The sequence below is a fragment of the Melozone crissalis genome, unplaced genomic scaffold (genome assembly GCF_028551555.1).
Source record: "Melozone crissalis strain CALT ecotype California unplaced genomic scaffold, PUWL_Pcris_2 ptg000045l_1, whole genome shotgun sequence".
Classification (NCBI taxonomy): Eukaryota; Metazoa; Chordata; class Aves; order Passeriformes; family Passerellidae; genus Melozone; species Melozone crissalis.
In genome coordinates, this window is record NW_026535823.1 from 24,742,480 (window position 1) to 24,811,270 (window position 68,791).

At 48.0% G+C, this 68,791-nt stretch overlaps 5 protein-coding genes across 5 annotated transcripts; 2 read left to right on the plus strand and 3 right to left on the minus strand.

Moving 5' to 3' along the window:
- Positions 1–2,519: 2,519 nt before the first annotated feature.
- Positions 2,520–12,626, minus strand: ATPAF1 (ATP synthase mitochondrial F1 complex assembly factor 1). The gene is made up of 9 exons (XM_054285706.1): positions 12,418–12,626; positions 11,269–11,377; positions 10,681–10,731; positions 9,930–9,992; positions 9,252–9,302; positions 7,421–7,468; positions 6,443–6,538; positions 5,745–5,852; positions 2,520–4,593 (listed from the first exon to the last, which is right to left on the minus strand). The coding sequence occupies exons 1-9, from the start codon at positions 12,624–12,626 to the stop codon at positions 4,399–4,401; spliced, it is 930 nt and encodes a 309-aa protein (XP_054141681.1). The 3' UTR covers positions 2,520–4,398.
- Positions 12,627–13,272: 646 nt separating this feature from the next.
- EFCAB14 (EF-hand calcium binding domain 14) lies at positions 13,273–29,191 on the minus strand. Its single transcript, XM_054286183.1, has 11 exons — positions 28,941–29,191; positions 27,903–28,051; positions 24,811–24,956; positions 23,100–23,198; positions 21,327–21,437; positions 20,685–20,765; positions 19,623–19,814; positions 18,785–18,865; positions 17,825–17,939; positions 16,866–16,997; positions 13,273–16,037 (listed from the first exon to the last, which is right to left on the minus strand). Exons 1-11 carry the CDS (start codon positions 29,114–29,116, stop codon positions 15,862–15,864), a joined length of 1,458 nt encoding a protein of 485 aa, XP_054142158.1. The 5' UTR covers positions 29,117–29,191; the 3' UTR covers positions 13,273–15,861.
- Positions 29,192–29,543: 352 nt separating this feature from the next.
- LOC128942951 (cytochrome P450 4B1-like) lies at positions 29,544–41,988 on the plus strand. The gene is made up of 12 exons (XM_054285683.1): positions 29,544–30,314; positions 34,185–34,329; positions 34,992–35,036; positions 35,567–35,694; positions 37,252–37,376; positions 37,494–37,645; positions 38,253–38,359; positions 38,840–39,030; positions 39,458–39,591; positions 39,732–39,796; positions 40,400–40,482; positions 41,244–41,988. Exons 1-12 carry the CDS (start codon positions 30,135–30,137, stop codon positions 41,410–41,412), a joined length of 1,524 nt encoding a protein of 507 aa, XP_054141658.1. The 5' UTR covers positions 29,544–30,134; the 3' UTR covers positions 41,413–41,988.
- A 6,771-nt stretch (positions 41,989–48,759) lies between these two features.
- Positions 48,760–55,032, plus strand: LOC128943139 (cytochrome P450 4A4-like). The gene is made up of 12 exons (XM_054285970.1): positions 48,760–48,945; positions 49,779–49,920; positions 50,622–50,666; positions 50,751–50,878; positions 51,300–51,424; positions 51,519–51,670; positions 51,875–51,981; positions 52,151–52,341; positions 52,631–52,764; positions 53,178–53,242; positions 53,941–54,023; positions 54,864–55,032. The coding sequence occupies exons 1-12, from the start codon at positions 48,760–48,762 to the stop codon at positions 55,030–55,032; spliced, it is 1,527 nt and encodes a 508-aa protein (XP_054141945.1).
- Positions 55,033–62,058: 7,026 nt separating this feature from the next.
- PDZK1IP1 (PDZK1 interacting protein 1) lies at positions 62,059–68,645 on the minus strand. Its single transcript, XM_054286323.1, has 4 exons — positions 68,579–68,645; positions 64,708–64,816; positions 62,670–62,768; positions 62,059–62,131 (listed from the first exon to the last, which is right to left on the minus strand). The coding sequence occupies exons 1-4, from the start codon at positions 68,643–68,645 to the stop codon at positions 62,059–62,061; spliced, it is 348 nt and encodes a 115-aa protein (XP_054142298.1).
- Between the last annotated feature and the right edge of the window lie 146 nt (positions 68,646–68,791).

The window sequence follows — 68,791 nt, forward strand, 5'->3', positions numbered from 1 at the left end:
CCTCAGACCTTGTGAGTGGGAAGGGGAGGTCTGTGAAGCAGATGTAACTCCCAACAGCAAATGCCAAGCCAGGAGGAAACTTTCAGCTGAAATCCCTGCAGAAAATGGGCGGAAATCCAAAAGTGAGGGGGCTTGGCCGAACAGCAAAGATCCCAAAGGCAACTCATAGCCAGGATTTACATCCAGGCAAGATGGAGCCAAAATACTTGGAGGGGAGATGGGGTCCTCCCACCCTCAGCAGTCTGGAGCCAGAAGAGAGGGGCCAGGAGAACAGCAGCGGCGCTGGATTTACATCAGGTGCAGACCCACAAGCCCACAGGGGTGAGCAGCACATCCTGCTCAGGGACTCACCCCTCACGTGAGGTGCTGGAAACCTCAAAAAGCAGAGAGCCCACGGTGCCGGAGCCAGCCAGCTGTGGGGAGGGGAAGCAGGAGTCACTTGGGAGAGAGGAAAAGGTCCGAGGGACAGCTTTGGGGAAGGCGGGATGCGTTATTGTGAAGAGGGCATTTGTGTGCCCTGCAGGAAGGAAGAGGGGAATGCTGGCCTCGCTCCTGGAGGCAGGTGCATGGCTGGATTTATCGGGGGAAGGAAGCAGGGACGGAAGAGAGCCCGGAGCACTGGGCGGCTCCATCGGAGCTCAGGGGCCGGCACGGGAAGAGGCCCCGGGCAGCGGAGCAGCTTCGCAAGGCTTGTCAGGACACGGCTGCTCCGGGGGAAAGGAGGGGGCAGCCCCCTGGCACCCCACACTGCGCTGGGCTCTCACACAGTGCCCTGCACGGCACCCCATGGGCACTGCCGCTTCAGCAGCCGGGAGGTGCTTGTTCCAGACAGGGCTGGCAGGCTGTGCACGCCTGTGCAGACCAAAGACAGAGCAGAGGGAGCACTGGGTTTGCTCTGGTTATCCCCAGAGGGGAACAGGACGTGTCCAGAAAACAGCTCTGCAGCGTTGGGAACAGCCAGTTCCCCTGCTCTGCTCCGCTCCACCGTGTCCTGTGCAAACTCAGAGACAGGGAGGGAGTGAGAGCTTCTTCAGCCGTGGGGCAGAGGGCACTGGAGTCTTGCCATTTTCTAAGGCACAGGGAAAAAAGGCCAGGCACAGATGGAGTCATCATTTTAAGGGAGGGTAAGAACGTCATCCATCAATCTGCACTTCCTTGATTGCTTCGGCTGCCACCTCCTCCCTTGGGAGCAGGAGGGCTCTGGGTTTATCTCCCCAGGGTGACAGGGCTGGGTGGGCAAGACAGAGGTTTGGGATGCTGGTAACAAAGAGCCTCTGACAGCAAAACTTGCTCCACCACTCCCAGCGGGAATTCCTGCCACATCCCGGGCTCTGCTCCAGCTGAGGGGGCTCCGACAGCACCTTGCTGCAGGGGCTGAACTTTACATGGGGCCACTGCGAGTCTTGGGCTTCTTCTCCCTGAACGTGCCCATTTGACGGCTACTAAAACCAGACACATCCATCTTGGGAAGGTGCTGGCCCAAAAAAAGACTGGAAATCAGCAAAACACGCTGGGAAACTACTGCAGGATGCTTGCCCTCCCCGAGGCAGCTCAGGTGGGATCTGGGACATGGGGCTGGTGGAACCTTGGGCTGAACTCAGCGCAGCCCTGCTCGTTATGGATCACACTCAACTCTCAGCACACAACTCACAAAGTTCACAGAGCCGAGCAGACAGGCTCAGGCAAGCTGTGCGAGTGCCCAGAGCGCAGAATCAGGAGACAAACCTTCCCTCTAGTGGCTGGATGGCACATGAATCCCACAGCCACCTTCTCCCTCTGTCACCTCTCTCCCCATGCCAAGCCTAACAGAATTGTTTTTCACCAGCCCTAAGGCTCAGCACAGATCCTAAGGACATCAAATCTTACAAACTCAGTGTGAGTTTTTAGCGGCTTGAAACTGGCACAGCTGCTGATTTGCACAAAGCCAGACAGCCCCGGGGGTCTGTGCCCACTCTGCAGCTGGTAGTGCCCATCCATGCCCGTGGTCAGCAGCACAGTTCATGCACAAATGTGTCCCAGGCACTGGAGAAGCCACACGGCCACAAATCACCGCTGGTTTCTGCAGCAAGGGTGGATTGTAGGGCCAGTTCTGCAGCTGGGTTACTCCTCCTTGCAGCAGTCATTCAGTGGGGCAGAGGATTAGATTTTGCTGGACCTTTTTATTATGGGTCTTCATCCCAATTTTAGGCTCATCACTGGCCATTTCTGCCTTTTATTAAGCCCTGGAGAAGTTCTTATTTTAGGAAAAATCTCACTACGGGTTTTAAAAACACCACTCAAAATTAAAGGTAAATCACTATAGCCTTATACCTGAGAATTTGATCTTTTATGCTCAGAAAGAGGCTGAGGTGTGGATTTGGAAGCCTTAGATTTCACTCTCAGGGATGTTACATTATAGCTGCATTAAAAATGAATGCAGCAGCTTTGACTTTTTCAAAGCTGGAAGTGAATTATTAATCAAAACAGCCCTTTTATCAGCTAAGGAAAAATGATAAATGGAGCATGAACACCATAAACCAGAAGTAGAAATGCCTTTTAATAAAGGTGATTTGCTGTTCAGATTATCACAGCCCTATCCACACCTCCTCTGATTAATTATTCCCCTGCTCTGCAGACTGCTCTGCACACACTCAGTGAACAGAAACCAAAAGACATCACCAGGGAGCAAAGCCATCTCCTTTCAGCAAGGCCCCAGGAGATTTGCCTCTTCCAGAAACATCTGGCAATTTCCTGAATGGACAGGAGTTCACATCCAACATCTAAGAGCTGGTGGTAAAACAGACCTCAACATAAAACTGCAGTGTGTAGCTTTAGTGCTCAGCTGAAGTGTTCATGTCATAAAATCAGAGAATGGGCTGGGTTGGAAGGGACTTTCAAAGGCCATGTAAGGGAAAGAATGGGCTGAGAAAGTACAGAGTGACAGTGGGCATTACAGCAATGGGATCCTGCAACTACACAACAAAAAGATGCTCCAAGAAACCTTCATTACTCATCACAGCTTCATATCAGGTTGTGGTTAATGAAGAAAATTGACACCTGTCATAGCCTCCAACAGAGACAAACTGCAGATCCCTCTTTCCCCCTTTCTCTGGCAAAGGAGGGGATGGATGCTTGCCAGCTCCAGCAGGCTGACAAGGGGCAGTGCGGCCCAGAGCTAATTAGTGCTAAGGATGAGTTAGTGCTGGGGGTCTGATGTAGACATGGGCAGTATTTCAGTGGCTCCTGGAAGCTCCTGGCTGTCCTGTGTCCCCATGAGCAGTGGTGGCAGTGCTGGTAACCCCCACAGGCTGCACATCACACTGCTGCAGTGCCCTTGGCCATGGATGTGCTGCCTGCCTCTGCTGGGAATGACACAAGAGAAGCTCAAAGCATCAGTCTGGGGATTCTTTTGCTGGGGGCAGGTTTGAAACCCCCAACCTGCTGCAGTCTGTAAGGCCAGGCTCTTACCAACGCTGCTGTGTTAAAGCAGCTCTGCATGTTCATACCAAGACATTTTTTTCACTTGACAAACAAGAAGCTGGCTGGTGACTCTCTCTGTCACTATGCCAGTCCATCTTTCTTTTATTAAGGATAGTGCTTTTCCTGAAGTGGGAACAAGAGTTATTTTTTGTTCCTTCAAATGTCATTTGTGAGTTGGCTGACTAGATGCCAGCCTGAGAAAAAATAATCCTGTAAAACAGGCAATGGTTCCTCTACACTATTAAAAATATACTAAAAAAATAAACCCATGTTCATACTGTGCAAAAACAACACCTTAAATACAGAAACATCACAACAGGACACAATTAATAAATCAATTAAGAAGCAGAAAATTCCCAGAACAAATCTAGTGACTCTGGTTTTTTAATCCTGAGAAAAGCTTAGACCACAATAGAATCTGTGTAACAAACTTCACAAAGAAACAAAGATGTGTCTGTCTTAGACCATTGCTCCTATTCTTTCCTCTTGATGGACAAGCCTGTATGAATTCCACACAGATTAAAAAGCACTGAACCATGCAATTATAATGGTGGAGGGCTTTTAAAATGCGTTTACTGAGAAGAAACATTGGTTGTCATCTCTTTCCTGATGTCAGTACAGCCGTTACATAGCTTCCCTTTTGTCACTTTATTTCAGGTTTCCACAATCCATCAGGCAGCAGGAAGTTACAAGACTTGGAAAATGGCTCTTTCAGATGAAGTTACACTGAAGTACTGGGCTCCATTTTTTACCAATTAGTTACTGTTGTTCAAACGGCCCAAGTCCTCATCTTGCATCAGTGTCAGACAGGCGTGACTGTCACTCTCCCGGGATGTCTGAGACTCCTGTGGCCAAATCCAAGCTGTAAAACAGAAGACACTGCACCACTCCCCCTGGGACCCCCTGCTTGTGCTGGCTCCTTTCACCACAGGCCAGGCTCTATGACTTGTCAGAAGCCTGCCCAGGTCTCAGTTCTCTTCCAAGGCCACTTTGCTCAAGCTCTGCTATAACTGCCATGTATTTGAATTCACTGGATCTGTGGTTGAAGGTCTCCACCAATCCGTAGGTCTCGGAGTGATCCGTGGCGTAGAACAGCTGCACCTGGTTGGCCAAGCACTGGGCATCCTGGACCACCTGGCAGGGAGAACAGAGCTGTGTCACAAGCACTGGGCATCAGGGACACCTGGCAGGGAGAACAGAGCTGTGTCACAAGCACTGGGCATCCTGGACCACCTGGCAGGGAGAACAGAGCTGTGTCACAAGCACTGGGCATCCTGGACCACCTGGCAGGGAGAACAGAGCTATGTCACAAGCACTGGGCATCAGGGACACCTGGCAGGGAGAACAGAGCTGTGTCACAAGCACTGGGCATCCTGGACCACCTGGCAGGGAGAACAGAGCTGTCACCATCAGCTGGGTGGGGCTGTGCCACTGTCCCACTGGAAAAGGAATGCCACACTCCTGCTTGCCACGTGGCTCAACTCTGAGCCACCTTAGTTCAGGAAATCTCTTAACAAACCACTCCTTGTGGCTCCTGACCCACTTAAACACTCCAGCACTGTGTTTCAGCAACTGTCCTGCTGTGCATCTGCCTCAGAGGTCAAGTGTGGCTTTTGTGATCCCTGCCCACTCCAAGATGCACCAAATCCTCATTTTTCCCTTCTTACAGCTGACCTACTTGCAAAGATTGATTGTTTGCTCTGAGATCCAACAGGGAAAAAGAGAAGCATCACCAATTACTCCACTCACTGTTTCACAAGGGGTGGCAGGAGGTCAGTTAGAGGAGGGATATTTTAATCATTCTGTTCCACCACTACTGTGCCCAGTGCCACCAGTCCAGGCACTGGTACAGTTATGCCAATAATGGTGTGCCCACACAGAGGCAAAGAGCACAGGTGTGCACACACTGAACACACAACTCTGGAGTCTCCTGCTTTGACAAACAGGATTAGGCTTCAAACACTGTTCTAACTTGTTTGCAGGTAGCAACAGCTTTCATTTAAATTTGCTTCTGTTTGTCAGAAAAACAGTAGCTTTGTTCTTTTGCAACTATCACCTGTAATACTCAAATTTAAAAAAAAGAATGCATGAACTGAAATTACCAAAGACTGATGATTCTCTTCTGGCTTTCCCTAGCCTTAAGTACATTAGGTTAAAGAAAAAGAGTGAGACCATTCTTTGGCAAAGGGTCTTTGAAAAGCTTCACTGTAATTTTGTTTCAATTCAAAACTGTAGGAGGAGTTGCAGCATAAAATGAAGGAAGCCAATGAGCAGACTTCTCTTACCAAGAACTTGGAGTCCATTTCTGCTGTCATTAGCACTATCCCTTTCTCCTTCTGCAGATCAGGATAATGGTACAAGACCAACTGGCTTGGAGCAGTTTCACCCTGGGTCTGAAGGAGAGAAGGAAACCTGTCAGTATCCCATAAAAACCTTCACTCCACTGCAGATCTGGGTGCTTGACTACAAAACTTTGGGCATTAAGTGCCACAGAGGCAGTTCCTTCCCAGGGCTTAAGGGTCAGTTCCAATTAGAAATTCATTACTCTTGGTATTTACAGAAAACAGGGGATTTGCAGAGTTAGGTTGTTTTTTAACTTGACTAAAGACCATTTTGCATTTAAAAGAACCCACAAGTTTTAGGAAAGTATTTAATCTTACAGCATCTACTGCTATTTTAAGTAGCTTGCACAAACAATTCTAAAAAGCTTGCCTCTTGCTCATGTTTTGAGTCTACTAAATTTCTACCTCATTATCCTCTACACTACAGAGACACTTAATACCCATAACCTTCCTAATTTACCTGTAGCTAATGCACAATTAAACCGTAATTAATAACACCTATTATCATGAGAATTCTTTTCAAGTTAAGCTAGACAACCTGTTGGCTAAACTACTTAGTAAATAACATATATTGCAATATGCTGATGCTATCTATCTCTGGATCCTAAGTCAGTTTTGAACTTTTTGTCTCAAACACTCACCTGAACATTTATCAGGGAAGTGAAGTGTAATTCTGTTCCAGACCACTGCCCCACGAAGAACTCATAGCCTTCTTTTCTTGGCAAAGCATATAGAAACTGCAGAGAAATTATTAAAAAAAAAACAAAACAAAACAATTTTCCCTTACACAGAACAAAATGATGCCTATGTCACACTGGCCTCAAGCATTAATGCTTTAGTGAGAGAACCACAATAGAAAAAAGAGTTTCTTTGGCCTACCACAAGTGAAAGGACAGCAAGAATCAGACTTCAAAGCACACAATAAAACAGAATTACTCTATCAGTATTAATTCATTAGCAAATATCTTGACAAATACTTTTGTCAGTATTTTGAGACATAAAAAGGACAGTGGAGAACATTCAGCCTTTGACCTTTTTGTTCTCACCTAGAAAACTAACAGCAGAAATGGTCAAATATAAGGTAAGGAGCAGAGCTTTTAATCCTGTCATTTTATCAGCTGCTCCAGAACAGGCAGCAAGCATCTCCTCTCCAGACATTCACAGCCTACCCAGCTCCACAGGTACAGACCTGCTCGTTTTACCACACCAAGGGAAGGACAACATGGGAGCAGAAAATCTTGCAGGACACCTGACTGAATGCCAGTGCAGTGCACAGAAATGCACTTCAGGCTATAAATAACTTCCCAACCTCCAAGTAGCTCAGGAAGCCAGATACATTTGATCTTGCTCTTGGCAAGTGAAGTAGGTAGGACTAATGCATCAGCCAAGTCTCCATTCCCTGGGAGATTCTGTGCTGCTGCTCTCTCAACCCTCCCTCTCTTCTATCTAGATCAAAATATTTCATACATATGAATAGGCACTGCTTTATCTGAGCACCAGGACAAGTGTTTGAACCTGGATTTTACTAATCAGGCTGATACAATGGGTATGAACACAGGAAGTTAATGGATCAGGCTCTGAAGAGCATCACAGCTCTACAGCCACACTGCTGTACGTACCGATGGACACTTCTGGGCTCTCTTCCACATCAAATCAAACTTGTCTGCCTTTGGGGAAGGAGAAAGAGAAGTTCAATTTCAGTAACACAAACATGGATGCAGAGCTGTTCACAATCACCTCATTAACCTTTAGAGGGCACAGCTTCCATCTGGAGAAGGTCCCACTGTGGGGACAGATGGCAATGAGTGCCTGGAAAGCTGCACTTGGTTCTTATTTACCTAAAAGCCATCAGCATCCTGCTTTAACAAGGCTGTCTCTAAGATGCAGCAGCAAAATCCTTGGATGCAGAGCTTCATGCCTGGGATGTGGGGGCCCCAAGCCTGAGGCTTACATCCTCTTTCAGTAATTGCTCCACTGCATCATGTAGTGTCAACAGCTGAGCGAGACAACACATCCCTGGCTCCAAATTGTGGATTTACATCATTGTCATCTGTTCTTAGTATAAAAATGCAGCCCATCTATACACTCAATAACATACTTATTGCTTAGGTTTAAATTAAAACCACAACTCTATTTCAGCCCTGATGAAACCTGGCAATTTCATTGTGTTCTCTGTGTTTCCCCAAATCTTTTGCCTAATTTTTTTTTTTTTGCTTCCTAGCACTATATTAATATCTACTCTTAGGTGTTCAGGAAAGAAAACATATGCCATTCATCAGGAAGAAATTCCTTCATGTGTACTTTTGAGCATGGGAGAATTATGCAAGGGCTTTCTTTCAGCCAACAAAAAGCTTCTGGCAAAAGACAAAGGGGTTTTTTTCTCCTCGATGACACCATGAACTGCTTCCTAACGTGCCTGGGATCTGGTTTGCATTGAAGTCTTAAAAAGCTTCCAACACTCCTCCTAAAACAGTGCACCGAAGCACACTGCCAGCCCCACTAATGAAAGACGTGCATTTTAGCTGGAGTCCTTGGCTTTGGCTCTCTGCTACAGTAAAAGTGCAAATCAAACTATTTTCACAACATCCACATGTTGGGAAAACTGAAACATGAGGCTGCTTGACTTCAAACCCCACACTTCCACTTTCAGAGCATTCAGAACATCACACATCTAGAACACTCCCTCCCACTGAGTTCAGCTGCAACTCAAAGGGCCAATGCAATCACAAATCAGACCCCAGATCTAAATGAGGTTTCAAGAACTCGAGGAACACACAGTTGTGAAAAGGCAGATTTAAGAGATCGCAATCACAGAATGACCCTGAAGAAAAGAATAAAGAGAAATCCCCATAGTGAAAAAAGTCTCCTTCTGCCTAATGCAAACTAAGAACAATTAGCATCTGGAAAAGTTACCAGGAGTAAGAAGTATGATCTTATCTCAGGAAACACCCTGCAATCTCAAGAAAGACAGTGCTGCCAATAATTGTAAATGTATGAAATAAGTCCTAAGTGATCAGCCACATGCAAGTTACCAGCCAAGTGCTCTTGGACTGCCACATTAACCTTGAGGCAGCTGCCTGTGCTGTGGGGAAGAGGGCAAAGGAACAAGCAACTCTGAGAAAAAGAACTCTAAAAATACAAATGCTATTTAATAAACACTACGGCCTTGCAAAAAGTGTTGGAGGCTTGTATTAAAATAAGCCTGGAAATTCCAGGTGTGCAGAAAAAGGTCCTTGATTTATTGAGACTCCCCTGAGTGAGAAAAAAAGGGATATGCATTTCTGAAAACAAAAGCCTTTGTTTGGGGCATAAAGTCACTCAGCAAGCAAGTTTGTTCTTGAAACCTCACTTTCCTTTACTGACTGCTTTTAAAAGCAGCAGAATCTCAGTTGGAAAGGAAAGCTTTGCATGCTGGCTTTTCAAGTGCAGAACTATAGCGGAACTACTTACAGGGATAACAGCATAAACTGTGTCTTTTGCAGAAAAATACTGATTCCAAATCTGTAGGAAACAAAGAAGATGAGATACAGTTAAAGTCCAGCATTTAGCAGTAATGTTAAATGCTTTTAAACATCAACTGACCTTTGTAAGTGCACTTTGGGAAGTCATTTTTCAATCAGGCCTGACTTTCCTGCTAATGCAAGGTACTTCTGCAAAGGTTCCAGATGTACCAAAGGACAGATGCCAACCAGGTAACAGAAATCAAGAGTGGGCTCAGAGGTGGCTCAGTATTTATTAACCATCATTAGTGCCTCTCACATCTTTCCCAGAAATCACACTAGTGATTTTTGGTTGGTGGACTTTTTTGGTGGTGTTTTTCTAAATAAAGAATATACAAAACATTTTCAACAGAAGACAAGTCTTTGCACGATGCTCCTCTGTGTTAACAGTCTTTTTCTTCACCACAGCAGGATGGCAATACCCAGTGTACCTGTACCCCCTAGGAGGACTTACCCAGATGGAGCAAACTTTATCTTCTCCTATGGATCCCCATGTGAATGTGCTTTTTGTAAATACACATCTACAGCAGTGTTTTATTTTTCAGTTTAAGTAAAACTTCCATCCTTACACACAGATTACTATTAAGCACAGATATGAAGCAAAGTTTATTCCATTTAAATCCATCACCTGTGTTATCTCCTCTGCTGATTTTTCTTTCACCATCTCAACATTAAGAATTGAATCAAGTGTCTGCAAGAGAAAGCACAAAGAATCTGGCATGATGGCAGTTCTCTGACCTTCTAAGAATCAAGAATGAATGGATGCAATTACAGAGAACAAAATCAACCTAGGGGAGCTTAATTGAATTTATAGTGTTACTTAGTCCCTCTAATTGCCAAATAAAATACAGCAGCAACACACTGAGAAGTGGATTCACACACTGAGGCAGAATAGATTCTTTCAGGAGACAGCACATGCTTTGCTCCAGTTGTGCAGATCTCTACTGAAGCTGCAAGAGGAGCAGCTTTTGCCTTCAGCCATCTCAAAGATGTGCTCTTTGGCATTTACACTCAAGAGTCACCGAAATACAAGAATGTGAAATAGAATTCTCTTTTCCCTGGGCTGGCTGATCACTGCAAATGTATTTCCATGCTGTAAAAGGAGCTTAACCCTTTCCATTTCATGTTCAGAACAGATTCCCCAATTGGAAAGAATTTCCAGGTTGTCACAGAAAAAGGACAGAGCAATAAAAACCCAGAGTGCCAGGAGTTTTAAGGTTGAATGGGATCCCAACAGTAAACCAAGATCTTACACTCAAATGCAGCATAAGGAACCAGGTTTATATCAAAGTGTTCTTGACTGAAACTGGCTGTGGCAATACAAGTTAATCCACACCCTTGCCTTGCCACCCTGCTAACACTTGGGTCATTTTTCTTACCTTATCCTTTGTGAATCCTCCCTTTGATGTCTTGCTGCCCAAGCTTTCTGCCTGCAAGAAAACATTTCTCTTTAGTTTTACAGCTAATACCATTGATTTGCCTTCCCTGCCACACACAACCTGCCTGCTGACAAAAACTCCTCAGTGGGAGCTCAAGATACTTGAAGATCACTGCAGTGTATTTTTAATAAAACAAGTGATTGATTAGGTGAAGTAAATAAGATTAGTAACCTAATGTGAATTATGAATTTCAAGGCCACAAAGGATTAGTCAAAAGGAAACTATTGTGCATTTTAGGTCCAATATTATTGAACTGTTTTCTTGCTTTCACTAAGAAATGATAAATGCAGGATTGTGTCATTCTTCTGGCCAAACTAATCTGGAACTAATTAAACAAGGTTTCAAGCAGGGAATTTACAGTCTAAAAAATAATACAGAGGAGTACAGAACAATGCTTTTAGCCATCACACAGTGAAATTTCAGAGCTCCTTCTGATAGGGATACTTCCAGTTTGGAGCATTACTCTGATCTCAGAAAAATAGCATTAGAGCTTCAGTGTATGTGATTTACAAAGAAAATTGTCCTTGCCTTTTCCTCCATGCATCTGATAAACTCTCCTTGTTTGGAATGTCCCACGGGCTGCTTTTTCACTTCACTTCTTTTTTCCATGCGAGATTCAAACACATCTGGATTGGACCTGAATTGGAACAGGGACTGTTAACAGTACAACAGAGCAATGGCACAGCTCAAGTTGGAAGGGACCCACAAGGATCATCCTAGTCCTCCTCCCTGCTCCCTGTCCAACTGGACATAAATTCATATAATTAAAACATTCTTATAAATAATCTTAAGGTTTTAATTATGACGATAAACAGGAAAAATCAATGCACAGTTAAGAAACTGTGAAAGCTGTTGCACAACATCTCCTATGACCCAAGGCTTTGGATTTGTTTTTGGCACTTCATTTCAACAAGACCCGGTTGGATGGGGCTCTGAGCAACCTGTCCCAGTGGAAGTTGTCCCTGCCCATGGCAGGAGGGTTGGAAGTGGCTGATCTCTAAGGTGCTCTCCAACCCAAGCCATTCCATGGTTCTGTGAGTGAGTCTGTGAAGTCTTTTGGTTCACTGATTTATATTGCTAAGGAAGGTAATTCATCTTTATCAGGATAATTCAAACCCATGATTCTTCTATGGGCTGTTCTCATTGTTACCTTGCCAGCAGATGGACTTACACCTAAAATAAGACTCAACTTCTGCCCACTCATTTTCTGTCCAAATCCTCCTTTATAATAAGATGGAAGCCTGTAAGTTGGAATACTCTTTGCCTGCTCCAAAGGTTTCCAAAATTGGAGTATTCTTTGCCTGTCCCAAAGGTTTACAAAGGTGGAGAGCATTGCTGGGTGATTAACATCCTTTGGCCTTCTAAACTGTTTACTATGATACTGATTCATGTTAACTTAAAATTTAAATTTAATCTTGGCAAAACTATCTCTTATCAATATGACCACGCTAGGAGACAATCCTCACTGACCTGCTGTCAACTGCATGTCAATTTCAAGGCAATTGGCCTAAATTAATCGAGTTTCTCAAGAGGGCGAAAAGCTAAAGCAGAAGCACATCTCTCCTTCAGGAAAGCGCTCCCCAGGCCCGCCCATTCCGCAAAACCCCGCCCACCCCCGGCCCCGCCTACCCACCCACCCCGGCCCCGCCTCCTCCTCCTCCCTCCCTCAGGGCCCACCTCCGCAGCTCGTGGATCTTGTGCCGGTACTTCCCGTAGAAGGGGTTCTCCTCCAACGCAGCCTCTCCCGATCCCGCCGCCGTTCCTGAACCCGCAGCCGGCCCCAGCACGCCCCGTGCCGGCGGTGCCAGCAGCCCGAGCGGCCGGAGCGCGGCGCGGCTCCGCAGGGCCACCCCCAGGCCCCAGCCCTGGCACAGCGGGCCCGCCATGGCTCCGCTCCCCTCACGCGCCCAGCGCTCCGCCCTCCGCTCCGCCCCCCTCCTCTCAGCCCGCCCCGCGCTCCGCTCCGCTCCGCTCCCGTCACCCGCCCTCCGCTCCCCTACCCTGAGCCCGCTCCGCCCTCCCCCAGTCCGGCCAGCGCTCCGCTCCCCTCAGCCCTCTCCGCCCTCCGCTCTCCTCGAGCCCGGCCCGCGCTCCTCTCTCCCCTCAACCCGGCCTGCCTTCCGCTCCGCTCTTCCCTCAGCCGGGCCTGCCCTCCGCTCCGCTCTCCCCCAGCCCGGCCGGCACTCCGCTCTCCCCTCAGCCGGGCCTGCCCTCCGCTCCGCTCTCCCCCAGCCCGGCCGGCACTCCGCTCTCCCCTCAGCCGGGCCTGCCCTCCGCTCCGCTCTCCCCCAGCCCGGCCGGCGCTCCGCTCTCCCCTCAGCCCGGCCTGCCCTCCGCTCCGCTCTCCCTTCAGTCGGGCCTGCCCTCCGCTCCGCTCTCCCCTCAGCCCGGCCCGCGCTCTGCTCTCCCCTCAGCCCGGCCTGCCCTCTGCTCCGCTCTGCCTTCAGCCCGGCCTGCCCTCCGCTCCGCTCCCCTCAGCCCGGCCCGCGCTCCGCCCCACCTCCCCCGCCAGGAACGGGCCGCAGCCGCACGCTGGGAAGGAGCTTTTATTGAGAGCAAAGCCGCGTTACATGCTGGAGCGCCGCGGAGCCAACAAGCGCGGTGGGCACGGCCCCGCTCCCGGCGCAGGTGAAGGGACACAGTGGTCACCCAAATCCACAGGTACAGCCCGAAAGCGAACCCAGGAATCACGGCACAGCAGCAAGTCTCGGCAGGGCAGAGCTCTTTTTCTGTTACAGTTTGCTCTCACAACTTCATTGGTTTTGATTTCACTCAGATATCGCATTTTTCTCAAGGACTCGCTGCCCAGAGCATCCAGCCGCCCCTCGGTACCACATCACAGGCACGAGTTAGGGCAGGGAGGGGATCCGGACCAGTGTATTTACTACACTCACGACTTTTCATCTGCACTGTGAATAAACACGGGAGAGAGCCCTGCCCACACCTGGCACCAGGGCTTTGGGAAGCGTGCGGGATGGAGAGCAGCGGCATAGCAGAAACCTCACTGGGATGGGACCGGTGCCCCCAGGCTGCAGCACAGAACAAACCACTGTATTTAGGAATGCTCGGGTTTTGTCTAAGTGACAGCACAAGCCCATCCTCCAAGTGACCCCAGCAATCAGCCATCGACTGTGCCCTCCACATGCAAGTTAAGAAGCAGCCCTGGGCAGCCGTGTCCCAGCAGTGTGACCAGCTGAGCTCCCTGGGCACAGGCAGTGCAACAGCACACAGCAGCTTTAGCTGGCATTTCCACTACTGCTTGCTGAAAAGCCTTCTAAAAATAAAGCAGACTGCAACAAAACAAAACACTAAAAGATTTTCACAAGGCAGTACTATAATCTTTTAAATTTTAAGATAAAGTTAAATTTCATACAAATAAACTTCCAAAAATATTCTGCAAACTCTGGCATATGGCTATGATACAGTATGTACAAATAAAATATCAGAATGGTTACATTTTATTGCTTTTTTTTTCTTTATTTGGTTAAGGATTTATACAGTAATGTATAAAAGGGTATGGGAAGTGGCAAGAAGCAAGTGTTGGCTTCTTGTCCTCTCTGAAGCCAAGGTTGGTTGGTTTGGTTTTGTTTTTAAATACGGTGTTTTCAAATGTCACATCAAAAGCATTTTGGTACTGGGTGGCATCTGCATTACCCAAACAGGATAAAGAGCAACAGTGAAAGAAGCCTAGGAAATGGGTAACAGGGCTCCAATTTGTACATTCCTTTGCTGCTTCATACTTCCAAAATACAATTATTGATAAAACACCCAGTCTAAAGTAATATAAAAGTCAACATTTATGAACTGACTTCCTCATAAGCTGATATTTCAGCCAGGTGGGAAATTTCAACTCACTAATCATGCAAAAAACTCTTAACAAGATCAGCAATATTTGTGAGCACAATTACCCAACTTGGCCCTCATCTACCCTGCAAGAGAATCCCCTCTGCAAAAGTCATTTTTCAATGTTCCAGAAGGTGATAAATACACTCTGTGTTTAGATCCACTACTATGATCTAAGTTCCTTTAGTAAGGAAACCTCACTTACAAACCATGTGTCAGTACAGAATGATGATGGGATTGCACATGCCTACACAGCTTTACATCCTTCTGCTGGCAAGGAGACAAAAAATAAAGGTACCAAGAAGGGATCACAGTCACAATAGCCAGGAAAGAGCTCCCAAGTGTTCTCTGGGCCTTCCCACCTGCTCACACTCCTGGAGTGTACCAGAGCATCACTGAGATGTGAACTGCTCAGGTGCTGCTCAGCAGGCTGCACTGGAGGCTTTTACCTCTTAAGCATCTATTAAAGCTATTAAATATGTTCATTTAAAAAAAATAAATAGACAGGCTCATCTCACAAAATATAATCTGAATGCAACACAGCAAAGCCTAAACAACGCTGAAGTGAAAACTCAAGCACTCAGCAAGTTAATTGCTCCTGTAGGCTCATGATATAAAAACACTTTCAACTCTTCCCTTTAAAAATACATCCTGCTATAGATGGGCATGACTTACCCCTCCTGCTTTCCTCTGACTGAGGCCAAATTTATTCATGGATATAGTTAGTAAAAATCAGAAATTTAGCTGAATCTCTTAAACCTTCATTCCAGGCTCAGTCTCTCATTATAAACAGATTACTACCAACACAGCCCCTGACACAACTTCTCCTTAAGTATGCATAATTTACTCTATCTCAAATATTTACAAGCAGAAGCAGCCCATCTTCACAAGACAGATTTCCCTTCTGCTCTACATAAAGTGCAGCTCTCTAATTTAAGGCAAATTTCAGTGAAATATAAAACCATAGTTTTATTTTAGTATGTACACATTTTAAATTATAAGCAATAACTCCCTTGAAAAGGAAATAACGAGAGGAAAATGTTTCCAAGTTTGGGAATTTTCTTGATTTTAACAAAGTCCCAATATTATGTCCTATTGACATATAAATTTGTAAATTTCTTTTCAATAAATGCAACTGAAAAAGAGGTGGCAATGTGTACAGTAATTTAGCTCCAAAGATCAGTCAAACACCGGGAAAGTGCAGCCATAGTTTTTCATGTCTGTAGCTTCCTTTAGCTACAGTAACATCCACCAATATCACATCCCTAAACATACACCCTATAGACCTAATGCTGATCTCAGTTCTTTTAGTGTGTATTTCTCATCTCCATCTGTGTCAAACTCCTTAAAGCTCTGTGATTCTTGGGCTGTGGAGCCAAACAGCTTTTGAAGGTCTTTGTAAGAGAGTTTTCCATCAGCATCTGCAGGTGCTTTTTCAAACAGTTTCTGAAGATCTGCAAAGAGAACAAGGACTGAGAAACAGCTCTTCTAAACCCGCAGGAATATCCTATAAGCTGCTTTCCCAGCTTTACAGCACTGTCTCTTAGCACCCAGTGATTACAAACAGCATCCATGAGTGAGGAGTTTGCCTCCTGTGTTGTCACAAGCTGCTGGTAACAGTTTAGGAGAAAAAAGCATGAACATTTCTGGATTAAATTACACTAAATCTGAAGAAAGTAATCCCCATTTTGGGCTACAACTAACAGCCCATTTTACAACCACTAACTGCATACAGATGCAGTTATCCCCCACAAAAGCAAGCTCTGAATGACTGTTGCTATACCAACAGGACAGATGATATAAAGGGAAAAGTGTCTATTCACTTCCTGATGCAAAGAGTTGCCCTTTCACAGGAGCTAAAGAGACTGAACAGCAAGATCCAGAAACCATTCATCTGACCAGACAGTGTTCTCTTGGAAAAAAAAATACAGAACAGAAAAAAGCCCCAGAACATACACACTCATAGCTACTTCTGTTTCCTTCAGCATGGTAATTCTGCCCTTGACTTTCCTCCCAGTCTCTGGGGCACTCAATGTAATACTTTGGTACTCAAAACAATTATAATTCACTAATAATGCATACTCCTGCTTAAAAATCACTTTCTTTTCTTCTACATGCTCTTCTTTCAGTTTCTTTCTTAATTGCTTTAAAAAACAAAAAAAACCCCATTATTCTCAAGCTTTTAAAACTGACCTCACACCTCCCAGAATGTTTATACTTATCCTCTTCTAAACATTTACATGAAATACTCAGAAGAAAAGGTCAGCCCAAAACAGACATACCTTCGATGCTGGAAATTCCTGGCAAGGACAGATGGCTCAGCTGCCCATTTCTCTCTGTGTTGTCACCAGCTGACCTTGAAGCCACCCTTGAAAGGTCTGTGGGCTTTGCTGTAGTTGTCTGACTACTTTCAACTGTTACAAAACAATTTCTATTAGTCTTACTAATTCCACAGAATTACACCTACCTAAACCAAATAAAAATCCAGTAAGACTGATTTTTTTAAAATCACAGTAGCTCCATGGGATAAGACTATTCAGAATGTAGCAATATTGTAGCTGCAATATTTCAGAATGCAGCAGTGTTGTCCCTTTTCACTTTAATTGAAAGAACAGTCACACAGCTTTAATCTTTCATTCTGTACTAGGAGGTGTTTATTTACTTACTATTTATAAACTCCCATAAAAAGAATGACTTGGGAGTGTTTTCTGCTCCCCACTCTGAGGGTGCTGAAGAAGCTTCATTAAGCAAATTGCATCTGGGTTGCTTTCACCTTATCAATACCAACATTCCCCAACAACAAGGTGTAGGCTTCCAAGCACCTGCTTGGAAAGAACAAGCAGCACAGTTCTATTGTACTGAAGTATTAAAAAATCTGATGTTCAGCCAAGCGCAGAACTGAAATCAGCAGAGGCAGAGACCTTTCCTCTCTGTCACACTTACATTTTGAAAAAGCAAAACCAGATGTTACTGGGTATAAAGTTTTAGTTAATCACTGCCTGCCCTCAAACACCAGCTATTGATCCACGTGAATCCTGCTATACACCTTTTAAGTCACCTTCAAACTTTTGGAGTCATACACAGTTTTCTGTTTTAGCAACATCAGTTTCCTACCATTTTAACTAAAAAAGCCTTCATCAAAATCTTAAGGAACAGTCTAATTATCCACTTTAATTAGTAATTCTTTGAAATACACAGGGAAGCTCCAGGTTCATGGATTAGTGTTACAAGACATTCTTACCATTCTTTGATGCCTCAATGGGTCTGTCATTTTCTGACTTGCTTGTGAGAGCACTGATCAGCTGAAGAGTCTCTTTTAGTTTTGATACCTGAGGATCTCTAGTAGTTCCTGCTTCCTGCATATGTGCAGAAAAAAAAAACCTTAAAATGCACCTCTACAGTAAATGCAGAAGACCAGAAAAGGAGAAAAGGTAGTAATTTAAAATATGTCAGTACTTCTGACTGACTTTGAGGTATCCAGGCTGATCAAGTTTAAAATTATAAACAAGATTTTAAAACAATAAATAAATAAATAATCTGTAGGAAGATACAATTAATAAGTTCACATGGTCTGTAGGAAAACAGCAGAATCAGTACCTCAACCTGAAAAACAGTCAATTATTTTGCATACATTCATTTCAAAAGCATCTGATGTTTACTTTCTGTATTTCCTACAGAAAAGAGCAAGACACTGGAAAGATGCAATATAAAACAGTCAAGCATACTTGGGAGTGAGCACTTACACATTAACTAAACTGCATCATTGTTTCAAAGGTTTGTCTGCACTACTGAATGCCTTTGTGCAGGAGCCACTGCATCTCTGCTAAAATAAAACAACCATATTTTTTAATCTGCAGCTCCCTTACTCTATTAATGGGTATATTCCCAAGGACAGGTTGAGTTTGCATCAGTACAAGCCCAGAACTGACAGTGCAGCCTGGTCACTCACCCATCTTCTTTCCAGCAGATGGAAACTAAACGCAGCAGCATCCCCTCCTATTCCCAGCCCACAGTTTGGCCATTCAGTTGTACTCACTCCCAGCCAGTGATGGAACATTACTGAGAGGGGCTCTCAGCAAGTCCTTGACTCCATCAGTGCCTCTTTGCAGACCTTTGCTCAATTAAGGTCCATTTAAAACATCTTTAGAAAGACAATTACATGCTCTACTAATCCAGTGTAATTTGTATTTCCTTACTTTACCTTCAGTTCTTTATTTGACTGAGTTTCACTATCTAGTTGATCTTCATTTTCCACTTTTAGAGAGGTAGTTGCATTATTCCCCTAGAGAAAAAACAGAGCAGAGTTTACTCATGTGTTTTTTATTTTCTACAACAGAGTTTCTTTCAAATTTGGCAAACATTAAGCAGAGATAAGCCAGGGCAGGTACATTATAGAATAAACATGAAGTCATAAAAATGGGTTATATAACTTACCACAGCAACGTCAGCATGTGCCTTTATTGTTAAACATACAGAACATGTTCTCACAGACTGACCCCAGTGTGGCAAACAGAAAACACTGGAAGAATTTATGAAGGAGAATTTATGAACTTATTTATAAGGGTTTTTTTATTACTGGGTTTTTTTAGAATTTAACCACTATTGAACAAATGCAGAGTCCCATTTAGCCCCTCAGTGGGTCTTAACTTATCTATGCCAGAGTGATTCCTGAAACATAGCTCAGTCTGTGAATCCTGCCTCATAAAACAATCACCCAATTCTTAAATGTCACAGTGTTTTGGACACTTTCCTGTAGATACTGCAGGAAAGAAATTAAGTACTACTTCTGAGACACTCTTAATGCCACAGTATTTTGGACACTTTCCTGTAGATTTTGCAGGAAAGAAATAGAATACTGCTCCTGAGACACTCTTAATGCTGGTTATCTGTTCAGGAACAAACTCGAGCCTTTTATAAATGAACTCTTAAATATCTCAAGTTTCACTCTGACATTTTCTTGAGTTAGCTCTGAAAAGCTGTATCTGCAGTGTAAGGGAAGTAGCAGCCTGAGGAGACACCCTGAGCCACCAAACCCTTACCACCATGGTGGATGAGTTCTCTCTTTTGTCCAGGTTTTTCACAACCAGGGGAGAGTTTTCCAACAGCGTAACTTTCCGGCTGAGGTTGCCAATGGCTGAATCCACATTTAGAAGCTTGATGTCATTCAACTTTTGGTACACCACTACAGTATTATTTAGCTGCTCCAAAGCTGCATGCAGTGCCTGGCTTTCCTGAAATATAAACAGAGCCTGTGTCAGTTTACCCAACCTCTGCAGCAACTCCTGCTATTAACAACAAGACTGACCCAGTTTAACTGGGCAGACTTCGGGCTGGCTCTCCTCTGACACCACTGAAAACATCCAACTGGAAGCTTCCAGAAAGTTATTCTAACTTTCTAAAAGTTTGAAACTGAGATTCTTCCCCAGGGCTAACCTCTTTGTTGCTAATATAATCACTTCAGCTGTGCAGTGAACACAGAAAGCCTATTCATCTCATTTTCCAGGTCAAGCTTTGTAAACACAATGATTTTTCCCAAGAAAGCATGTACTGGGCATATTTATATATAGGATTTATTTTTGAGGAAAATATTGACTGTATTAAATGTAAGTAAATGCAGTCATTCTCTTCCAGCCCATTCAGCTGAACACCTACACATTAACCTTTTTATTTTTTTTTTGGTTGCTGAATTAATGTTTTCCATACCTCATTACAGTGAGAGTGACTCAGTACATGCCACTCCCAAGTTTGCTCAGATTAGCAAATACCTGCCATAAAATCCACTCCACTAAAAGCCTTTAACTTATTTTCATTTACTTTAGCAAAGCACACCTATAATTTGTCTGATATTGGTTTCACTCTTTTTACTCCTCACCCATCAGAACACAAAAAAATCCCTCTCTCAGACCAGGGCACTTTCCTGTTTGCACGTACACAGGAACAAACTAGAGCAAAATTATTTTATTATTTGCTTTAAAGCATGCTATCTGCATTGTCTTGATAAAAAACACACTTTTTGCACACTACAGTACTGCAAAACACATGGGTAAGTCACATATCCATGACACTTGTACCAAAATTCCTTATGCAAGGGAGAAAAATACCTTTTTCCAGTATTCTGTCTGATTTCCCTCAGTCCTTGGCACAACAGTGGAGGGAAGTGAAGGCAGCTGTTTTAATTCCTTCTAAGGAAAGAAGTAGAAAAATGTGTTACAAAATCATTGTGAATAACTGTTTAATAACTGGCAGACTGTAGCTAAGGATGTTTGGTTACAAGCAGAGTCTCTCAAACTGCTGTGCATGCAGTATCTTAACTAGGCTAATAGTTAAACACTTAAGGTCCAAATTTATTCTCATTAAACCCCCCTAATTAACTCTTCCCCATTTAATGAAGTATTATGATACACATTTCACTGTTACCATACATGCTGCCATATCTGCAATGTTTTCAGAGCACCCACTGACTGAATCAAGCTTAATTATGTGTCTAATTCAGATTTTATCTGAGAGAATTCTTGTACTGCAGTTTAGCTGAAAAACTGTAATTATTGGTTCAATAATACCAAGTGAGAGGTCAGGATAAACACAGTGAGTAGTTTCTGCTGAAGACAGTCAGTCATTTCATCCTAATAGAGATGCTTCATCCAACCAACAAACTATATCAATATTCTGACATCCCCAAAATTCAAGCATTTCTTTTAACTTGCTTCATATTAGGCACTGTGAAAGCTGTGTATTTTTCTTACCACATCATTCTGGAGTATTTCTATGGATTTCTTGTATTCCTCAATAGCTGTCTGTATATTTTCAACATCATGAGCCACACTGGTAAGGGTGCTACCTATGTTGGCTACAGTCTGCAATAAAAAAGATGATAGAAAGCTCAGCCTTCCCCAAACTGCACTGTCCCAAAGTACCAATCAGTTAAAAACAACATTTTGTTAGTGAAACTGCAAGCAGATTGCCACAAAATCAGGCACATGACTTTGAAGAATTTGGAAGTTTTTATGCACTCAAAACTGCAAACTACACCCACTGCAACCTGCGCCCTGGAGGACCTCAGGACACCTTCAGCAGTAAGGACAAAAACCACTGCCCAAGAGGAATTCCCTCAGTAATCCCTCAGGATTTTAACACCAGCAGGCATCCTTATTTCCAGGAATGGAACCTACAAGGAAAAAGGCTCAAGATAACCAAATCCCACATAAGAAAGGCAATCTTGTCATAGGATCACTTAGGCTGGCAATGACCTCTAAGACTGAGTCCAGCTGTTAACTCAGCAATGCCAGGTCTACCACTAATCCGTGTCCCCATGCTCCTATCCATGTCCTTTAAATATCCTCAGGGACAGCAACTGCAGTAGCTCCCTGTGCAGCCAGTGTTTGACAAACTATTCAGTGACGAAATTTTTCCTGTAATCCAATCTACACCTCCACCAGCACAGCTTTAGGTTATTTCCCCTTGTCACTTGAGAGAACAGCCTGACCCCCCACCCGGCTGCAACCTCCTTTCAGAGAGCTGTGGAGAGTGATAAGGTCCCCCCTGAGCCCCCTTTTCTCCAAGCTAAACACCGCCAGCTGCTCCTCCTCAGATTTGTGCTCCAGACCCCTGTCCAGCTCCACTGCCCTCTCTGGTCACTCTCCAGCCCCTCAATGTCCTTCCTGAACTGAGGGGCCCAGACCTGGGCACAGGATTTGAGGTGTGGCCTCAGCAATGCCCAGTACAGGACAACCACTGCCCTGGTGCTGCTGGCCACACTCCTCCTGACAGCAACATGCCTTCAGACTTGCTTCTGACCAGGACACTGTGAAAATCCAGCCTGCTTGTAGCAGCAAATAAGGAGCTTAGGAAACAGCTTTGTACTCCTCCCAGAAAAAGAAATCCTGGCAGCCCCATCAGCCACACCACTCTCATTGCTTTGCATGACACTATCTTGTTAATTATACATTAATTTTGTAGGGATAGGAAATGAGATGTGGCAACCCATAATGCCACAAAGACTGGAGTAACATTAGGTGTTAGCCCAACATAAATGTTTATTGCTAAATAAACAGAACTGCCATGGAATAACCAGGCACATTTCAAGAAGCCATTCTTTTAACCTAAATAAACAGGACAGTTCTTTGGTAAAGAATGCTCAGCAAGGCACACAGTCAGACATTGTATTAACAGAAAACATTTCATTTTCCAATTTAAAAAGTTAAACAAACCAGCTATTTGCATGCAGTTATAAAACTTTTTCCAAGTGTCTCACATGATATTAAGATTAACAACTTGAAAGAAAGTAACTAGAAAGATCAGCTCCAATGGGACAGCACAATACAAACAAATGCATCTCCAAAAGGGATAAACAAAGCCTTTACATTTTTTAGCTAGGACCATACAATTTATGAAGTCAAATTTTAAGACAAATATTCCTTGCAACTCAGGTAGCTCCTGCTGTCAGTGCTACCCCAAGAGCCCAGCTGCAGCTTAACACACAGAACACATTTAGTGGTAGCTACATTTACAGAACTTACCTTCTGAAGTTTCTCTACAGTGAGGGGAAGAGAAATCAGGTCAGCAGCAGATTTTATATTGTTTTTGAGATGATTTACTGTTGAGGTCAATAGTGATATCTAAAACCAAAAAGGAGTAGTTAGAATTAGGCAGCACAATCCTGATCCTGACCTCCCCCAATAATGATGGCTTAATGTGAAGCATTAAAACATAAGGCAATACAAAATTACACATGTGCACACAAAAACCACCCCTATCTCTAGGTTAGAAATCTTGCCTAGGCTACATTAAAAATATTCTGCCTCTTACAAAAGGGCAAGTTTTTATTTAACTATTTTTTAAAACCAAATGAAAGCCACAGAAAACCCTTCTTTTTAGTAAGGTACCCTCTTGCCAGTTTTACATTCATCCTCCTAGTGAGAGGCTGATGCCCAAGAAAGACTTAAAGAATTGTGCAAGAAGTCTTCATGTGGAGGAAACCATCACCCACTTCTGTATTTAGCAATGAAACCTGTCTGGCAAAACCCAGCAAAGCCATGCAACCTCTCCAGCAAAGTTGCACCCATCACCCAAACCCTCTGCTACTACACCCATGGAACAGAGACTAAAATTCACTTTCTTCTGGTTAAAAAACAAAGTTGTTTTGCAAGCTGAGGAAAAGATCCTAATTTTACATTAGGTCAATGCAAACCAGCTGGCATGCAGGCTCTCTAGCTCACAGCTGTGAACACCAGCTGAGATTATTCCCAGCAGCACATCCCAACAATTCACAGATAAATAAAAACAGCAAGAAAATTCTGATCCCCTGAAGATCTGGCTCAGAGTGTAACCAGACCCTGAAGTAACCTGAGGGCCTGCAAGAACCACGTGCAAGTATCTTTAACAGCCAGGTGCAGATAAGAGCATTTTAAGTCTCATGAAGAGCCTGAATAACTGTGGCTAAAACAGTGAGATGCTAAAGAAAGCAAATCAAATTTTCAGATGTGCTCCAGTGAGCACTTAACCACCACAAGGGACTGAAGAAAAATCAATCTAAGCAGGAACTTCAGTACTCTAACAAATTAAACCAGAGCAGCTGGCTCAAGAAGAGTTCCCCCCACACACCTCTTGATACCATTCACTGTGAGCAGCTCTGAACTTTTACCCTGCAGGGCAGAAATTGCAGTAAAAGCCTTGCTGGGTGCTTCATTTGAAGTGTGAGTTAATAGAGCAGCTGAGCAAAGAGCTCTCTGCTAAGTGGCTTAGCTCTAACCCCATCAACAGAGCCAAGATTTACACCAGCTCAGAGGCTGAGTGTGTGTCAGCAGCTTTTATACTCACAGGACACCAGGCCTTAGTTTGCAGCAACAGGAGCTTGCTCTGAGGCAGGTAACTCTTTCCCACACTTCCAAAATGCTCTCAGAAATTTGAAATGTCAAATCTCTCATCATAAACACCACAATTATTTGGCAGGAAAAGTAAGAATTGCACAGTTCTTGGGTTCTTTTAAATTCTGCCTGAACTCCCCCCACCAGTTATGCAATTTCTCCTCTTGTGATCAGTCTCCAGCCCAGCTGGATGCTCAAGCTGTTTTTTGCTTGTTTATAATGAGGTTTATATTCTATTTGAACTTTAAAAATAAAAGCTACATATATGGCTACAGAAGTCCTTAGATAAAATTAATTTCTATTAAAAAAGAACTGAATGGAATATTTTATTATTTTTCAAAATTAAGGACTGATTCCCTCTCACCTGTTTATTGATCTCTGTGATATTGATCCAAATTTTACTCAGCCCCAGTTCTCCAGTCTCAATTTGTTCTAGCTGCTTTTGGTTCTGCACCAAATCTTCATTCAGTTTAGGAATTTCTTGGAATGATGTCTTTTGATTAGATTCCACTAAAAGAATGAAGAAATAATTAAAAGAAAACCAAAACAAAGATCCAGGCAAACAACACTAAAAGGCATAAAATAAATTACAAACAACAACATCCACAGCAGTGAAAGAAGGCAATAACAGTTTCTATATACAGGTTTATTGCCAGTCTGGATTCAGTGTTTTCTCAGAATGACAGCTATTTTTTGTTTTAAGAGTACCAATATCTGCAGAGAGAGCCCAGAGAGACTGTACTAAATTTAACACTTTGCATAGTCCTGTCATTCTGGCAAACCTCAGTAGGTCTTTATTTAGTGCAGTTATTTTGCATTACCTCCACAGGGGAACATGAAATAGTAATGGGCCTGTGAATAAAGAGTTGCCAACAGTCCCAGGGCAAAGGAGGCAGGTGAAATGAACCTCAGTGTCCTTTCCAAGCCTGCAGAGGGGCTGCTGACAATGAAGTGAATTCCAAGGAGATTAATGTAATTAGTTGCTCTGTGTGACATAAAGACAATTGAAAAAATAATGTATAAGCTTATGCACTAATGCTGTTGGTAAACAAATCAGTAAACAAGGTCCTTGGAAATTAAGTCAGTTATTACTGCAATTAATATTACAGGAAGGGGGAAACATGCAGCTCACAGCAATTCCAGAGAGCCTCAGAAATGCAGCTCTTCCAGATCTGCAGTGACTAAGCTGTTTAGCTGTGCTGTGAGGCAATCCTAAATCCCTAGGTCTGAGAAACAAATAAGCAAAGGTTTTGAGATGAAGATGACAGAGTTCTCCAAAAGCTGCACGTCCACCCTGTAAGGCAGCACTGGGAAGCTCCACAACAATCAGCCCTTGTTCAGAGCAGACTACCAAGAGCAGTGGCACCTGTGTGATGTGTAGCTGGCAGATCCCAGAATAAACTTCCAAGTGTGACCCATCCAGTCAAAAGGAGAAGCCCAAGCACACAAAACTGGAAAGCTGGGCATATTCAGAAATCCACCTCAGTTCTCTTTAAGCAAGTTCTAGAAATACTTTCTAGGTGCAAAGAAATCTCTGCACTGGATCACCCAAAGTCCAAATGCTTCTGGGTAGGTAAGACCTTGAAAGGTGTATTTTAGCCAAAACAGACTGAGAACTAATTTGTGCACTCGACACAAGCAGCTCACACTAAGTCACATGTATTTATAGGCTCTTGTAGACAAATTATTTTCCATTTTGTCACTCTCACTGTGAACAGTGGGACTCCACCTGAAGAGTTTTTTGGGGCACTAGGAAGGTTAAATGCCCCGTGTTCTTAGCATCACTGCTGACAACTGAAGGGAAAACACTACATGACTTCCTCCTGTTCCAAACATACTTGATGCAAAGACATCTTGTTTATAAAAAGCACTCATCCCATGCTTACTTTGTGCAAAGGATGGCAGAACATACCAAATACTGTCACAAACACCTGCTCTTATGGGGAAAAAAGTCTGGATGAAGATTCAGAGAAAGGTTCCTTTTCCAAACTTGCTGTATGACAGATGGAGGTCACCTGCATTTGTTTCTCTATTCACCCACACATTTCACCAAGGCAAAATGTTACCTTTGAGAACCAGGTTGTTCTTGCTGCCTGCTTTTTTTGTTGTTGTATTTAAATTCTGTGCCTCATTATGAGGCTCCCATCCAGCTCCTAGGCATGGCATTATGATGGCAAGGAAATCTGACACGTTTATCACCAGGCAAAGCATTAAATGCACAGCTTTTCTATCAGAGCTATTAAGAGGAAAACAAGGCCATCTGTAATTGCCAGACAGGGAGAACAGCTGCTGTAACAAAGAGTTCTGTGTCCAACAGGAATGATGAAACTTAGCTACACCAAAGCCAACAAATGCTGTCCTGGTGCTAAACTTTTACCAGCAGCACACCCTTAAAGGGGAGCAGTTCATGAAGAGCAGCAGGTCCTGACCCAGAACACAGAAACATCCTCAAAGCAGCACCTGGAACTGAAGGAATCCCACAGAATGGGTGGACAGCAGCTACAGCTAACTTTTAGAGTTCAGTATTAGTTAACACAAAAGCACACCTATCAGCAATTCCCTCACACCCTGCCAGCCTGTTCCACCTTGGCAGACAACTCCCACCTCGCACTCCTAACAGGAACACCCAAACACCAACACCAAAGAATTTCTACACACACTTCCTCAATGCCTCTTTTATCACAACCAAGACAACTCCTTTGCTCACCTTTTTCAATATACACAGGATTCCAAACACAACATAAGGCACCAAAACATATCTTGTGCCCAGAGGTGAGGTACAGAGAGCCAAGAGCACACCTTACATGCACATATCACCATTTGTTGTACCTCAGCCTACAGAAGTTACTATATTGAAAATCTTGGCATGGGAATCTTGACATGGACAGAGAAAACCTGAACTTTACAAGCAAAACACTTCATCTTAACTCCACCCTTCAAAACATTAAACATATTAACTCCACACCACATGCAATCTGATGTAAAAGTTGAACAAGAACAGGTCAGTGCAAGCAAAATAAACATTCAGAGGATACAGAGAGAAAACATAGTACTGAAGCAACATTCAAATGGCAGGAATTACAGAGCAAGTATCAGAGGTTTTAAAAGAGCTCAAGACAAGACCAAAATTTTTTTTTTTTTCAGAATTCCCTAGACTGCTTTGACATGTCTGATCAGAGCTTGTCCTTTGGAAGAGAGCACTCTGAAGACCAAAGTCAGGAATTTTAGAAATGTATTCACAAGTATCTACAGGCCCACCCAGTCCAGTGTCCCTGCTCCTCAAAAGAAACAGAGCAGGCAAGAATATCTAGCATTCACCTTAGATTCACCAAGCTTCTCTGTTCTTGGCTCAGAGCACTCCTCAATTCCGATGTTATTTGTCTACTCAGTATTTTCAGACTTCGACTGAACAAGCAACCAAAGAAAATGTGAAATAGTAGCTACATTCATACTTACTAGTTCGAAACTTCTCCTTTATTGCATCCAAGTCCTCCTTGAGAGCCACCTGCATCCAGACTAAGCCAACACACGCGACCACACAAGCAGCAAGAATGACAAACGCACATAAAGGGTAACAGAACCTGCAGCACCGCAGGTAGTCTCCCCTGCAGAAAACAAAGTAACAGCTTGTCAGTATACAGCAGTGCCTAGAAAAGTGTTATTTTAAATGCTACAAAGTAAGGGACAGCATTTTAACCACACACATTTTGGCTGGCAAGGGCTAACAAAGAGCATTTTCAGGAGTAAATAAAGCTATGAAGTCAGGTCAGGGCTGTTACTCTCTATTCAGTTTATCCTCAATAGGCACATCTAGCATATTTAAAAGCAGCTGTCAGGTTTCCTTTACTAAAATATCCTGCTCTGCCGACATAAACTTATGCCAGGTACATCTGCTTGATAGCTTGAAAAACACGCTCGGAGACAAGGAATTACCATAATGTTACTTCTAGAGCGTTCTAAATTGTGAAAGCCCAGGTTTCCCTGAGACATGCCTACCTTCAGGTATGCACAGAGGCCCATTATTAATGCTGTTACTTAACTGAAAAGCTTATTTACTGGCAAAAGCACAGCACATCCCCGAGAAAAGCAGCACTTTGCCAGCCCGCAGGCTGAGCACACACACGCACGGGATACTGCGCCCAGCATCTCCCCAAGTTTAGTCCACAAGGGCTTGTGCTGCGTGGAGCACAAAACAGAAAAAAAATAATAAAAAGCCAAAGGATGGTCCAGTGGGAGCTGTCCCTAGCCGTGGCTTGGAACTAGATGATCTTTAAGGTCCTTTCCAAGCCAAGCCACTCTGCGACCCGATAATACATCTGTCCCCAGCCAGGCGACCTGCGGGGTCGGACACGCTCCGGGTGTCCCTGGCAGTCCCCAGCCCCACACGCCCCCTCACAGCCCCAGCCGCGAAGCCGACCGGCCGCAGGCAGCGCAGCCGCGCCGCGGAGCCGGGGCAGGACCCGTCCGAGCAGGGCCCCGCACGCCGGGACTCACTTTCCGCAGCGGCCCCGCGCCCCGGAGAACTCGTCCTCCTCGGAGCTGGACTCGGAGTCGGAGGCGGGCGGCTCGGTGCGCAGCAGCCGGTGGCCCGAGCCCTTCTTGGCGGGCTTCTTCCTGCGGCCGTCGGCGGCCAGGCCGATGAGGGCGTTCAGCTCCTTCCGCTTCTTCATCCTCTTGTGGGGCGGCGGCGCGGCCGGCGGCTGGCTCCCGCCCGCCTCCTCCTCCTTCTCCTCGGCCGCCGCCGCCGCCAGCGCGCCCCGGCTCGCCAGCCTGCGGCCCGGCGGCGGCTACAGGCGCTCCGCGGGGCCGCGGCTGTTGCTCCCCCGCCGGCCCCGCGGCGGCTCGCCCGGCCCCGCGGCCGCCGCCCGCCCCGCCCGCGCCATGGCCGCTCGGGCCGCGCCGCGCCCGCCTGCCAGCAAGCCGCGCTCCCACTGGCCGCCGCGGGACCGCCCCGCGCGGGCCGCCGGGCGCGGGCAGGGCTGCGGGTTCGAGTCCCGCCCCCGGCGGGTGGGACGGGCGGGGAAGGCGGCGGTGAGGCGCGGCGGGGCACGGCCCGGTTGGGGCCCACCGGGTTCGGCGGGAGCTGCTGTTCGCAGAGATAGCGGTGGCACGGAAGCGGTGTTGCCCGGCAGCTGCCTGCCCTCTACCAGCCGTGCCAAAGCTGCCACGGTGCCCGGCCCTCGGCTGGGGCACGGCATCTTGCGGTGCGGCATTCCCCGCGCTCGCTGTCCCGGCCGGCGCTGCGATGCGGCTCACAGTGCCGGCAGCAGGGAGGGAAACAGGGAAGAAGAGCGGGAGCTGTCAGCCGGGATGCGCGATGGGAATGGGTGGAGATGAGGGTGAAAGTTCGTGAGGCAGGAATAGATGATGAAGACCTCGGCAGGAGCAATCCTAGGGCACGGTCTTTCCCTCTCTCTTCAGCCTGAGGTCCCGGCGCGGAGCCAGCCCGTGCCGGCGGCGGGGGCGACGGGTGGGCAGCAGCTCCCAGCCGGTGCGGCGGCGAGCGGAGCGTTCCCGCGGGATGCTCCCTTTCCCTTCCTTACCCTTCCCTCCCAACAAGCGCTGCCGTGATTTGGCAGCCGCTCGGACTCTGGACCTGCCTCTCCGCCCCGCATTGGCTGCCGCGGCCGGTGCCGCCGGGGCGCTGGGGGACACCGGAGGCAGCGGCTGGCGGCTCTCACGGGGACCATGAAGCTCCTGTGGCTGGGCGTGGATGTCTCCAGGGTCCTGCACCTGGCCGCCGTGTTCTGCCTGACCTGCGTGCTGCTGAAAGCCATCCAGCTGTTCCACCGGCGGCGGGAGCTGCTGCGGGCGCTGGCCGACTTCCCCGGGCACCCGACCCACTGGCTCTTCGGCCACGTCCACGAGGTGGGGAAGGGAGAGCCGGGGCCGCGCTGCCGGCAGCGGGGGCAGTGCGGGGAGCGGCTTTTCCGAGGGGCGTGTGGGAGTGATGCTGGTGGGACTCGTCCGGGAGGATTGCTGGGCGGGTGAGAGATGGGCATCCCTTTTCCCAGCCAGACCAACGTGCTTTCCCTGCCTGTGATGCTTAGCGAGAGCACGGCTCACGCAGAGCTCCGCAGGCTGCTGCAGACTGCGCGGTGGAAAGGGTGGTGGCTGCCTCGCAAGTAAAGAGAGCACGGTGTGGCATAGGCAAGGTCATGCCGGGCTGAGGTGCTGGAGGCAGCCGAGCCGCGCTGCTCTGTGCCGGGCCAGGCTCCAGTGTCACCTCCCTGCTCCTCTGACAGCCAGGGCAGGGCCGCTGCAGCTCTCCCTGTGGCTCCCTGGGCAGATGCTCGCTGCTCCCGTTATCCACAGGCACTTCATCTCCCCTCCCAGCTTGCGTCGGCCTCACGGCCAGGTGAACCTGACTATTGGTCGTTCTGAGCCACTTTTCAGCCATAGAACGCATCACAGGCATTGCATCCAGCGCAGGGGCTGTGGATCTACTTACAATTGCATTAAGGTCATGAGTAACTGAACCCACGTACATAGGCGAGCCTGGTTCTGGTCACTGGAGTCAGGGAGGATTATTCCCTGAGCTATGCACTTGCCCACACAGATCACCATGGCTGCCTTGGCAAACAGATTTTCACAACTCAGCAGCAGCCTCATGAGCTTGCCTGATGCAAAAGGCTTTTCCATATGCGCTAAAGGCTGCCTAAAATCACCTTGCCCGCTACTGGGCTCTGCTGGTGTCCTGCCGTGGCCACCTCTGCGGCACATTAAATAGCTGGCACCCTGAAAAGTATCTGAGAAATCAGGAGCAGACCTCACAGGACTTGTCTCTGTGCTGTGGCAGTGCCAGTTTTGCTGTGCTGGAGAGGACAAGCAGTCTTTTGGCAATGTAAGCATGAAGATGGGCCAGTTCAGAGCTTTGTTACACTGCCAGTTAGACTTTAAAACTGCAATTAAATAAAGTATGTTCTTCTGTTTGTTAGTTGTGACTATTTGCCCTGGAAGGAAATTTAACCATTTGTGCCAATCACTTGCTGTCATCATACCTAGGTTGCTCGTGCCTCAACTTTTACCTCAATGTTTTTATGAGAATTCCTTTTTTGAAGATTTAACAATTTGCTGATTAATGCTGCTGAATTCCCCAGAGCCTAACAGTTCATTGAGCCAGCAAAGAAACTGTCAATGCTCTGGGTACACAGTGAATACAAAGTTTGCACACACCTCAAGGGAGAACCTGTTAGCTGTATTCAGGGAGAACACCGACATTTCCTGTTCTGCTGATTTAACTGATTGTTTCCTTGTTTTGATCCAGGCCAGTTTAAAATCTCAAATGTAATTGTCATGCTCTGGGTGGATCTCCTTTGTTTTAAAGCATTCTCTGGGTATTAGTCTCTGCTTATCCAAGTCACTCAGTAGAAATGGCATTAAGATATCAGGAAGAGCTTGTGTAGAGCTGCTCAGTCTCACTGCAGCAGCATGGCTTAGTTAAACCCAGACTGCCAGTCCTGAGCTGACCAAACTGACTCCCCATGGCCGGGGTTGGTGGGAGGCAGAGGAGGGCAGGGTCACTGCCCTGCTGGCCCAGGGAGGGTGTCAGTCCATCCCTCGGCAGCCCTTTGTCCACTTGTGCCCTGTGTGGGGACGAGCCAGCCCCTCTGGCTGCCCGCAGCACACCCTCATGCTCAGATTTCAGCTCCTGTGTTCTCTCTTTCATTTGCTATCGGTGCGTAGTCATTAAAAGTGCCCTTAAGCCTCTTCCCGGATGCTTTTAGTGTTGGATCCATTTCAAACCTTGCATTTCAGCATGAGATTAGGCAATTACCTTTTTTTCTTAGACCCAAGTGGGGTTTATAGTTTACTTTTCAAGCCCCCAGGGGAAGAAGAAGTAGAAGTAATGGTCTTTCGTGCAGAGCTGGGTATGTGGAGCCGTGATTAAGGTGTGAGAGCTTTCTGTTCCTCTGCAGCTCACAGAAATTTACACCCTCTGCTCCAGGAGTGCTTGGCGCAGCAGGTTACTCACCTTGAGGGTAACCTCTCCTCTCAGATAAACGCATTCAATCCTCTGCCAGCACAGGGGTGGTTCTTGATAGCACAAGCTAAAGTGCTGCTCCAAAACAAGGTTGCATGCAAAATCTTCTAGGATTAGGACTTCTGCCAACGAGACTAACTCAGCACCTCCCAGTTACTTTCCATTACATTTTTTGTGATTCACAGCAGGACAAGCACAGGCAGCTGTATCAAAGGGGCTTTCACATGTTCAGGTGTCACTTAGCTAAAGGCACTGTGCCAAGCACTGCTTCTGCTGTAACTTGCTGAAGAGGTGGGTGCTGAGGAGAGCTGCCTCCTTTTGCCCCAAAACTTGATCCCTGAAGTCAGAGAAATTGATGGTTCTATTTATATTTATTAATATTAAGTGGTTCTATTTATATTTATATTAAGTTCAAAATCTTCAACCTGAGCGAGGGAAGTTGTAATAATTGGTTGTAGTTCATAATTCTGCTGAATGTGGGAGACAGCACATGGGATGTGCTGCAAGGACACCCCAGCTTGTGAGGAAGGGGGGCTCAGTCTTGGAGCTGAACCTGGACATGGCCCTGGCAGACACCCAGGACTCAGGAGTATCCTCTCTGAGACAAGCCACACGTGGCTGAATATTTGATGTGGGTGATTATTTGAGTATGAGCCATGTCCTGGGTTGAGAAACAGCAGCCAGACTAAAAGCTGAGCTAACTCAGCACTAAAGCAACTGAGCAAATATTCACTTGATACAGCCAGGAGGGTAACTTTGAGGCTGATTTTCTGCAACAGTATGCTGATTTAATTAATCTTCAAGCTTCAAGTCAAAGCAGCAGCAGCTATGTCAGACCTAGCTTACCAAAATCCTTCCCCCTGCATATTGGCCCAGAGTAGTTTCTCTTCAAAGAAAAAAAAATCTTACATGGTTTTGTCTCTGTGGTTTTCTTCCTCTGCATGTGACTGTGGATCTTTCCACTTGTTTTTTGTCTATTTCATGTACACAACAACACTGGCTGTAAAAGCAACAAAGCAGAGATTACTGCAGAATGAACCTGCCACTGCTGGTGATATGAAAGCTGGTGACAATGCTGCTCCTCAGATTGCAACTTCCAAGGACAGGAGATAAATCTTCCCAGGACTGCCAGCTCTTCATTGCCTGTAAAATTCAATTCCCAGAAACCAATGAATTCTTAATGTAATGTTATTAACCAGTGTTCCCTTCTCTGCACAATCCACTGGTGACTTTGGACTAATTCTGTGCAATTTTTCCTGGACACTGGCCTTCTCCTCTGAAATATCTGGAGGGGGCTGTGATTTCTCACAGCTGCACTGGGGTTTGTAGTGATGCTGTTGGCCGCTCTGTTTTCTCCCAGCTGCAGGGTGCTGATTGCTCAGCCATGTGCAAGTCAGAACGTAGTTGCATGCCACAAAATGCAGATGCTGGCTGGGGCAAATCTGTCTTCTATGGGGTGGCCATGGAAAAAGAGCAGATAACACATATGAGCTGATAGGCATCACCATGGTGCCCAAGGATGTTCTCTAGATTAAGTGATAAGGAAGAATTATTTTATAGGAGTTTTAAAAGCAGCAAACATCTCTACTTCCCATGCTTTGCAAGCATGGAGGAAAACCACCTTTTTTATCCTTACCTGGTTTTGTCCTCAAGAAGACATGCAACTTTTAAGACAGTGTATTGGGAGATTATAGATATATTTTTTTTTCCTCCAAACCTGTATATTCTTTCTCTTTTTTCTTCTCCTGAACTAGTTTCTCAAGGAAGAAGAGGTGCTGGACAAGGCAGAGCTCTGGGCCCAGAAGTACCCACTTGTTCACCCTATGTGGTTTGGGAGTTTCTCAGCATTCCTGGTTATCACTGATCCCGAATATGCCAAGGTTCTGTTGGCCAGAGGAGGTGAGAGATTATGGCTTCAGCTGGGGAGCAGCAACCCCAGCCTGCATATTTCCCATGCCAGCCTCAAAATTTACAGCAAGGCAGGGTTTCAGAGAGAGGTTTCCTGCAGAAATCGTCTCAAGGCATGGAGAGACACCACTCCTTCATGCTGTGCCCTGGGTGCTTCAGGCACAAGGCTGCAGGACTGACCTGACTCTAAATCCATTGCTGGAAAATCAGAATTCCTTAAGTTCTCCTTGAAAATTTAATTACTCAGTGCCTGATCCCAGCAAGGAAAAAACACTTAGGAGCTTTTTTCTAGATTCAGAGTTTTGGCTCCTACTATAGAGAAGTATCTTTAGTGCATCAAGAAAAACAGCTGCAGAACAGTGATGTCTGAGAGGGTTAATCATTTATCACACTGCACAGACTTTGGACTACCAATATGCTTGTTTTTTCCAGTGTGAGCATCTGCTTTTATATGTATTTATTGCTGCTGGCAGAGACAATGTTGTTTTGTGTTGAAATACTGGGAATTCTGCAGGGATGCCACTGGTTTTGCTTCATACCCAAAAATGAGAGCCCAGAGGGAGCTTTCAGCTGCAAACCTGGGTTTATGCTATTGAAACACTTACCATTTTATTTTTACCATTTTATTTTCTCTTTCTTTATTTTTTTAACAGATCCCAAGGATAACATCAGCTACAAACACCTTGTCCCATGGATTGGTATGTATTCCCAGGGCTTTGCCTGCAAGGAATGATTCTGAAGTTACTCAAAAGCATGCTATAAATAAACAGCATTGTACCTGTTCCTTGATGGAGTTATAGCTAAAAGCTTCCTGAAATTATTACATTTACTGAAAAAGGTGCTAAGTAGTTGAGTTTATTTTCAAGGAAGGAAAATTCAGACATAAAAGATGTACAAATACTTACATGTCCATAGCTAGCGAAGACTGGTGATGGGGAAAGCTTAAATTCATTGGAGGACTGGTGAAAAATACATCTGCTGTTCTGAATTTCTCAATTCCAGTAGTGTTGGTGATTTTTCTCAGAGACACCACTGTGCCATTTTGGTGAGCAGGACTTTGCTCAGCTCTGGGAACCCTGGGGCTGATGGCAGCATTTGGAAATGCCCTCTCACAGCAGCTCAGATAGCAGATTTAATCACACTCTGTGCAGGCTGAGGCTGTGTCTGCAGACAGCTGAAAGCAATCTCCTTGTACCCAGCTAAACATGCCTTGCCTGTGTTTCCCCAGGGAATGGGTTGCTGATCTTACACGGGCCCAAGTGGCACCAACACAGAAAACTCCTGACCCCAGGGTTTCACTACGACGTCTTGAAGCCGTACGTGGCCCTGATGGCAGAATCTACAAACGTGATGCTGGTAGGACTCATGATGCTCCCCTCTCTGCCCTGTTTGCTTCTCCCCATCCTGTCTGGTTAGGAGGTGAATGCTGGAGCAGGGTTCTCTTTTTCTGGTAGCTGTAAGGACACGCTGTGTCGTGGTGATCAATCTTTCTGAGTCACCCCGAATCCCTGCCCTTGAGCTGGAAGGGATGAGCAGCCCTTGGAAGGGATGAGCAGGTTGAGCCTCCCTGCAATGACAGTGTCTCTGGTACTACTGCCTTGGGATCTGTGGCTGAGAGTTCAGGATTGAGTTATTGCCATCCCATGCATGATCTCAGTTCCAACAGCAACTTCTTATAAGGCGTTTGTCTAAATAAAGAATTGAGGTAAATAAATGTAATTTATTTTGCAGATTTTGGATTTTATTTGGAGGATTTTGGTAAATCTGCCAAAAATAAAGGTTGGAGCGCAGCTATACTGTGACCTAAGGTTAAAGGTTATTATTTGCTGTCAACATACCCATGACTGGACTGCAATCCCTGCCATGGCTCACAAACAGTGAAACTGCATTGTTCTTCAATCCACTGGTGCTGGGCGGGATGGAAACCAGTAGGAATTACAGGAGAAGGGCACCAGGCTTTGTGCATGTGAACTGGAGGAGTCTGGATGCTGGATCTATCCCTTCTCCTTCACCTCCCTCACTCCAACTTCCCTGGCAGCTTCAAATAGATCCTGGCTGGATTCCTCCTACTGGCCCAGGGAGCAGCCAGGAGCCGGGGGCTGGAGACCCAGGAGAGCTTTTGCAAGGCTCAGAAGTGCCTGGGAGTTTGAAATTCCTTGGGCACAGCGCCAGTTGTCTGAGCCCGTGCCACCAGGTGGCAATCGTAGCCTGTGCTAGGACGTGCATCTGTCCGCATAAGCCTGGTTTGGTGCTGTGGAGTTCAGATGTCACCGCGCTCCTCCCTCCCCTCCCTGTCTCAGCTTTGAAGTCCACTCCTTCCTTACAGCCTCGAGGGAATAGTGGATTCATCATCACTTCGTTTCTGCTGGGGAAGAGAGGCAGGATTTATGATCTCTCTGGGGGTACCCTATGTGAAGGGTTGAGCAAGAGCTCCTGTATTACTTGCTGGCAAAACACACTGGCACAGAGATCATGTGACAGAAAAAACCTTGCTCCAAAGTTTGTGTCCTGGGCACAAAGCTGAAATCTGCTCAAGAAGGCACCCAGTGAAGCCCAATTCCAGTATATGCTGCTCCTGTACAGAAAAACGTACTGCATCCTAAGAAAGATTTGGGTAACTCCCCATCACCCCGAAATGCACCTGTCCTGGGCTTCTCCAGGTGCTCTTGCCTCAGGATAAGGTGCAGCAGGGCTCACCACCACCAGGATCCAAGAATAGCAGCTGCCTAAGGCAAATCTCATATTAACCATCCCACTCTGGGATTTTGCTAGCTGGCAACTAGAGATCCCCTTCTTTTTTTTTCTATTTCTGTGGGATGTATCTCTCTCTGAGCACTCATTTAACCAGGGAGTGACTACAGATCACGCAGAGCCAACCCTTTTCTTCTCATTTCTGTCTCCTTTGTGCCCTAGGATAAGTGGGAAAAGCTGATAGCAGATGGGAAGCCAGTGGAGCTCTTCGAGCACGTCAGCTTGATGACTCTCGATAGCATCATGAAGTGTGCCTTCAGTTGTCACAGCGACTGCCAGACCAACAGGTCAGTGCTGGCTGCCCCAAACCCTGGCAGGAAGTTTGCAGCTCAGAAGGGAAATGGGCGAATTGCTTGTCACTGTGCTCTCACAAGTTTACAAGCTTCCTATTCCCCTCTCTCCAGGAAAAACACCTACATCCAGGCTGTCTACGACCTCTGCCACATGGTGCACCAGCGCCTCCGCATCTTCCCCTACCACAATGACATCATTTACTGGCTCAGCCCCCACGGGTTTCAGTTCAGGAAGGCCTGCAGGATCGCTCATGACCACACAGGTATTCCCTGCTGGCATCCTCTCCCAAAGCTTTGGGCAGAGGCAGTCAGGTTTTCTCCTTGCCTGTGCAGTGAATTCTGCGCAGAGGCTCAGAGCTGAGATGCAAGCAGGGCATCAGCTTGCAGTAGTGATCTGATCTAGGCAAGAAACCAAGGGGTCTCTCAGCTCCTGGATCATTAAACTGGACTGTTGGAGGAATTGCCCTCTGGAAATGCTCCTGTAAAATGGCCAGAGACTGGTGAGACAAGAAATGGACATTGCAGGCAACACCAGTGCAAGGAATGATTTTCCATTCCAAGCCAGGTGTGACTTAAATGCATGAGAGGTGTGTAAAGTAGGCTGAGAAGTCCATGGTGAACAAAGAAAAGGGTGACAATATCCATGGCATTTGTGGCCATGCTGCTGGAAAAGCCAAAGTGCCTGGGATGCAGAAGCACAGGTCAAATGCATCATGGGCTGAGCAGTGCTCATCTCCTTGGGTGAAGTTTACATTCAAACCACAAAGTTTGAGATGAGTTTTTGAGATGCAAAACTTTGGGTTTTACGTTCAAAGTTTTGCAGCTTGGCATCTCCTGGCCCTGCTGAACCTTTAACTCTTTCTGCCCCAGACAAGGTGATCCAGGAGCGAAAGGAATCCCTTAAAGATGAACGGGAATTTGAAAAGATCCAGAAGAAGAGACATTTGGACTTCTTGGACATTCTGCTGTGTGCCAAAGTGAGTGGCAAGGAGTGTATGTGTGGCAGGACACAGACTGCAAAAGCAAGTCAGTCTTAGCAGGGGTGCCAAAAGCCACCAGAGACCCTCAGGACTGCAAAAGTCATTAAAAAAAATTAGCCCAGTCCCACCCAGTTGAAGAGAGGCCAAGGTGATCCAATTTTCCATTGCTGAAGCGTTGGCAGTGTCTTTTTGGATATACAGCATGCAGAGGGATTCTGTAGTCCTGGTGGCTTAATAAGGGGGGTAAAGAGATTTAAAAGTAAGGGAAAGGAGCTCTGAATTCAGTGTAAACAGACTTTGATTTTGTTTACATGTATCACACAGGTATCATCACACCCCTTTTGCAAAAGCTGAAAGAATATAATGGTCCCTACTGGGATAGTTACATATTTTTATATATATGTGTGTGTGTGTGTTACTGTAATATATATATAAATTTTATGTATGTGGGCCACTGAGAGTGTCTCTGGACTGTAGGATGAGAATGGAGCTGCACTGTCCGATGAGGACCTGCGTGCTGAGGTGGACACGTTCATGTTTGAAGGCCACGACACAACAGCCAGTGGCATCTCCTGGCTCTTCTACTGCCTGGCAACCCACCCTGAGCACCAGCAGCGCTGCAGGGAGGAGATCCAGGGCATCCTGGGGGACAGGGAGACAATCCAGTGGTAAGGCTGCACCAGTTTCTCTGCTGGTCACTCCTTTCCTATCGCTGCCATTTCTAAGTGAGTGATGCCTTCAAGGCTCCAAAGCTGGGGGTGCTAAAGGTTGCTGCATGCACAGAGACTTCACAGATCCTTCAGTTAAGTCTGGAAGGGACATTCTGGATGCCATCCCAAGTCCTGGGCCACCAGCACTGCTCTTGGCTCTCTCCTGTTTTCTCACCACAGGACGTCATAGATGTGCTTTTCTCTTTTCACTGTTGCTTTGCACTTGAGCTTGTTCAGTGGCTGCTCAGGCTGTTCAATGTGGCTGAGCACTGTGGGTCCCTCTGTTCTGTTGCAGTCTGCTCAGGGGCGGGGTGGCTGTGGCTGAAGGGACCTCCCAGCACAGGCATTGGGGGGGATGTGGGGCTCAGCCTGGCTGTCCCAACAGGGAGGACCTGGGCAAGATGCCTTACAGCACCATGTGCATCAAGGAGAGCCTGCGCCTCTACCCGCCCGTGCCCGGCGTGTCCCGGCAGCTCAGCAAGCCCATCACCTTCCCCGATGGACGCACCCTGCCCGAAGGTCTGTACATCCCAATCCTGCTGCCTCTGCTCTCAGGCACCAGCTGCATCCTGCTGGCACACCTGTTCAGCCAGGGCTGTGCAGATGTTGGCTTGTTCCTTTGTCAGTGAGCCCTTGTCTCCTCCTCAATTGTTTTCCAGGCAGCGTCACTGCAATAAGCATTTACCTCATTCACAGAAATCCTGAAGTATGGAAAGATCCTTTGGTGAGTTTTTTTTTTTGATCTCCTAATAGTTCTTTCCCTTTGTGGTGTGTGACGATGTTTGCAGAGGTCTTAGGACGAGGGAAGAGACGAGAATCTGACTCCATGTTACAGAAGGCTTGATTTATTATTTTATGATACATATTATATTAAAACTATACTAAAAGAATAGAAGAAAGTATTGCATCAGAAGGCTAGCTAAGAATAGAAAAAAAAAAGGAATTAATAACAAAGGCTTGTGTCTCGGACAGAGAGTCCGAGCCAGCTGACTGTGATTGGCCATTAATTAGGAACAACTACATTAGACCAATCACAGATCCACCTGTTGCATTCCACAGCAGCAGATAATCAATGTTTACATTTTGTTCCTGAGGCTTCTCAGCTTCTCAGGAGAAAAAATCCTAAGGAAAGGATTTTTCATAAAATATGTCTGTGACAGTGATGTGCCTCTTCCCATGTACCCTGCACCTGTTAGCAGGAGACAATAATTCTCTCTCTGCTATGGGGTTCTTCATAAATTAAGGGGTGTCACATTTTTCAAGAAACCAGTCAGTAGTGTGTTCTTTAAATAATCACTTTTGCTTGCTGCATATTCTTCATTTCCAGGTGTTTGACCCTCTGCGTTTTTCCCCAGAGAATGTCTCTGGCAGGCACTCTCATGCCTTTCTGCCTTTTTCTGCTGGAATGAGGTAAAGGCAACTGAACACTGAAGGAGTAGTGGGCAGAGACCACCACCTGCAGTCCTGGCCCTGCAGAATTATATAGTTAAATTGTTAAATGAGGATATAAGTGTTTGTGCAACAGAGGGGTTCTGATACCAGCAGGCAAAATGGGAAGGCAGCATTGCCAAGCCCCTTCTGGGGACAGGGAACTGATCCCAAAGCTGTGGGACATCCTGCTGGCATCCTGCAGGGAGTCTGCAGCATTCTGAGCTCACCTGCTCTCCTCTCCTTGATGCTGAGACCCCACCCCACCCTCCTGGCCTTTGATTCTCCCCTTTTGCCTTCCTCCCAATCCTTCCCTTTGCCCTGTGCTGACTCCTTCAAGGCCAGCACCTTGCAGACCTTCCCTGCTTGGAGTCCCACCACCTCATCCCTACTGGCCTGTCCTTTGGCTTCCCCATCTCCCTCCTTCTCCGTGACCACACATCAAGCTCCTGATGTTCCTCTCCATTCCTTCTGCTCAGCCCCTGCCCCTGGGACCCCCTGAGCTCAGAGGGGGAGGATGTGTGCTGGTGTGGGATGGGCTGGGGTGGGCTGTGGGGTTTGCTGTGTCCCACACTGGGATTGGGCTGTGTGGGATGGGCTGTGGGGTTTGCTGTGTCCCACACTGGGATTGGGCTGTGTGGGATGGGCTGTGGGGTTTGCAGTGCCCCACACTGGGATGGGCTGTGGGGTTTGCTGTGCCCCACACTGGATGGGGCTGGCTGAGCTGCTCCCTTTCCCTGCAGGAACTGCATTGGGCAGCAGTTTGCCATGAACGAGATGAAGGTGGCGCTGGCTCTGACCCTGCTGCGCTTCGAGCTCCTGCCCGACCCTGCCACGCCTCCCCTGAAGATCACTCGGATCATCCTTCGCTCCAAGAATGGGATCCACCTGTATTTAAGGAAGCTCCGCTGATGCTGGCACACATCCTGCCTTCACCAGAGGGAGGGACCGAGCAGATGAGGGGCCGCGTTTCTCTGGGGTGGAAGTGCAGGGCAGGATTTGGGGATGAGCATTCCTGATTTCTGTGCTTCATCCACCAGCTAAAGCCCTTTTCAGGCGAGCCCCAGGTGGCTGGGATGCCATGGCACAGAGCCATCTGCTCCAGGGCACTGATCTGAGAGCAGCCAGGCATGGCCACACTCTCTGTCCCCTTGCACTGCCATAAGAGCAGGCCTGGCCTGAGCTGGGAACACCTGCAGGTCCCACCAGCCTCCTTCTTACCAAATCCTGCCTTCACACTCGTGCCCTGGCCAAATCTGTGGCCATTTCCAGCCCTGCTCCATCATCAGCACCTTCCTCAGTGCCTGGAGGTCAGCCCTCCTCTCCTGCAGTGGGGACAGCTGTGACAGATCTCTGTCTCACTTCTCACACTCAGTGGGCCTCTGATTTGTTGAAAGCACTGATTCCAGTTGGGGCTCTGAAATCGTGCCCAAACTGCAAAATATTCTGTAATTTTTGTCTTAATAAACCAATAATTTTTCCTGCAAACAGCAGCTGTGTTTTTTATATTGCTGGTGCTTGCTTGCTTCATCACAAATGCAGTGTAAAACTCCTTTAGAAATGGAAGATGGATAGGAAGCCCATGAGCAGCAAGAGACCATCCTGGACAGGCCAGGAAACTGCCTGTGGGTCTCCAGCCAGCACAACATCTCCTTCCATGGACAACTCTTCAACAGGGGCCCAATGATCAATCATCAATCAAAATTCTCATAGGTAGAAAGTGTGTCTGGGGGTGGGTGGGGTTTCCTTCTTTATTTTTAGTATTATTTTATTTTCTTAAGCTGATAAAATTATTAAGTTGATACACTGGAGGACAGTAGTGAGCTGCCCTCTGCCTCTGCAGGAATCATTACTGGGATAGAATATCACACACCAAACTGTGAAATCCCAAAAGCTGGGAGAAGGCTGCTGTGCAGATGACTTCATACAGGCTTCACCCTGCAGGGTCTGGTTTGCAGGGGTGTGCTGGGACAGCCCAGGAGAAAATCCACTTGCTCCAGGTGCCTGTCCCCTCTTCAGACACGAGGTGCAGCTCTCGAGCTGAAATCAGAATTATGCAATGGAGAGAGGCAGAGTATGCTCATCAAAATGTCAAAAGTTATGAAACGATGAGACTCCACAAGCTCTTTGGAGGGCCATGTCAGGATACAAAATTATTTTGATAAATTGAAAAACTGCTATTGTGAATGGAATGCGAGTCCATAAGCACAAGAGCAGGCACAGGCATGGCACAAAACCAAGAGAAAAAATGACTGACAGGCAGCAATTTCTCCAGTGGATGTTCTGTACACAGAGACACAGAAAAGGTCATATGAATCAATAATATCTTGCTCTTGCAATCACAGCAAACATCATGCTTGGATGCATAGGCACAAATATTTCTCAAAAATTTTTCACTTGTGTCTCTTTCAGCAGATGAAATGAGGCAGTGTCCTTCAACTCTGTTTGGAGATTTAAGTATAAAAGCAACAGCATCTGCTCCAAGCTTACATACTCTAAAGTGCAAAATGAGAAAATTTTTAATCAAAATAACTGAAGTTACCAGAAGTAAATTGCATACATCTCTCTATTGGATGCAATTTTTCTTACAAAGACAAGATTTGAAGAAAATGCCATCTAAAGAGGAGTGGATGAATCTTGGCATTCCAATGTGAAAGATTAAAGCACGAGTATCTAATGAGCAAGAGCAAAGGCTGAAATCATGGTGTACCCACTGAAAGAGACTGGGTTAGAGGGGATCACACCAGGGGAACTTGACATACCACATGTAGATACACAGCAGCTGCTAAATTGCATTTGGGTAGATACACACTGCACAACACCAAGCACTCCCTAAGATTTCTAAAGCCTTGGCATAGGTTATTTGGAGAATCTGCAGAGGTTTCAAAAGCTGGTGACTGGTTTCAGTGAATACTCCAGAAGGCCAGAGGAGGTAATGGATGTGGTAGAAGGCTGGGGCAAGTTTGGTTTGGTTTTTGTGGGTGGATTGAATTGGGGATACAGGAAAAGCTGCACTGATGCTGTCCCAGCTGGACCATCCAACACTTGAATGTTCCTGGCCCTGGGATGGAAAATCCTGACTACTCCTGTCTTCATCCTGTTCATTGTCTCCCTCCTGACTTCTAGAATTCGTTAAAAATCTGCCTCTTCATATCTGAGGAGGAAAAGGGAAGATGCCCTGCAGCATTCTCATTGTCCTCTCAGAGTTGTGCTTGTGGCTTCTTCACATGAGAAGGGATCAGAGCCTGGTTTCCCCTGCAGCCACCCAAGCCCAGCAAAAAATCTGCTCACAAGTCTCTCCTGTGATGGTGCTGTCAACCCCTGAGGCCAGGAACCAGAGACACTCTGCTAAATAACACCCCACATGGCAGCCTAGCTCACAATTTCCCTGATCCACAGCATGCCAGGCCAGCCAGCCTGCATCCCACACCTGCATCCTGCATCATCCCACATCCTGCATCATCTCATGTCCTGCATCACAGATCTCCCATGGCTGCCCATGGACAGCAGGGCTGAGGCTGCAACAGGGCTTCTGGAGCTGCTTTGCCCCAGTCCCAGAGCAAGCCAGATCTTTCTAGAACCTGATTCCTGACAACAATTCCCCAAATCTACCTTTCCCCTCCCAGATATTAGAGATATGGCAATAATAAAAACACCTGGTTACATGGTATATGTTGCTATAAGGGCAGTCCAGCTGCAGAGAGCTTACCTCCTTCTCTCTTCCTTCCCTACTTTTTGCAGAAAGGGTAATTGCAAAGATAATTGGCTGACTTTGGGCTGAGTGATTCAGACTTTCAGATAACTGTTGTAACAAGAGCTCCTGGTGGTGGCTGTGCCAAGACAAGGGTCAGTCTTGGTTTCACTTAAAAACATCTTGGGTTTTTCTCATTGCTTGGTTTTCCGACAGCAGCAGGGCAAAGATGCCACCTACTCCTGCAGCAATTCCTCTCCCCTGTGCAGCCACATCCCGGTCACAGGAAGGTGTCTGTCTGTCTCAGTTCCGTGCTGGCACTTTTTTGGATGGTGTCAGGCATGTTGGAAGTGGCAGGACCAGCAGGGAGAGCAGCTGGCTGGCAGCACCGGGAATGCAGTGCCTGCACAGAACCCACGCTGCTCTCCAGGCAAATTTACTGTCAAATGGCACCAGCAATTTCATCTAAACTCCACTGGGATTTTACGCTGGAAGCAGCCTGTAAACTAAATAACTATTGCAACATATTTGTCAGACAGCTGTATTAAATGCTTCAAGATATACATTCATCCTCGAGACATGCGTGGTCAGATGGGATCCAGGCAGCTTGCATTACTCTGCAACACTTGCTGGGCTCTTGCCATGATTTTCTCATCTATCATGTGTTTGGAAGCTTGAAATGTTATTTTTTTTTTTTGGCATTACTGCTACATTTCATCTGTCATCACGATGTGCTGCAGGAACACACAGGGACAGATGGGCCTGGACTCCTCTTCCTATCTGAATAAACACAGGCACAACCAGGGAAAGCAGCTGCTGCAAGGTCAGCCTCTGGGCCAAGGCACCCATTTGCCACCTAAATTTCACCTGCTCAGTAAAACACTTTTTCTGCAATGAATTCCAACCATGTGAGTTAAATCAGTGAGGAAGATCCTCTCCCTCTTCTGCTTAGGTGTCTCAAGTGAGTGGAGAAATTCCCAAGACCCAGAAAGCAAATCCCACAGCCTGCTGAGTCTGTGGCTGTGGTATGGGATGGAAATTCTCCAGTGTGAGTTTCTTGTTGATGGCCTGAACTGTTGTGACCCCACTGCCAGCACGTGGACATCCACAGCACTAAGACAACCCTCCAGAGGCTCTCTGCAAATGTTTAACAACTTTCCAAGTGTCCTTTAACACCCAGCTGCAATTTTACCAGTCTCAAATGTTCAGAAGGTCAAGCCAAGCTCCTGTTCCCCCTGCCAGCCTCCTCAGACCACTGTGGCTACCAGAAAACCCTTGTACCTGCTTTTTCATGCTGAGATCTTCTTCTGGAGTCCTCCATCACCAGGACTGTAGATTTTCCTGATGCTAACAGATGGCTCTGGCCTTGTCCCAGGCCCTTACAACAATCAAACCAATACTGCCCCAATTCTCTTTTATTCACTAGCAGCTCTGCAGCAACTTTACCTTTTGAACTTTCATTGTTTCTTCCCCAGCAAAACCTCCTGAGTTTTCTTTCCCAGGCTGTGAGTGTTCATGGTTTCTCTTGCTGTGAAACCTCTGAAATACATGAGAAAGATTTTTCTCTCCCCTCCACCAGTGAAACATAGAATGCAGAGGCTGGAGGCTGGATTAAACCCAGTTTTGCTATCACCAAAGATCAGACTCTTGCTCCAAATCCCCATAAATGGGTTTAGCCAGTTAGTCCCCTATGTTCCCTCCATATTAGCTCATCACTTGACATCTGATATGAACTTCAAGACAAACCATATCCCTTGTCTTCACCAGTAAAACTAAAAAAAAAAATCTAAACCAGTAAATCAGAGTTTACTGGTTAATTTATAACTATAAGGAAGCCAGTTTGGTAAAAATTAACCCTGTTCATGGTCAAACTCACTCTCCAGGGAATTTGTCAGCACTGAAAATTTCTGTGCTATAAAAGTTTCATCTGAAGCTGCACCAGAAGCTCCATCCACCTGCCTGGCCCCTCCAACTCTGGGTTTGGGGGTATTTATGTGTTGTTTTGTAGGGGATTGCTGAAGGGTGCCAGCCAAATCCAGATGGGTCAGTCTGGTAATGATGTAGGTACACAGGACAGTTCAAACAGCTCCACTGGCACTGAACAAAGGCTCAACCATCACATATCCCTCTTTTCCTTGTGCAGAGCTTGTGAGGGACCCAACTACACAGCATCTTAATATTTATTAATGTTCTGCAGGCCTTCCCATGAGAGTTCGTCATGTCAAACTGGGTCCCTTATGCTCTGGCTGTACCCAAAGTCCTCCCTAAGAGATGCCTAACTTGATTATAGTTTTCTGCCTCCTAAAGATCAACCTTTAACTCTGCCCTGAACTTTCACACAGACACAGCTGGCTCAGTACAAAAAGACACACCAATTTTCATGAAGATGGCCAAGTGTGTGAAAAGGTAACACTGCTCAGTGTGGTGCCTGCCAGGGATGTTCTCCAATGCAATGACAATGAACCTCAGATAAACAGTGGTTTTGTCAGCAAAATGACCCTACAAGCAGAAAATGTGGGACATGGCTATTTTAGACTAAAAACTAAAGGGAAGTGCCCAAATATCAGAAGTGCTCTGTCTCAGAGATGTGTTATATTGAAAGGAAGCACTCTCAGAGTTCAGCAGCCCCTGTGTTGTAGCCTATCAGACTGTCAGTCTCCACAGCTGATAAATCATTTGATCCTCATAATATCCCAAGGTTCAATGGGACATTATTTCAGCCCATCTGGGGATCCTGACTTTTACAATATGCATGGAAGTCACCCACACATGTCAGAATTCCAGCTCTCCACCAACCCCACATTGCCAGTCCGGGTTTCCGGGCTTATCGGATGGGAACCCAGGGAAGCAGCAGGATCTGCACAGGGATTGCAAGGAGGGTTTTACCTGGGCCCCAACCAAGCACTGCATTGGAGAGGTAAATGCAAGGATGCAGAGCCCTTTTGGAGAAGGTGAGATGCCACGTGGGCAGAGGAAGGAGGGCTCACCAGGGCTGTAGAGGGAGGATGGCCCTGCCATCACACCTCCCCATCATGTGCTCTCAACCTTGTTGCATTTATCTCACTTCCCTGCTCTGCAGCTTTTCCTCTCCTCGCCTCATCTACTGGCCATGGTGATTCCTCTGGACAGTAGTTTTGTCTCCTGGCTTGTGGAAGGAGCCCTTGGGGAGCAGGGCCACATCCCTTGTGTGCTGCTGGAGTGATGCCCACTCTCTGGCTCACAACCATCTCATGCAAGTTGATGTTTTAAATGCCTTTCAAGTTTCTTGACATCAAGGAGTTTCAGCCACTAGTACTTTAGTAAATTCCAACAGATTTTGTTTTAGTGTAGATTGTCTTAGTGGTAGATTTTCAGCAAGTTTCCTGAATCTCAGGGATACTGCAAAGCAGGGTATGTTCTGCTCAAGACAGTACCCCTACACAAGCAGGATACTGCTTTCACAGATGCAGGGGGCTGACCCCATGCAGCCACTCATGGAGAAGAGCTGGTCTGTGTGTTCTCATTTCCAGAGGGCAGATGAACACCTTCCACGCCTGAACCCTCTGAGAACAGCACAGAGCCCAGCCAGAGCCCCAGCCTGCCTGCAGCTCACCTCCTCCCTCCTCTGGCTTCATCCACCTGGGCATGGAGGGCTGTGGGTCTCTCAGGATCTTGTGCTGGTCACCGTGACCCTGAGATTGTTAAAAGTCTCTTTTCCCAGCCCGGCGCTTGAAGAATGAGTCGGTGCTCTTCAGTTTTTGGTCTCAAGGTTGTTCATTGTATCTTATCTATAAAACTTTTTCTCCTGCCCTGCGGAGGTCTGTCCAGCAGGACAGTTCCAGGCACTCTGCCTGCCCCCGGAGCAGTGTTATCTCTTTATACTAAAAACTCTGTATACAATGTTTACAATTACTTTCCAATACCTATCACCTATGTTAGACAGTGAGCTTCTACTCTAAACCAATCTAAAAGTGCCAACATCACAGCAGAAAATGGAGGCCAAGAAGAAGAAGGAGAAAGGCTGGACACGCCCAGATCCCTCCATCTTGCCCCCTGGATCCCCATTCTAGAAACTCCAAAATCTACTTTTTCACCCCGTGATAACCTCACTATTATTCTACCTAAACTGTTGTGGCTTGCTGATCCTCATCTAAGGTTGGTAATTTGCTCCACGGGTCATAATCAAACCCACAGGTGTTCTGGGCTCTGTGCCAGGGTCTCTGAGCCCCCTGGCAGGGGTCCTGGCCATCCTGGACAGCCAGAGGGATGTGCTGGGTTCCCACATGGGTGGGTGTGACAGCACTGCTGGGTCTTCAGCAAAAGCAGGGAATGCTCAGAGGCTGGCTGTTCTCCAGGCTGCGGGGGCAGGCTGCAGGAAGCAGGTCAAAGGGGGACTGCGTGCACAGGCTGCCAGCCGAGCTGACGCAATGTTTGCCCTGATGTTCCAGCAGCTATAAATTTCTGCCACCTCCACTTCACCAGGCTCAGCTCCTGCAGAGGAGGAGGGAGAGGATTTTTACCTGCACCTGGCTCCGGTGTGAGAGGAGCAGGTGAGAGACAGGCAGGAGAAGGCAATGTCCGGGAACAGCATGGCATCTCTGCTGGACAGAATAACCAGACCCTCTGCTGCCATCCTGCAGCTGTCTGTGCTGCTTGGTGTAACCTTTGTGCTGCTGAAGGTGCTCCAGTTCTACTGGGAGAGGAAGAAGCTCATCAAAGCTCTGGAGGCATTCCCTGGCCCCCCAAAACACTGGCTCTATGGTCACAATCACCTGGTAAGGATAGCTGGGCCCAGCCAGGGTGGGTTTGTTCCAGCTGTGCAAGGTGTCAGTCAGGATGGAGAAGGGCTGGATGGAGTGTGCGTGTGCCCTGCTCCTGTCTCTTCCTACAGGAGAGAACTTCTGTGCAGGGAATGCCAAGGCTTCTGCAGGGCAGGAGGAAAGGTGCTGGATATGTGGTGTGCATCATTTAGCCAAAAAAATCATGGTTTTGCAATCATGTCATTAAACAAAGAGTCATGGGATTTCCATAAAGTTATTTAAATATGAGCAATCATAATTATTGTCTCTTTGCTACATTAAACCTTCTACCAAAAGGAGTGTCTTACCCTATAGCTGCTGAGGAAGACATGGCCACAAAGGCAGGGTGCTTTAATGCAGCCATTTTCACCAGGCTATAGTGCAGATGCTTTGCTTTTTCACACTGCATGCCCACCTTGCACTGCTGAAACTGGGGAACAGGGGTGACAGCCTTGGTCCTCCTGGCCTGTCCACCAGACATCCTGGCATTGCCTGTGCCAGCTGCAGCCCCCAAGCGCAACACGGAGCTGCTCCAAGCCCAGGCCATCCCAAGGTGTCTCAGACACCACCAGCCCAGCAAGGGACTCTCCATGGAGCTTTCTTGTGCTGCAGGGATTTGGTGGCTGAGGCAGCTTTGCCTCTTGTGCACAGTCCCTTTTAATGCTCATGCTCTCCTCCACCTGCAGCATAAAAGCCCCTGTGTGGCAAGTCCACCCACTCTTCCTTCATTTCCCAGTAGAGAATTCTGCTCTCCCTGGCATGCCCCTCTTTTTCTGCCTTTATTAATCCCTGATTAACTCTCATTGCAGTTAAAATCTGAAAATTTTTTACACCAAGTAGTGTCATGGGGAGAAGAATATCCCCATGCCTTTCCCAGATGGTTTGGACCAATCCTGCCGTCTATAATCATTCACCATCCTGAATATGCCAAAACCATACTTGGCCGAGCAGGTGAGTCTCTGCTTCCAGTTCTGAGAAGCCTTTGACACTTTCTTACCAAGGAGATATTGGGAAACTTGCCTGGAGTTATCCCCTCTGCCAGCTTCCTTCACAGCTATTGCAATTCTTCTTTTGCTCCTCTTCACACGCTCCCAGGCTGCCCCAGGTTTCATGGAGCAGTGTGTATTCCTGTGCAAAACAGAGACCAGGTGCCTGCTCCTTCCAATTTCCTGTCAGTTCCCAGTTTGAGGGTCATCTGTCTTACTGTCTCTTATGGCTTCTACCACCACAATAGTTGTGCTTCCCAGTAAACCCAGTAAAAAGTGTAAACTGCCATGGCAATGTCTCTCAGAAGTCTCTTAAGTCTTCTCATCTGCTCCCTTCTGTGCATCACATCAGTGGTACATACAAGGCCTTCCCCAGTAACTCCCATCCCATCCATTGTTCTCAGTTTTGGAATTTGCCATGGCTGTTTCTTTTCCACACACATTTTCTTGTTCTAACTTTCCCTGTTTTTTCAAGTCCACTGCAGTCATAATTGTAGACGAGCACTTTTAAACTCTAACCTCAGGTGGTACAGTATTTAAATGAGATTAATTCTATCATGTGATTTAGAGGGCAAAATCTAATGCAAATTTATCCTGAATTTTCTCTTTGGTTGTGTTGAATTCATCAATTATTCATAGATTTCTGATATTTGTTCCATTTTACAGATCCCAAGGCTAGTGCAGTCTACAAACTCCTAGTTCCCTGGATTGGTAAGCCAAAAGCAGTAGTGAGGCTGTCAGAGCTGTGATCAGAGCCTGCAGGAGCTGATTGTGCCTTTGCTCTTCGTGCTTCAGGGAAGGGGCTGCTGATCTTGGAAGGAAGCAAATGGTTCCAGCACAGGAAGATGATCACCCCAGCCTTTCACTACGATGTGCTGAAATCTTACGTGACCCTGATGTCAGACTCAGTCAAAGTGATGCTGGTAAGCATCCCCACTCCTGCCACTTTTACCTTTCAGCGGTGAAACAGTGAAAAGAAAAAATGAGTAAGAGAAAGAGACAGCGCTTAGAGAGTTTGTACTTTCACTGAATTTTTGGAGTAGTTTTAGAGTTCTAAAATTGCTCTCCTCACCTTCCTTTGGACATTCCACTTATTCTTTCTCTTTGTTTGCCAATAAAATCAACCACTGTAAGGATATCCTTTCATACCCTGATGTGTATCCTTTCATACCTGGGAAAAGAAGTGCACAGAGTTAGATTAGGTTCACAGAATATATCATGAGCTAGGCCCTCTGCTTCCAGAAAAGAAAGCAATTAGCAGTGTGGACCTGGGAAGAAGGACAGGAAAATATGTCCTGACCACAGATGGTGTCCGGTCTCTCCTTACCCTGGCTCTTCCTCCAGGATAAATGGGACAAGAGGATCACAGAGAGGAGGTCAGTGGAGCTCTTTCAGGATGTCAGCTTGATGACACTAGACAGCATCATGAAATGTGCCTTCAGCTTTAATTCCAACTGTCAGACTCAGAGGTCGGTGCCTGAGTTTCCAAACCCTGGGAAAATGAGCGCTACTGTTTCAACACTCATTTTGCTAACACCAGCCTTGCCCTCGGTCTCCTTACAGCGACTCCCACTATTATATTAGAGCTGTTTTTGACCTCAGCTACCTCCTGAGTGATAGGATCCGGAATATGCCCTTCAAGATTGCCTTCTACAACTTCACTCACAACGGCCGCGCGTTTCAGCATGCCTGCAAGCTGGCCCACACCCACACAGGTATTCCTGCCCCTTTCTCCCGGCCCTGTCTCCCAGCTGAACCTCTCTGCCTCTTGCCCCTGGAGTGGCTCAGAGTGGGGTTACAGCATGGACTGGCCAGAGGGTTACACCTTAAACAGAGTCCAAGCTGATGGCCGAGCAGCCAAGCACATGAGGGTGCTCTGGAGGGACAGGATGCACAGATCTGATCTCTCCTCTGTGCAGATCAGGTAATAAGAGAAAGAAAGATGTTGCTCTCCAATGAGAAGGAGCTTGAAAAGATCCAGAAGAAGAAGCACCTGGATTTTCTGGACATTCTGCTTTGTAGCAAGGTAAATGTTTGAGATGATTGCACCAAATGTCAAAGAACAGAACCGTGTGGCACTGAGGGGGCATCAGCACAAGAAGGGGAGCACAAGAGACACCAAATCATACAAGTCCTTTGGGTATAAAAACAAAAGACCTGCGTGCTTGGGAATGACATGCTCTCCTCTTTCTTAGGATGAGAATGGAGTTGGGCTGTCTGATGAGGACCTGCGTGCTGAGGTGGACACCTTCATGTTTGAGGGCCATGACACAACAGCCAGTGGCATCTCCTGGCTGTTCTACTGCATGTCACTGCACCCTGAGCACCAGCAGCGCTGCAGGGAGGAGATCCAGGGCATCCTGGGGGACAGAGACACCATTGAGTGGTGAGCTAGGACTTCTTACTCCTTCATCTTGAACTCTTTTAATTTACCCTTGAAGGTCTTGTTCCCCCCAACATTCTTCTCTCTAAACTGGAGGGAGAAGGATTTGATGGGTGGACTGTTCAGTAGTTGAGGAATTGTTTGGAAGGTGGCACCCAGTGGGTGGTGGCCAATTGTCCAGATCAGTGACAAGTGGTTTCCCTCGGGGGTCTGTACTGGGACAGACCAGTAACACCTTTGTCAATGACATAGACAAAGGGATCGAGTGCATGCTCAGCAAGTTTGCTTTCAGGGAGGATCTTGGGAAGATGACCTACACCACGATGTGCATCAAAGAGAGCTTGCGCCTGTTCCCACCCGTTCCTGGTGTGTCCCGAGAGCTCTCCAAACCCGTGACATTTCCTGATGGACGCAGCTTGCCAGCAGGTCTGTTGAGTTTGTCCATCCTTCATGTTGCTGTCTGTGACAAGGGGTCATTCCTTGCTCTGTGTGGAGGGGCTGGAGGGTCTTCCAGACTCCCTTCTCTCTCTCCTGTAGCAGCATGGAGCTACCATAGCTTGCTGCCACAGTGAGCCTGGAAAGGGTGGCCAGACAGAGTCCAAGAATGTGCTCCAGAGCTCAGAGGGGATTGTGGAGTGTTGTTCCTGGCCAGGTGAAAGTGACACACTGATAGACAAAAGGGGACCCAGCTCTGAGGTCTTTGTTTTTGATGTGTGAAATGTTCAGGAGATCCCTCCCAGATCTCCTGCAGAGCCTAGGGAGGAAGAGCATCCCAAAAACACCTCTCCTGCATTTCCACTCCGAGCTGTCATGAGCTTTTCCTCACTTTTCTTTTACAGGCTGCCAGGTTGGATTGAGCATATTTGCTATTCACAGGAACCGGGATGTGTGGGAGGACCCTGAGGTATTTCACCTTGATAACAAGAAAGGGAGGATGGTCTCTGAGCCCAGACACCCATTTCCCTTGAAGAAGGCAGCCTGTGCCTCCCTACTATGTTGTTTTATTTTCCCTTGTAATTCCAACAGTCCACATCTAAATACAAAGTTCAATCGAGTTTCCAAACACCCCAAAGGCTTTGAATGTGACAAAGGGCTAGGAAAGGGTTCAACAGTCTCTCTTTGTGCATGGGGACACAGAGATGCTCTGGCAGCTTTCCAGCTGCCCTGCACACACTTAGAATGGTATGACAAGTCCCAAGCCCCACAAGAGAGTGTGTGATTTGAAGATGATATTTTAGAGGCTTCAGGAAATAACTGGGAAGTTTGAAGAAGGCTGCATAGCTGCCTGTCTCCAGGCTGTCTGGAGAGCAAGGATCAGGCATCTCTGGAATGGAAGGATCCTGGCTTGATCCTTTCTGCCATGGATGAGAAAACACCTGCAGGCACCTTGGGCATTGTAGTGGGTGACCTGGGCATGTCTGAGGGGAAGATCCACTCAGTGGCTTTGCAGAGAGATGACTGCAGAGATAGACTGCAGATCATCTGCAGCTCCCCCAGCAGGAGCAGAGGCCACATCCTGCCCTAACCTGGGCACCAGAGAAGAGCCTGGTGCTGCTCAGGTCACACCAAACACTGACCAGATGGTCTTTGTTGCTCCCACAGGTTTTTGATCCCCTGAGGTTTTCTCCAGAGAAGTCAGCACAGAGGCACTCCCATGCTTTCCTGCCTTTCTCTGCTGGATCCAGGTGAGATCCTTCATCCCTCTCCTTCCTCTCAGGCTGCCTTGCATGTGAGACCTAGCTCAGATGTGAGCTCCTAGGGCCAATCCCCCCTCAGTCTCCACAAGTCAGGCTGGCTTGGCCAACTCAAGCAGGCTTTCCATAACAGCATCTCCTCTAATAGGATTTCTGTGCTCCATCAGCTCTGTGGTCACTGTAGGATTTCACACATTTTTTCCTGTAGCTTTGTGGAGATGTTTAGATTTTCTGTTGCCTGCATTGGGAACACCAGTCCCTTGTTTTAGAGTGCCTCAAAGCCAAGGGGGCCAAGTCTCCATGGGTCCATGCTGTATCAATAGACAGATGTAGGATTACTGAGGTCTCAGTAACTTGCAAGAGGATCACCTCACAGAGCCAGAAATGTCCTTTTGGAAGTGTCTGGGCTTTTAACTGGCTCCTGGCCGCACTTCCTAGTGAAGCAAACCCCTGTTCTCTCAGTCTCATAACTTTCTTCAATGTTTAATAATAAAAAATAATAAAAATAAATACATTATTAAATTTATTTAATAATAAAATAACTAAATTTCTTTTTAAAATAAAATAAATATTTAATAACAAAAAATTAATAAAATAAATAAAGCAATTTAATAAATAGATAATAAAAATAAATGAATAAATATTTATTTTAATAATGAAATAAAATTAATTAATAATAAAATAAAATAAATGCATCAGGGGCTTACTAGATAAGCTGTAGTGTTATCCTCACAGGAGCTGGAGGTGCCCCAGCTCTCACATGGGGTAAGTCCAGCTTGGGGGTGGCTGGGGACAAAGGCAGCAATCAGAATATGTGTCCCCTCCCTGCAGGAACTGCATTGGGCAGCAGTTTGCCATGAATGAGCTGAAGGTGGCCCTGGCCTTGACCCTGCAGCGCTTCGAGCTCTACCCAGACCCATCCAAGCTTCCCATAATGATACCACAGATTGTCCTCAGGTCCAGCAATGGGATACACCTGCATTTGAAGAAGGTCATCTGATCCCACAGGGTACCATGGCAGGGAGGCAAGAGCTCTCCCAAGGGACACCCTCCACCCAGAGGTTTAAGAGGAGATCCCCAAACAGACCCACAGTGGAGCTCTCCCACATTAACCCCTGTCCTACTATCATCCAGAGGGGCTCGCTGAGCCCACGAACACCAAACCCAGCAGGTTCAGTTCCCCTCCTTGCCAGGGGAGCAGCACTGCTAAGGGGGTTCCACAGCATTGCTGTGGCTCATCTTTCACCTCCAGGAGCATCCTCCCTGTCCTGCTCATCTCCTCATCTCCAACCGGCCCTCACACACTCCCTGACAGGACTGCTGTCCCCTGCCTGTAGATTTGTCCCATTGTCAGCTCCTCACTGGGCTTGGCAGTGACCAACACCCAGCCTGGTTTGCAGGGATGCCTAAGGCCTGGGCACAGCCCCTGCCCTGCCTCCAGCCTGGGTGTGCCAGGCCAGGAGGGCCCTCCCTGCATCCCCACACCTCCCTCCCAACAATTCCTGCTCTGGGGCTGGCACTGTGCCCACCATTATGGAAGTGAATGCTTGTGGTTCTTTTCTGCACCAGCTCTGAACTTCCTTGAGCTGAGGGTGCTCAGGAGCCAGCACAGCCAGCTAACCTGAGGACACACTTGGCATACTGGAAACAGTGTGGTCAGCATTGTTCTCCTCTCTGAAATTAAAATAAAGCCTTGTGGGGATGAGCTCCAAGCGTGACTTTGGCTTCCTTTGCATGTGGGAGCCCAGCAAGGCACAAGAGGAGGCCCAGCAGGCCAGAGGCAAGGCTGTGCACTGCTGTCAGTGCTTTCCCAAGCCACAAGCAGTGTTTCTATGCACCCTGTTGAGCCTGTTTCCACAGATCCCACACCATCCATCACCTCACCTGTGACTCCAGGCATTTCCAGTAAGGAAACAACTGAAATGATCTGTGCTCAAACAAAGTAAAACAGAAATACCACAAAACTGCTGGTGGTAAGAACAAAGTCGGCTTGCAAAATAAAACAAGAAGAGATGTGAGTCTGCCTCAAACCCTGCCCTCCTGCAGAGGCTGAGAACTGACTGCTCAGTTCCAGGGTGGCCCAAGGGGTGCAGGTGAGCACTGGAATTGGGTTTGTTGTGGGCGTACAGGGAGCCTTTCCCCAGCACCAGTCCAGGTGTGGGACTGTGGGTGAGCTACAGGCCCAGGGTGTGCAATGGATCAGTAGGTGGCAGTGGGAGACACAGAAAAATCCTCCCTGGTCCCTGGCAAAACCCCCAGGCCTGGCAGGCAGCAGGGCCAGGCCCAGCAAGGCAGAGGATGTGTCCTGTCCCTGTCCCCACCCTCAGCAGAGCAGACACTCTGTCAGAGTCCCCCATGTGTCTGGGCATTACCCAGAGCCCAGGGGAAGTTTGTCACTGTGAGGGCTCAGGCACTCAGCGGGCAGCAGGGGACACTGAGGTACCAAGGCCTGCATGGGTGCCATGACACTGAGACAGACAAGGCTGTGCAGCTTTCACCCCAAACACTGGCATCACCAACACATCCAAACCATGTCTCTCTGCCTGTCTGTCTGCCTGAGCAGCTCTCTGCTGATGGCCAGATCAGACAAACCTGAGCATCTCCCCATCTACTGAACTCCTGCAGCCCTCCTGCTCCCCATCTCTGCTGCTGCTGCATCCTCAGTTGGAGAAACAAAACTCTCCTCAGGCTGGATCCAGACCTTTGTTTTGGCTGTGTGGGTACCAAAAGGGACAGGAATGCTCAGTTTAACCAGCAAGGTGCAGCTTGTGTTTATTGTGCAAAGCAGCTGAGGACCGAGTTCCTCTTCTCCCAGCCCTCCTCTTCTCACCCTCAGAGGGAGGCTGGGGGCAGGTTGTGCAGATGGCAGTGCCACCATCCTGGAAACCCTGGTGGATTCAGGTCTGAAAGGCCAGACTCCTGCTGTCCTCCTCCCCAGCTCCAGCACAGCCAGGCCTTCAGAGGGCAGTGGTTTAAAAATACTTTTTGCTACTGAAAAATCTTATTTGTCAGGCATTTCAGCCACCCACCTGGGAAGAGGCAAACCACCTTGAAGCTCTGCTCATGTACTCTCCAGCAGGTGGTCCAAGAAACGAGCTTTGGGTGTCCTTGGCCTCAAAGACCCATCCCAGTCTCCTTGGTAGTGGGTTCCAAAAGAAACCTGGTGACACTTAGAGGTGTCACTTCAGCATCTCCTAGTTTGGGAATTGGAATTAGGACTCCCAGCTGCTGCCCACCTCCTGGACTGTACAGTGCCCTGTGTTTTGGGGCCATCACCCTATTCACTGCCATGACCAAAGCTGCCCATTTGGTTTCCAAGTGTCCTTCTGATTGCTGGATTGTTATGAATGGCCAAACCCCAACCATTTCCAGCAGAGACTTTCTCCAGGGAAACTGCTCTTGGTAATCTGCTTGGGAGAGAGAGGAGAAACTGCTGGCATTTTTGATGCAAAAATGGATTGTTATTCCAGGCAGCTGTGACAGTAATTGAGGCAAGCAGAGCCAAACACTTTAAAATCTCTTCCTGTTAAGAATCATGCTTAAACCAGGTTTGCAGTTTGAAGGGCCAAAGTTTTTGAGGGAAGATCTCACAGCACCAATGCACCGTGAAGCCCTAATGCAGCAAGAGAGAACTCTTCCAGTTTTCAGCTTAGCCAGGTCAAACTGAGCAGCACAAACATCCCCCCACCTTCAAACGGTGGCAGTTTCTGGACAGCAGCTTGTACAAGATAACCTCCTCTGCCAAGGCAGCCCCAAAGGGCTGGGAGAGCAGCCGAGGAGCTGTGTGAGGAGCGGGGCAGCAGGCAGTGACACTGATCTAATCGCTCATTTGCCCCAGTATCTCCCTGGCAGGCAGTGACATTTCTGCGCTGTCTCAGCTCGCTCCTCCGTCACCATGGCTACAGCAGCCACCAATCCAGGGCGAGCCCTTCCCGAGTACCACAAACCCTCTGGGAGATGCTGGCAGAGACAGCCCCTTTGGCACGGAGACACCTCGGGGACCCCGGGACAATCCACAGCACCAAAAATTTCCCTTTTCCTTTTTTCCCTTCTCCTTTTCATTTTCTCTTTTTTTTTTTTTTCCTTTTTTTTTTTTTTTTTTTTTTTCTTTTTGAAGCACAAACAATGGAGCTAAAAGGTTGGGTATCAGGCTGATAATCATGAATGACGTGTCGTTATTACACACCACACATCCATTATCTCCCACTCCAGCCATGTCACAGGCGGCTGGAGGAGGGCAGATAACGGGGTGCCTTCATGCAGATGGCTTATTATCAGGATGTTCCAGGAGGGGCTTTAAGACAGTTAGTGATGCTGTTTGCCAGTTAAAGATTAGAGACCCCAGAGAATAATTAACAATCCCAAAACCCAGTTTTTCTGCTGGATTCTTCAGCTTTCTCCCCCCTCCCCCATCCTCTTTAATCTATTCACTCTAGCAGGTGTAATAAAGTGATAAGGACAGGCTCGGGGGATGTTTGTTTGGCTACTTCGGGTGCATAAACCAACAATGGATGGCATTTTTCTTCTGGCTTTCAGTGGCTTGAATCGAGACCAAAAACTTTGCAGCCCCCTTGCCCACACACAGCCACCCCTCCACGCTGTGCTCCTGGATCCCACCTGGGCGGCTGGGATTCTTCCCCACCCAAAGGACCACGGGGGTGGGAAAGGCTCCCTTTTTTCCTCTGGAGATCCAAATCACACCTCCTGGGTGTCAAGGTGCCCAAGGCCAGGATATAAACCCCAGGTTTGCTCAGGTGCAGGGATAGAGCTGCTTGCAGCAGCAGTTTACCTGAATACAGCAAATCTGTAATTAAACTACCTTGGGATAATTTATGCCATAGGTGTCCACCTATACCTGAATACAGCAAATCTGTAATTAAACCACCTTGGGATAATTTATGTCATAGGTGTCCACCTGCCCAAACTGCTCCAGTTACAGCTGAAACATCTCAAGCCCTCATAGCTAGAGAGCCTCAGGAGAGATTGGGGAAGCATCAGAGTAAAAGTGGCTTCCAACAAGATATCTCATTATCTGAGGTTCCAAGAGATGGGTTGCACCCTCCTAGGTCCCAAAGAAAGGTCATTATACACCTTGTAAATAAGTGGGGATGCAAAAACCCCCACCCTGAATATCTTCTGCTCCTGTCAGCAGCAGAACACAACCCTGGACATCTTCCTGAAGCCCAAGGCTTCAGAGATAATGGCATGATAGAATGGGGGGTAGGATGGAGAACTCGTGGTGTCCTTACCCTTCACTGGTGGGCGTGGGGAGGCTTGTGAGGGACACCTACATCCCCCTGTGCTGTGTGGACAGAGTTGTTGGGGAGGATTTGGCCCTTGGGCAAGTTGGCTTAGGGCCCTTCAGAGAGCTCTGGGAGGCTGTGGGAGGTGCTCCTCACCTGGGGATCTCAAGTACAGCCTGGACTCTGGAGGACATTCCCCAGCTCATGGGGGCTGTGTAGAAGGCATGAGCACTGGAACACCAGAAGTTGTCTTCCCAATCACGCTCATCCTGCCAGGGAGGGATGAGACAGCATTGTGCCTTAAAGAGCATCCCGACCCTATCAGCAAGAGATGAGATATCCTAATTATGGCAGTACAGACGAGGATCTGGGCTGTATCAGCCAGCACAGAAAGGTAAACAAGAAATATAACAATGGACCCTTAACACTCATTAGCTGTGTCAGATAATACCTCACTTTTCTCCCTTTGGGGCTTAAAATCTAATTAAGATTTTCCAACAATAAATTTCATTTATGCTCGCTCCCTTTTGTTCTTTTTAGGATCACACCGAGAAGCGTCTGCGAGCGACTGCTCAGCTCGAGGGAAGGCAGCTTCAGTCAGCCTCGGCTTCTGCTTCACACAGATAGGGGAAACTGAGGCAGGACAGCACCCTGGGCCGTGCAGAGGTGAGATCCTGCTAGGACATAGCACTGGCCCCTGCACAGGGTGCTTACCCCAGGGAAGTGAACTCCAAAGGAGCACTGGCTGTGATAAGACCAAGCAGGGAAGCTCCTGGGCAAGCCCAGCAGTGAAGCCTTGTCCTTGCTCAGACTCACAGCCATGCCAGGGGTCCGTGGGGAAAGGGACACTGAGACTGAGACCCCCTGAGCACACCTGCACTCCAACCCTCATCCAGGCATTGCAGGGTGAGCAGCTCAGGCATCTGTCACACATTCACTGTGTACACAGGGCAGGGAATGAACTCCTGTTGTTACTCATTATAAGGATGACATTGTTCAGTTCTTTTGCAACTGACAGGTAAAAAATTAATGGGTTCCCTTCCTCTTGCCACACCCCCAGCCCAAGTGCTGACAGGGCAGGAAGAGGCAATGACTAACCCTCAAGCCCTGCTGAGAGCAGCAGTACCGCTGAACCTTGGGGAGCTTGGTTTGCTCCAAACCCACGTGATGTTTGGCACCTGTGAGAGGAGAGTCAGGGAGCAGCATCCATCAGGACAGAGCTGGGGTGCTCCAGGCCCAGCCTGGGGCTGGCTCAGCCTCCAGCTACCCAAGGGAGGGTGGAAGATGGCAACAGCTCTGACGTGATGGTGGGGATGCAGCCATCCTGCCCTCATATCTGAGGGCTTGACCCCTCTAACCCTTCTGCCTGTTTTCTTCTACTCCCATTCAATTTCTCAACAGGAGCTGTGATTTCTCAATGCCAAGGCTTTGAGGGCATTTTCAAAATACTCACCTACCTCAGGCTATAGGGAAAATACCTTTTGAGGTGGGGCACCTGTTACTGGAAGACACTTGCCTGAAATTTTGTGTTTCCTCTTGCTAGGGGCATGAGCAGCTTCAGCTGTGGGGAGTGCACAGCAGAGCCCTAGAAACACCTCACTCCCAGGGGCTGCCAAAAATGCCCTCTTATAAACCTCCCCCCCAGTGCTGCTCCAGCTGGGCTGCCCTTGGTTGCAGAGTCCTTCTTCACTGGTCAGGAAGAGGACCCTTCATGCCACTGGAGTAACTCATGCTCCAGGAATGACCAAAGCATCAGAGGCCTCTCATTTCAATCTTCAAATGCCACAGCTTAGAAACACTTGTTGCTGCCATGGTGGCCCTGGCACTGCCCCCACCACAGCAAAAGGCAGGCCCTGGTTAATGAGCAGCCTGGCAGGAGCAGGTTGCACCATGGCCAGCTGCCCCAGGACAGCCAGCACTGGCCAGAGTGGCCCCCAGCCACTTCCTGGCAGCAGTGATCAATGGACAGCCTCCAGCCTGGAAATGGCTCCCAGTTGGCTGTAGAGCTGCACACTGGGGTCAGTGGGATTCAGGGAATGCTGCCTTTCACCCATTAAGCAGCACTGAGAAGTGCTAGATCATTTCTGTGGCTCAGTAACCCCACCTGGCAAATGGAGGGGAATGATGCTCTCACTGCCCTGTAAATCCCTTTGAGGCTCTGGGGCAGTCCAAATGCTGAGCATTCCCTGATGTCCTTCATTCTCCCAACTGCCTGAAGGCTGGGAGAGCTGTGGGATGCCAGAAAGTCCTTTGGCTGATTAGCAGAACGACCCTCTTTGCTGTCATAGGCAACAACTCTCTTTATTGCTCACCGGGAAGATATGTACAGAGGGGGAGGTTTGTTCTGACATTAAAATGCATGGTGTAGGTCATAAAAAGGAGGGTGAACTGGGGAGAAAAGAGCAGGTTTTCCTTCAGCAGCTCCCTGGAGGGCAGCTGGGAGTGTGGGGATGTCCCAGGCACCCAGCAGGATCCCCTCTGCGTCTTGAACAGGTCAACACCCTCCTGGGACTTGGGACAACCAGGCAGGGTGACCTCCAGGCAGGAGAGGTGGCACCTCCAGACCTCTCCTGGGGACTGATACCCATGTGGACACCAGCCCAAGGGGGACAAGAGCATGTCCCATAGGTGGAAAAGGAGAAGATGAGGAGGTGGTGGTGCTGTGGAGAGGCCAGGGCCCCTCAGTCCCAGGGATGGCAGTGCAGAGGGTCTCTGTGGAAATGCCCATCGCAGCAGCGGGAGTGGATCGAGGGCAGAGGAGGGTGGTGGGTGGGTGGGTGCTGCTACATGGCCGTGGTGATCACCCTCTCCTCAGGCTCCACAGTGTTCTCGTAGGCATGCTGGTTCTCTTTGGACCTGCACCAAGAGGGACAAGTGCAATGATGAGCTCAGTCCCAACACCAGCATCCCCAAAGCCACCACTGGTGTCCTGACCCTGCTGGTGCCAGCTGTGCTCTGAGTGAGGGGTGAGATGGGGACCACAGGAGGGGTCACCCTGAAAGGACCAGAGCCAAGTGTGGGGTGGGAACTGCTCTAATTGTTAGTGAGGGCTGTTTTGGCTGTCACCATCCATGTGGTGACTGGTGGTCACTTTTGGTGGTTTCCTCTGTTGGAAAGCTGTGACATAGCACAAGAAAAATGGCGTAGCAGGTTGTGAGGTGCTGGATGGATTGTGGGGCTCATCTGCAGGGATAGGGAGAGATGAGGGAGAAGGGGATACTCCCTCATTGCCTTGGGCTTAGCCCCTGGAAAGGCAAAAAGCCCCAGAAATAGGTGCATGGGACGTGTAGGACCCTGAGTGGGTGAGACCACAGCTCTGCATGTCTGAGCTGTCCCCAGGGAAACAGAACAGAACCTGGGGGCCAAGGGGAAGAAGTCTGAGCAGGTTCTTCACCTGAAGTCAGCTGCAGCTGATACATATCTCCCTTCATGGCCATTGGACGTGACAGCATCTGGCTTGTCCTCCACACTCACCACGTTCTCAGCACTTTCCCTGCAGGGAGGGAAGAGAGGAGTTTGCAGGAGCAGCAAAGGAGCCATGCAGGGGAGCAGCCCCTTACTGCTGGTGACACCACAGAGACAATAAACGACCTGGATGTGATTCTGTCCTCACACACCCTGCTCTGCCTCTTTCCCAGCAGAAGGACAAGGAAGAACACCCTCCCTGCAGGTTGGCAGAGGCTGTGCCAAGTGCCAGCCCTGCCTCTGCAGCAGTGACTCCCAGCACCGTGCTGGCAGTCAGTGGGACTCATTGTCAATACGTGGGATTGTTTCCTCCTGCTGACTGGTTTTTCCAGTCTACTTCTGTGTAATCTGTTACAAAACAGTCCCTGTGGATCTCGATGGACACAGAGAGAGCAGTCAGGCTCCTCTGGTGCCTCAGGCCTGGCACAGGAGGGCTGTCCTTGTGCACATCCATGTGAGCAAAGCAGAGATGCTCTCTCTCAACAGTGAGCCTGGATGGCTTGGAGAAGGGGCCACTGGGCAGGATGGGGTGTTTGGAGCCAGAGTCCAAAAGCTCTGGAGTGAGCTGTAGCCTGAGCAGCCCTGGGGGATTTAGCAGCAGAGGGTGGCTGCAGGTCCACCCTACATGCATGGCCCTGCCTCCTCCAGCACTTGCCCAAGGGCAATTTCAGAGGCTTTTCTGAGGAACAGGCTGGCATAAAGGCCCTGCCTCCTCCAGCACTTGCCCAAGGGCAATTCAAGAGGTTTTTCCAAGGAACAGGCTGAGACAAACAGGCAGTGGCTCGAGCTGATAGCTGCTGTCACAGTGACAGCACAGAGCTGGCAGGGCTCCAGGCTGCCGAGCCTCGCCGCTGCTCTTCTGAAGAAAGGCCAGATTAATTAAAACAAGGCACCTTGCCTCCTCAAGCCCTGCTCAGCATCCTCTGCCTCCAGGCTGGGAAAAGGCAGCCAGGCACAGGCAGCAGTGGGAAACACCACCCCTGCCTGCCACTCCGTGGGCTGGGGGCTCCTTCAGTGTGAGGACAAAGGTTCCTCTTGGGAAACAAAGACCACAGGGGCAACTCAGACCATATAAATATATATATACACACGTTGTATCGTGCATTGGCCCAGAATGCATCCCAAAGGGGTCTGCTTAAAACTTCTCTGGGGCTAAAGCTGATCTGCTGATGCTCGGAGTATAAGCCGGGTACTCACCTCCCCAGCCTGGAGAGGCTGCAGGAACATACAGGAGCAAGGAGACCCCAGCCTAAAGCAACCCCACCAGTGCAGAGGAACTGGGAAACAGATGTGGGTGCTTTTGGTCTTCATCCCCTGTTGCCTTTGGGCTCAGGTTCAGGATCAGGTTACTGCAACTTAGCCAGCTGGCCTTGCTCACTGAGCAGGAGCAGCAGCCTGTGACTCTGCTTGGCCAAGGCGGGAGTTAACCCATACCACAGAGCCTTTTTCAGATGAATAAAGACACCACATTTGCCTCTGCCATGGGCTCCAGGTGGAGGGTACTGCCAGTGCCACTACCTCCCTTTTTCCCCAGCTCCTCTCAGTGTGTTCTCACAACTTGGCTCTGTCTGCTTTGCAAAAAAAGCTGGCTCAGGCTTGTTATCCCATGGATATAAGGCACATGGGAGCTGCACCCCCAAAAGCCACAGAAAACTAGGCTGGGCCAGGTCCCTGGACACATTCCCATGTGATCCAGCCACGATGCCACAGCTTTGCCATTCCCAGCCGAGTGCTTTCTTTCCTCATGGCAGCATTTGTATGGTGCAAGCTCCCACCTGGCAATCAGTAACAGGGATCAGAGACCAGGACAGGGACACAAGGACAGGGAGATGAGGACAGGGAGTCTTTGCTCTCCCAGCCCATCTCCAGCACAGCAAGCACGGTGTTCCCAATGCTGGCACAGCACAGAGGCTGCTGGAAGGGACACGTGCAGCTCAGCCCAGCTCAGAGCCACCCCCCACACTTACACTTTGTCCTTACACCAGAACCTGTTGACCACGAAAGCGATGGCCACCAGGACTAGGAACACAACCACTGCGATGACGCCCTGTGACCACGGCTGGAGGCTGCCCCGGGCTGCAGGGAGAGAACAGGATATGGTTAGAAATTCATCCTCAGCCTCATCTGCCCAGCTCATCCCATCCAGCTTCGGCAAGCCACACATGAGAGCTTGATCCTGGAAATCTGAGCAGAATGTTGGTGTGGGTTCAGGCAGGCTCACCTGGGTGATAGCAATGAAATAAAGTATAATTAACAGAGTTTTCACTGGTGTTTGCGTGTGGAGTGTGGTGCCTGGCAGCTCTGGGGTCTCATATACACTGACATCCACATACAAATATATAAACATGCACCTTGGGGGCTGGTGACCCTGTGCTGGGGGAGAAAAGCCTGGGGGACATGGAGGAAGGGAGAGAAGGAGAATGTTTGCCAAAGAAAGGCAGAGGGGTTTCAGCAAACTGCTTATTCTGTCCCCAGATGCCACAGACACCATTCCTGGGATATTTTCCAAATACTGACCGGTAAAATAAGGATTCCATAACATGGAGAGTGTAAGATTTGGTTGCCACTCCCACAGCAAAAAGTTGTCATTGTGAATTTTGGTAAAATGCACCATCTAACAAATTTCTGGAGCAGCAAATGATTCATGACAGAAATGGAAGGCTGAGGCATTCAGAGGAATAACCTCAGCACAAGGAAAAGGAGGGGCTGGCGGGGGCACAAGCAGCATTGGGGTGGAGAGTGGGGGTCTGGGAGCTGGCTGGGATTGCCCCATTTCCCCCAGGGATGTAACAGACTGACAGATTCATTCTTCTCTATCCAGACCTAAGCAGGAATCCAGCCATGGGTGGGAAGGCTGTGAGACACATTCCTGGATGTGGGCAGGATGCAATGGCAAGCAGTGAGAGGAGAAAACCTTGTCCCAGCCCTTGCTCCTTGCCTCCCACTGGATTTTGGACAATGGAGCATTGAAAGTAGCCAAACCCATCCTTAAGTGTCATACATCAGCACTAAAGGACACCTTGTCCACACAGACTTTGAGATTTAATTACCATTTACTCAGCCCCAGCTTTTCCTCACCTGCTGATCAAAGCAGCAACCCCTGCACCTGCCCTGGTCCCTCTGCAGGGGCAGCTGGGGCAGGTGCAGGGTGACACCTGCCAGCCCCAGCAGCAGCCTCAGGACACTCAGACCCAGCCAGGGACACTGCAAGGCTGAGCTGCCCCAGGATGAGCAGTGGATGCTTCAGTCTCCCTCAGGAACTCTACACTGAGCACTTCCTCTGTCTCACAGGAGACAACCTCTGCTATAAACAGAAAATAATCTTTACTAGCAGTAGTAAGAGTAGGCTGCGTGCTCCACACGCGCCAACTCCTAACCCACAGACAGATTCACACTGGCTCTGCTGCTAACAGCTCTCCTCTCCTCCCTCTGATTCTGGGGAGGGAGACTGTCCTTTGGTAGCATCCCTAGCTCCCAGAGTCTTTACTACAAGAGACTTCAATTTAAAAAATAATAAATAAAAAACCAGCAAACCTCAACCCCCAAAACACAGCTCTTTTTTTCCTCTTGGGAGTGCAATCAGTCTGGCCAGCTGAGTCACCAGCAGTGCCAGTCTGGAGAGCAGTGGCACTGCTGGGCAAGGGGCTGTGAGAACAGCCCTGAGTAGCATCTCTCATTCCCCTCTCCCCACAGAGACATTTGATGTGTTTCTGCAAGGTCCCAGGGCAGAAACTCAAGCAGGAGGAGCTCAGACAGAAATTCCCTCTTGTATCAGTGTGTTTCTGCTGAAATACCACTGGATCAGCAGGCTGCCAGGGGTGGTGACAGTGGGGAAGCGCAGGGCTCAGTCCCCTCCTGTCCTACCTGGTGGTCCAGGATGCTCCTGCCCTGCTGCCCACCATGCCTGTGAGTGCAGCCCCAAACACACCTATTGCTGGCTGAATTTCGGCTCCCTTTGCATCCTCCCTCACTCTGCCCTTGGCTGCTGGCCACATTTATTTATTAGTTGTGGTTTATTTTTCCTGCCAGACCCAGGGTTTCCAGCCTAAGCCTGGTGGGGGTGGAGGAATGGTCAGGTCCAGCCCTTTGTGAGGTTCCTGCTGGGGTTAAGGGAGTTCAAGGGCAGCCAGGGAATGAAGTCAGCAATGACTTAAACTGCCAGATTTGCATCTCGTGATCTTCCAGGAAAGAAGGGGGAGAGAAAAGTGGTAGCTTCTCCTTGGAGCAATGCTCAGGAGGTACTGGATGGTTTTGCCAGTGAAATCTCACTCCTGTGGCTGCTTCCACCAGATTCCAGAGGATACAAAGGCAAAAGGGAAAACACCAAACCAAAATCAAGGGTTTCTGGCTTTGAGAGATGGTGTAGGGCCTGGCTGCAGGGGGAGATAAGGATGGTAGGGGAATGGCAAATGCCTCTGCATTGGGCTGAAGTACCCGCTTGCAGGGAAACTTGCACGGGCATAAGAAAGGAGGAATGGGGATCAGGCAGGAGCAAGAGCTTGATAGGATCTATTCAGGGAGTAAAAGTTCGGGTCCCAGCCCTCCCTCGGGGGCACAGTCCCACCAGCAGCACACCTTGCTGCCCTGCCAGGAGGGATGGCTGAAAGGATGAGTCTCACCTGTGGAAACAGGGCTGTGTTCCCGGAAAAATGCCTCACCGGGGATGCCCCTCCTGGGCCAGCCTGTCTCTCGGGCTCTGCCACCTCCTCTCTGTGTTTCCCCGTGGTAATAATGGGGTTTTCCCCCACAAACACGATCTCTAAAGCCAAGCTAAGCAGTGTGGAATCTGCAGCCCTGGCAGATGTGTCTCCTCACATCTGCAGCTACAAACCAGACCAAGGGAAGTGCCGGTGCCAAAATAAACTTGTGCACTTGTTGCAATTCCATTTCCACACTCAACAGCTCATTTGAAGACACAGACCTGCTTTTTAATACATCTTCTCTGAGTATGTGGAAAGCTTTGGCTGGCCTGTCTTTTCTGCTGTCTAAGGAAGCTGTGCCAGGATAGGAATCCTCATTAAAGGATTTTTTTTTCTTTACTCTTTCCAAGCAAAACTTTCAACCCTGCTGACAATGGACACTCCAGACTGTTCAATTGTCGGCAAGCTGGTAAACAAACACAGGAAGAGCGGTCAGGGCTGGGGCATCAGGAGGAGAAAGAGGGAGGGAATTTTCCGGGACTTTGGCAGCACCAGATGAGTTTTAATTACTCCTCATTATTCCTAGCACTAGAGAAGCCCTTCGTGATTTTCCTAAAAATAATACCCTAGCACAGGAAGTTTCTCTGTTAAGTCTTTGGGAAGAGAAGAGGAGGTCAATTTGCTGAGGAAAATATTTGCTCCCTCTCCTCAGCAATGATCAAAATTACAGATTAACAGGAGGATCAGAGAGCTCAGGGAGCAACCCAGAACAACACTTGCTCAAGGATAAGAGTGAGAAAAAAAGAAAGAAAGAAAAAAAAATCCTTAAGAAAACACATTGCTCATCTCAGTGCACAGTCCCGCCAGAGGTAAAGCAGAGCAGTTTATCTCTGTGCAAGCACCTCAGATAAACCTCAGGTGGCAGTTCTGCAAAACAGGTAGAAAGTCTCTATATCCCAGCTCCAGCAAAACCTCACAGACACCCACCCATCCACAGCTAAGCTCAGAAGTGGGGATGAATTTTCCCTCTCCAAGACGCAGGGATGCATTTTCCCTCCCCAAGACGCAAGGATGAATTTTCCCTCCCCAAGACGCAGGGATGAATTTTCCCTCCCCTAGCCCTGTTGTCCCTTGTCCCCCACCAGCAGCTCTCATCTGCCCGGGGCTCGCTGCCTTTCCCGGGATGTCGGGCCCTTACCTTGCTGGCAGAAGGCGGCTGGCAGCTGCAGGAGCAGCCCCAGGAGCAGCAGGCAGCGGGTGGGCATGGTGGCAGCGGGGCCGGGCTGTGCAGGGAGAGACGGGCACGGAGCAGGGCACGGAGAGCTGAGCAGGGAGAGCAGGGCAGGGACAGCAGGGCACGGAGAGCAGGGCAGGGAGAGCCGGGAAAGCAGAGCAGGGCAGGGAGAGCAGA

Bases quoted from the DNA above. Each gene is read 5' to 3' on its own strand.
- ATPAF1 (XM_054285706.1), bottom strand. From the start codon at position 12,626: ATGGCGGGCCCGCTGTGCCAGGGCTGGGGCCTGGGGGTGGCCCTGCGG. The intron at 9,993-10,680 runs GTAAGAAAAATG...TTTCTCTTGCAG, and splicing joins GAGGATTCACAAAGGATAAG to ACACTTGATTCAATTCTTAA. The intron at 9,303-9,929 runs GTGATGGATTTA...TGTTTCCTACAG, and splicing joins CAGCAGAGGAGATAACACAG to ATTTGGAATCAGTATTTTTC.
- EFCAB14 (XM_054286183.1), bottom strand. From the start codon at position 29,116: ATGAAGAAGCGGAAGGAGCTGAACGCCCTCATCGGCCTGGCCGCCGAC. The intron at 16,998-17,824 runs GTAAGAATGTCT...GTTTTGTAACAG, and splicing joins CATTGAGGCATCAAAGAATG to TTGAAAGTAGTCAGACAACT. The intron at 16,038-16,865 runs GTATGTCTGTTT...TTCTCTTTGCAG, and splicing joins AGGAATTTCCAGCATCGAAG to ATCTTCAGAAACTGTTTGAA.
- LOC128942951 (XM_054285683.1), top strand. From the start codon at position 30,135: ATGAAGCTCCTGTGGCTGGGCGTGGATGTCTCCAGGGTCCTGCACCTG. The intron at 34,330-34,991 runs GTGAGAGATTAT...TTTTTTTAACAG, and splicing joins GGTTCTGTTGGCCAGAGGAG to ATCCCAAGGATAACATCAGC. The intron at 39,797-40,399 runs GTGAGTTTTTTT...CTTCATTTCCAG, and splicing joins AAGTATGGAAAGATCCTTTG to GTGTTTGACCCTCTGCGTTT.
- LOC128943139 (XM_054285970.1), top strand. From the start codon at position 48,760: ATGGCATCTCTGCTGGACAGAATAACCAGACCCTCTGCTGCCATCCTG. The intron at 48,946-49,778 runs GTAAGGATAGCT...CTCTCATTGCAG, and splicing joins TCTATGGTCACAATCACCTG to TTAAAATCTGAAAATTTTTT. The intron at 54,024-54,863 runs GTGAGATCCTTC...CCCTCCCTGCAG, and splicing joins CCTTTCTCTGCTGGATCCAG to GAACTGCATTGGGCAGCAGT.
- PDZK1IP1 (XM_054286323.1), bottom strand. From the start codon at position 68,645: ATGCCCACCCGCTGCCTGCTGCTCCTGGGGCTGCTCCTGCAGCTGCCA. The intron at 62,769-64,707 runs GTAAGTGTGGGG...CCCTCCCTGCAG, and splicing joins TTCTGGTGTAAGGACAAAGT to GGAAAGTGCTGAGAACGTGG. The intron at 62,132-62,669 runs GTGAAGAACCTG...CTCTTGGTGCAG, and splicing joins TCAGCTGCAGCTGACTTCAG to GTCCAAAGAGAACCAGCATG.